At 46.8% G+C, this 71,923-nt stretch overlaps 2 long non-coding RNA genes across 3 annotated transcripts; both read left to right on the plus strand.

The window, feature by feature from the left end:
• The first annotated feature begins 4,095 nt into the window (after positions 1-4,095).
• LOC123589582 lies at positions 4,096-7,284 on the plus strand. The gene is made up of 2 exons (XR_006708405.1): positions 4,096-6,374; positions 6,772-7,284. It is a non-coding gene; the product is annotated as an uncharacterized LOC123589582 (long non-coding RNA).
• An 18,471-nt stretch (positions 7,285-25,755) lies between these two features.
• Positions 25,756-52,809, plus strand: LOC123589581. Of its 2 annotated transcripts, none has more exons than XR_006708404.1 (6): positions 25,756-25,778; positions 36,507-36,546; positions 39,488-39,720; positions 46,833-46,836; positions 51,104-51,108; positions 52,794-52,809. It is a non-coding gene; the product is annotated as an uncharacterized LOC123589581 (long non-coding RNA). The 2 variants fall into 2 exon arrangements; XR_006708403.1 differs by lacking the exon at positions 25,756-25,778 and adding an exon at positions 35,530-35,955.
• Positions 52,810-71,923: the final 19,114 nt, after the last annotated feature.

The raw sequence follows: 71,923 nt of genomic DNA on the forward strand, positions 1-71,923 counted from the left end.
CCGAGGCAACCGCAGTAGCAGCTGCCACCGCCACAGCAGAAGCAGCCGCAGCAGGCGCAGCAGCAGCAGCAGCCGCCGCAGACGCTGCCGCCACAGACGCCGCTCAGCCCCCGTAGCAGCCGCAGCCGCCGCCGCCGCTCAGCCGCTGCAGCCCCCGCAGTAGCGGCCACCGCTCAGCCGCCGCATTAGCAGCCGCAGCCCGCGCAGCCGCCGCCGCCGCCGCTGCTCAGGCGACGCAGCAGCCGCAGTAGTAGCCGCACCCAGCGCAGCTGCCGCTCAGCCCCCGCAGCAGCCGCAGTAGCAGCCGCGGCCGCCACAGTAGAAGCAAGCAGGCGCAGCAGCCGCCGCCGCCGCTCAGCCGCCGCAGCCCCCACAGTAGCAGCCGCCTCTCAGCCGCCACAGCCGCCGCAGTAGCAGCCGCCGCTCAGGCGCCGCAGCAGCGCAGTAGTAGCCACAGCCAGCGCAGCCGCCGCTTAGTCCCCGCGGCAGCCACAGTAGCAGCAGCCGCCACCGCCGCAGCAGCAGCCGCCGCAGCAGGCGCAGCAGCAGCCACCGGCGCCGCCTCGGCCCGGAATTGATGTAGCCGCTCCTCCAGGCCCGAGCCCCGCGGGCCGCCGCTGCTGCTGCCCTTGAACTGCAAGAAGCAGCTCGCCAAGCAGACCGTGGGCAGGTGAGTGAGCCGTGCCGGGCCGGACGGGAGGGCGCGGGCCGGGGACCGGGGGTCGGGGTCGTGGCCCGGGCCGGGGCGGGCCCGCTGCCCCGCGGGGCCCCGCGCTCCGGCCCGGCTGCCCGCTCCGCGCCGGGTCCGCTGCGGGCCAGGGACGAGGGCTGCGCCACGCAGCGGCCAGGCGCCCAGCTCGGAGCCGCCGCCCGAGCCCTCAGGAACAGCCGGGCGGGCTGGCCTCCCGGGACGCCCCACGCGCGGGTACCGCCGCCCATTGTCCCGGCCCCGCTGAGCATCGTCCTCTGGGGTCTGGACCCAAGCTTTCCCCGGGCCTTCCCCCCTCTCCCGGGGCTTTGCCTTGGGCGAAAACTCGGCTAACTGGTGTGCCCGAGGCCGGGCGGGCGCGGTGCTCTGGGGGGCGGCATTCTCAGCCTTTCCGGGTCGCCGGGCCGCTGCCGACCCACGTCCACCTCCAAGTGCCTGATGGCAGTAAGTAAGGAAGGGGCGATCAGAGCCCATCGGAGCCGCTTAGGGAGACTCAGGACTCCCTTGGAGGGACTTTGGAGGGTGTGCGGTCTCCCAACTGTGGCCCCTATCGACCGGACTGCTCAAGTTCTTGACCTGTAGACATTTGGAACCAGGAGGAAAGAATTGTGGAAATGCCTTGGGCAAATGGAAACACAAAAAGAGCAGGGGCTTTCAAAACAGCTTTTCTCACCTTTGATTGGGGAGCAAATCCTTCTCCAGGTTTCTCTGGTATCGCTTTAATGCTTGATCCATGATGAAATGACAGAAGAGACCGGAGTTTGTAGTGGTTTTGAGAGCCTCTGGAGGTTGATTATGGTGTGCTGTGTTATCTGGGGTAAATCTTTCAAGGTCTTTCAGGGCAGTGAGCTGTCCTGTCTCCGCTGACTGTTTCTTCCGAGAAGGGGTATGAAAGTGTGACTTTTTCATCGCTTTTTCTTCTTCTTTGTTTTCAACAGTTGAGTAAAAGGGGGCGTTTGGTTTGGCCAGAGCACGTGGGGACACTTCTTTTCTGTGTGTGTCTGAAAATACTTTTACCTCCCCTGAGCTTTCTATATTTGCTTTTTACAGTTTCGTCCCCCCCCCAACTTTTTGCTTAGTTTTGTTCAATTTCGTTGCTACCCCCACCTTGTTATCTTCATGTGCACTTATCCTGTTTCCAAGTGGATCCCTGTCCCTAAAGCCTAGCGGTGCCTACTTTTCTGTCATTTGTAGGAAAATGATAGAAATAACGAGTGCCAAGGGGAAGGCAGAGGGAATAGTCGTGGGGCCCAAAGCTTCAAGCAGACATCTGTGAATGAGTTACAAGATAACTCCTTAGGAGTTTTCTCCCCCCCCCCCCCAGCATTCTTAGTAACATGCATTGTGAAATCAGTATTTAGTGACTATCAAGACACATCTGTCCCATTGTCGTTCCGGCCAGTTTGTACATCTCATGAGGAAAGGGGTGTTTGCTCTTTTTGCACAAAGTTCTGAGACTTCTCAAGCTATCAAGCCACTCAGGGTCTCTTTGGCTCCGGCTTCCTCTGTAGCAGCTTCTCTCTTCACACTTCCGAATTACAGCCGTATGTGCCTCCTTTCGGTTGCCAGAGGCCGCCGAACCTTCTTCCCTGTTAGCCTCTACCTGGAAGTCTGCAAAGCTCCTTTCACCTCACCTGCCCTATAGCTGCCTCCTACTCATTCTTTAGGTGTCCAGGAAAAGGTCACTGCCTCGAAAAGACCTTCTCTGATGCTCCAACGTGGATTGGGAGTCCCTCTCCTGGCCACTTACATACGTCCACATAGCACCTGCTTTTCTATAATGCAACGCCTGTTGACTTGTTAGTATTCTCCATTAGACTGAACACCTTGAGAGTCCTTGCCATCTTTCTGTTTCCTTGGCCAGCTCTGCTGTGGCTCCTGTCCTAGGGTCGATTCTCCATAAACATTTGTCAATCTAGCACACATCTAGTTCTTACCAGCTCGCTCCGGTGGTGTGAGCCCAAGAATGGGCACATGAAAGCTGGATAGAGTAAATGGTGATTCCTGGTAGGATTGTAATTCTGGCCCTGACCTTTGACTCTGTTTAAAAATCTTTATTGCTAGATGCCAGTGGAAGCAGCAGCTGTTACGGAGCTGTTAGGGGTGTGGCGATTTCTGCTCCCAGAGCCAAAACTGTTTCCTGGGGAAGCTTTGGCTTTACTCCTGTTGATTCCCTGGATGAGTTTGTATTTTTTCCATGTCAAGAATGACGAAGGACTAGGGAGGAAAAACGGTGGCAAGAGAGAGCCTAGAATGGTCATTGTGTGTTATTGGCGTAGGCATCAGGATTGGGATTTGGGGGGTATTTGGGTCAAGAGGAAAGCGAGAAAGCAGAGAAGTTACCTCCCCTCCCCCCGCCCCCCGACACAGCCAGGAGTGACATTCTGTGTGTGAGTGGCTCGCCCATTGTGTCTGTGACGGATGCATAGAGTTCTGAGTGGTGTCTTGCGAGGAAGTATTCTCTTCCCAACAGTGAGGACTTCGTGAGTCACTCCACAGTGAGGTTCTGTGGGATGGACATGTGGGAGAATTCGTTATGGCTAGAAGAAGTTGAGTTCTCATGATGCAGTTTGTGGACAGTGGGCGCATGAGTCTGTTTCGGAAGATGCTTTGTGTATCACAGGCGCGAGGATGATGCAGTGGTCTCTTGAGTGGGGTATCCCAAAGAAGAGAATTAGGATGGTTGATTCATCCGTTCAAGAGACCCTTATTGAGCCCAAATTATGTGCCATTGTGAAAAGTAGAAAAGAGTCCAAGTGAATACAAACGCAGCTTCTGCCCTGAAGGGGCTCCACAGACTTGGGGAAGAGATAGGCAAGCAAAAATGATTATGTACCACGAGGTACAGAGGGATGGCTGACACACTAAGTGAAACTCTACTCTTACTGGAAGGAGAGAGGTAACACAACACAACAAAACAAAAAAAAAAAAAAAAAGGAGAAAATTTGACCAGAGCCTTTCCCCTCTATCTTTCAACACTTCTTTCAAACTTCTGTTGTATTGAGTAGGTCCCCTTTTTTTTTTTATTAAAAAAAAATTTTTTTTTATAAATATTTATTTTTTAGAGAGATGGTAGACAGAACATGAGCGGGGGAGAGGCAGAGAGAGAGGGAAACACAGAATCCAAAGCAGGCTCCAGGCTCCGAGCTGTGAGCACAGAGCCTGACACGGGCCTCAAACCCACGAACCGAGAGATGGTGACCGGAGCCGAAGTCAGACACTTGACCCAGTGAGCCACCCAGGTGCCGCGTAGGTCTCTTTTGATTGTCAGTAAACCCAACTCGAGGGGCACCTGGGTGGCTCGGCTGGCTGAGTATCCGGCTCTTGATTTCAGCTCAGGTCAGGATCTCACAGTTCCTGGGATCAAGCCCCGCCCGCGTCAAGCTCTGTGCCAATGGTGCGGAGCCTGCTTGGGATCTTCTCTGTCTCTGCCCCTTCCCGGCTCTCTGTCTCAGATGAAAAAAGAAAAAAACACACAAAACCAAACCAACTGGAATTGTTATAAGCCAAGCTGCGAATTTGATTGGCTCCTATGTGAGGAAAAGAGTCCAAAAGCAATATAGTTGCAGCCAGGGCTGGCTCCAGGGGTTCCACTCTTTAGGGAAGCTGTGTCTCTAAGCAGGAATCGCCCCCCCACCCCCACCCCTCCACCCCCCGGCTTCCAACATTTTCAGTTCAAGTCCCAGAGGGACATAGAATACCTTTCACTGTGGCCAGAGCCCCAGGATTGACTCTGAAGGTATCTGATGGGGTCAGTTGCCTTTCCCTGGACATGGAAATGGAGTCAGCCCCACGCAAGCCACAGGGGGCCTAGAATGGGAGGGTGCTGAGCCCCCTCCCCCCTCAAGATAACCGGGGTGTTCTTACCAGCAGGAGGCAGGAAGTGTGGTCTTTTCTAGTCCTGCTAAAAGGAAAGAAAGAGCTTTTTGGAAATCCCTGATGCAGAGAATCCAGTAGCTGCGGGTGGTAGTTGGCGTGGAGGGTGTGGAGGCGGGGGTGCACCAAGGTGGGGAACTTGCGCGTTTGGTTGTGAGGTCGATGAGTCCAGGAGGACAGGAATCTGGGGGCCTAATAGCAGCATTGACTATGCGGGTGAGGCTCTGGAAGGGAGTGTCTGTCTCTTTGGGTGTCGGCTTCTGCCAAGATGAAAGCTCTCCCTGGAGGCCTGAATGTTCTCCTAGATAGTAGCCTGTAGGTAAGTCAGGGTTGCAAACTCCAAGTCTCAGGGGGCCAGGCTAATAAGAAAATAAGAGTGACTTAGACCAGGTGAGGGCCGTGGGGGACCCCACGGCGCCTGTCTTACCAAAGGGCCACGTGAGAATATGAGCCTGCTGTCGGGCCCGACCTTTGGAGTTGTTGAGAAAGGCCTCAAGTCTGGATTTTCATGAAGATGAGGTGGCATTTAATGCCAATGGAAAACAGCCACCAGGACCCTGAGCGGGACTAAAGAAAACACATCTGTGGCCAGATTCGGTGTGTGGGTCACCAGTGGGCAGTTGCTTGTGGAAAAGGTTGGGGAGGTGAAGATCCCTGTGATGATTTTTCTCTTTTTCCTTCTGTGCCCCACCCTCCTATTACTACCTTCTCAGTTCTTGGATGTGTCGACGAGCTCGTCATTTCCTTTACAGAAACGTTTCAGAGATCCAAGAGTAGCAATCATCACTACTTCTCTCTTGGTTTGGTTTACCAAGCGCTGTACCGAACCACCTGGCCTGGTCTCACCTACTGGTGCTTGTTATCATTTCTGGTTTAGAGAGAAGAAAAATGACCTGGCGTTGTCTGCCCGGCCAGCGAGTGGCCGAGGCAGGACTTGGGGCTGGGGTGTGACTCCGGACCCCGTGTGTTTCCGACTGTAGACACTGGGCCAGCTGCCCGCCAGGGAAGGGCTCCTGTGGATGAAATGTCTTTGGTGCTTGCTGACTTGCTGGCCTAGATGCTTTTGAGTCAAGTCTCTCGCTGCTTTCTCCACAGCAACTCCCAGAGGTGATGTTATTTATTCCTGGTTTAATGATGAGGGAGCGAGGACTCAAAGAGGTCATCGGGGTAGTTAATAAGACCGCTGCCGTTCATCCGAAACCAGGGTTCTGCTTCCAAAGCAGATAGAAGTCCTTACTTCACGGAAGGCAACTCTTTTCTTTAAGAAACCCCGTGTTAGAATTCCGTGTGACGACGCTTCTACAGAATCCTGGAAGCTGAGAGTTGGATGTTGCTCTCGTCCAGGGGCTCCCGCCAGGGATGGCCCCCTGGGGGCCATTTGGCAATGGCCGGAGACGTTTTTGTTTTTGTCGTGACTTGGCTCGGGCGTGGGGTGCTCCTGGCATCTGGCGACACAGGCCGGGGATGCTGCTGACCAGCCTACACTGCCCAGGACAGCCTGGCCGCACAGAATTATCTGGTCCCAAATGTCAAGAGTGGTGAGGTTGGGAAAGCCTGGTCGAGTCCTTTGAGATTCTGGATGCGTGAATCGTGAAAACCAAAGATCCGTGATGTCTGCCTGCAGGGTGAAGGCACGTTCCGTTTGGTCTGTTCCTTACGTGTGGAAGCATTTCTGACAGTCATTGGCCCATATTGAACACTTGGGAGTTTTCACGTGGAAACCTGGGCTTCCTGCTGCTTCTCAAATCTTGCAAGACCTGGCGAAGCCTGGCATTGCGCCCTCGCGCAGGTACACATCGTCGTAGCTGCAGCTGGTAGGTGCTGTCCCGTCCGGGTCGGGCATCGACCGTCCAGTGTGCCCGGGTCCCTACCTGGCTTGTCCTGCTGCGGTACGTTCCTTCCGGACCCCTCCCTGCTCACGGATCTCTCACCAAACTTCTCCAGGAGCAGCAGAGTCTCTGCGTCTCGAGGTAGCCCGTTGCGTCAGGGGCAACGTGAGTCAAAGGCAGCTCTGCCCATGAGTCCCAGGGGAGTCCTCTGCTGCCACGCGGCATGTGTCTCTCTTCCGCGAGACGGCCCTTTCTGTATTCGGCGTCGCAAACCGCACACCGTGTCCTCGCTCGATCAGCGGTAACGTTCTCCACCCCTCACCTATTCCACACCCCGACTTCCTCTGCCTTTTCCAGGGGAGGTGGCTGTGCTTGGTTCGCTTCAGTCTGGGTGGATCCCGTCCAGCCTCTGCATAGAGCAGAGGAGGAGAGGAATGTGTTCTCCCCACGACTTCTGAATCCGAGCTTCCGTGGCCTGGTCATCCACTGTATTACCTACTGTGAAATCAAACAGGGTTGTTTATAGGTGAGTGAAGAAAGCCCGTGGTTCACTGAACCAAAATGAACCCTAAACAGATGTGCTCACGTGTGGCCTTATGGCGTTGGTTTTACACGTGAAGGCAGCATGTTATTCTCAGAGGAAACGATGTCTGTGGTCGTGGTTCCCAGTGTGTCCACGGCAGCCTCCTGCCCCTGAAATTGGACATGCGTGTATGGTATAGGGTCCCAGAGTCAGTATGCACACCACGCAGTCTTGTCGGACTGGCGATGTGTGGCCTTTATCATTCTGTTTCTGTGTCTCAAATGTAGGCAGATGTCCTCGTAATCAATCCAAGTATAGATCCACGTACAAATAGTATTACACTCCTACCTGCCGTGTGTGTCTATTTTCTTAAACGTGGATGTGAGAAGTACAGCAGGCCCACGGTCCTTTTTCCAAACCCCTAGGGGCCAGATGAGTTTTGGAATTCAGACATTTTCAGGTTTTATTTCTTTTTTTTTTTAATTTCTTTTTTTTTTAAGTTTATTGATTTTTGAGACAGAAAGAGACTGAGCATGGACGGGGGAGGGTCAGAGAGAGGGAGACACAGACCCCGAAACGGGCTCCAGGCTCTGAGCCGTCAGCACAGGTCCCGTCTCCTGGCTCGAACTCACGGACCGCGAGATCACGACCCGAGCCGAAGTGGGACGCTCAACCGACTGAGCCAGCCAGGTGCCCCATAAGTAGCCACTGTTTTCAGTTATAGTTCTATCTGTGTAAACCCTGCTACCCTTAAAACACCTGGGATCCCAACAAATTTAAAGACGGTAAATAGTTTGCTCTTTCTTATAGATTTGGCTAATAGGTTCTGTTCAGCGCCGATTTCAATGTCCTCTCAGCCACCTTTCCCTTGACCTTGAAGGGGACATGTTTTACCTTGTTATGCACAGGGCACCCAAACCCTTCTGCTATCGCATGTCATCCTTGCAGGCAGGATCTTTTTTTTTTTTTTAATTTTTTTTTAACATTTATTTATTTTTGAGACAGAGAGAGACAGAGCATGAACGGGGGAGGGTCAGAGAGAGAGGGAGACACAGAATCCGAAACAGGCTCCAGGCTCTGAGCCATCAGCACAGAGCCTGATGCGGGGCTTGAACTCCTGAACCACGAGATCATGACCTGAGCCGAAGTCGGACGCTTAACCGACTGAGCCACCCAGGCGCCCAGGATCTTAACTTACCGGGAGCACAGGTATGACCTCGCATGTCTGACATCCTACCGTGAGGACATTTGTTGGACACGTTTGTTGAGGACATACAAGTCTCAAATCTTTCCGTATTTTGGGGGTTCTGGAGGCAACATATTCCTTGTTGATAAATTTTACTTCAGCCCATTTATGCTGTCACTTGTAAATCAGACCACATTGAGTGGGCCTCCACCCAAACAGAGCGGTTGGAGAATACTCTCCTCCCATAGAGACAAGTATCCGTGTATGTCTTCCTTTGGCCACAGCCTCCAAACCCACCAATGTCTACCCTGGTCAGAAGTAACCACTGTTTTGGGGTGCCTTGGTGGCTGGGTCAGTGTAAGCATCTGACTTTGGCTCAGGTTGTGGTCTCGTGCCTTGTGATCTTGTGGCTCGTGACCTCTCAGCTCTTGAGTTCAATCCCCGCCTCTGTCAGCTCAGAACCTGCTTCAGGTCCTCTTTCTCCCTCCCTCTCTCTCTCTCTGCCTCTCCCCCATTTTCACTCTCAAACAAGAAAAATAAACAAAAATTATTGCAAACAAAAGAAGTAGCCACTGTGTTTTTTAATTAAAAAAAAATTTTTTTTAACGTGTATTCATTTTTGAGAGACAGAGACAGAGCATGGGCGGGGAAGGGGCAGAGAGAGAGGGAGACACAGCATCTGAAGCCGGCTCCAGGCTTCCAGCTGTCTTCACGGAGCCCGACGCGGGGCTCAAACTCACAAACTGCGAGATCATGACCTGAGCCGAAGTTGGACGCTCAACCGACGGAGCCACCCAGGCGCCCCTAAATTTTTTTTTATGTTTATTCATTTTTGAAAGACAGCACAAGCAGGGGTGGGGCGGAGAGAGAATCCGAAGCAGGCTCCAGGCTCGGAGCCGTCAGCACAGAGCCCAGCGCGAAGCTAAAACTCAGGAACCGCGAGATCACGAACCGCCGCCCCCTCCCACCAGTGCGCGGCCTAGCCATGGCAGGGACGCTGGGCTCCGCGCGCTCGGCAGAGTGGCCCGGGTTGGTGTGGGGGTGTGGGGGGGCGGGGGCCAGGCCGCGCCCGAGCCTGGCGCTCGTCTGCCAGCCCGGCCTCGCGTGGCTCTCGGCGGGCGGCGCCACTGGAAGTGACGCGGTGAGGGCGGGGCTCCGGCCCGGGAGCAGCAGCAGCAGCCGCCGCCGCCGCCGCCACAGACGCCGCTCAGCCGCCTTGGCAGCCACAGCCGCCGCCGCCACTCAGCCACCGCAGCAGCCGCAGTAGTAGCCGCAGCCAGCGCAGCCGCCGCCGCCGCAGTCGCCGCCGCCAGGGACGCCGCTCAGCCGCCGTAGCAGCGGCAGCCGCCACCGCCGCTGAGCCGCCGCAGCCGCCGCAGTAGCAGCCACTGCTCAGCCGCCGCAGCCGCCGCAGTAGCAGCCGCAGCCGGCGCAGCCGCTGCCCCCACCGCCGCTCAGGCGCCGCAGCAGCCGCAGTAGTAGCCACAGCCAGCGCAGCTGCCGCCGGCGCAGTCGCTGCCGCTCAGCCCCCGCAGCAGCCGCAGTAGCAGTCGCAGCAGCTGCCGCTCAGCCGCTGCAGTAGCAGCCGCAGCCGCCGCAGCCGCCGCTCAGCCGCCGCAGTAGCAGCCACAGCCAGCGCAGCCGCCACCGCCGCAGTCGCCGCCGCAGCCCCCGCAGCAGCCTCAGTAGCAGCCGCCGCTCAGCCGCCGCAGCCGCCGCAGTAGCAGCCGCAGCCGCCGCAGTCGCCGCTGCAGCCGCCGCTCAGCCGCCGCGGTAGCAGCCGCAGCCAGCGCAGCCACCACCGCCGCAGTCGCCACCGCAGCCCCCACAGCAGCCGCAGTAGCAGCCGCCGCTCAGCCGCCGCAGCAGCCGCAGTAGTAGCCGCAGCCAGCGCAGCCGCCGCCGCCGCAGTCGCCGCCGCCAGGGACGCCGCTCAGCCGCCTTAGCAGCGGCAGCTGCCACCGCCGCTGAGCCGCCGCAGCCGCCGCAGTAGCAGCCACTGCTCAGCCGCCGCAGCTGCCGCAGTAGCAGCCGCAGCCGGCGCAGCCGCCGCCCCCACCGCTGCTCAGGCGCCGCAGCAGCCGCAGTAGTAGCCACAGCCAGCGCAGCCGCCGCCGGCGCATTCGCCGCCGCTCAGCCCCCACAGCAGCCGCAGTAGCAGTCGCAGCAGCCGCCGCTCAGCCGCCGCAGTAGCAGCCGCAGCCGCCGCAGTCGCCACTGCAGCCGCCGCTCAGCTGCCGCAGTAGCAGCCGCAGCCAGCGCAGCCGCCACCGCCGCAGTCGCTGCCGCAGCCCCCGCAGCAGCCTCAGTAGCAGCCGCCGCTCAGCCTCCGCAGCCGCCGCAGTAGCAGCCGCAGCCGCCGCAGTCGCCACTGCAGCCGCCGCTCAGCCGCCGCAGTAGCAGCCGCAGCCAGCGCAGCCGCCACCGCCGCAGTCGCCGCCGCAGCCCCCGCAGCAGCCGCAGTCGCAGCCGCCGCTCAGCCGCCGCAGCAGCCGCAGTAGTAGCCGCAGCCAGCGCAGCCGCCGCTGCCGCAGCAGCCGCTGCCGCAGCAGGCGCGGCAGCAGCCGCCACCACCGCCGCGGCCCAGAAGCGATGTAGCCGCTCCAGGCCCGATCCCCGCGGGCTGCCGCTGCCGCTGCCCTTGAACCGCAAGAAGCAGCTCGCCAAGCAGACCGTGGGCAGGTGAGTGAGCCGTGCCGGGCCAGCCGTGGGCGCGCGGGCCGGGGACCGGGGGTCGGGGTCGTGGCCCGGGACGGGGCGGGCCCGCTGCCCCTCGGGGCCCCGTGCTCCGGCCCGGCTGCCCGCTCCGCGCCGGGTCCGCTGCGGGCCAGGGACGAGGGCTGCGCCATGCAGCGGCCAGGCGCCCAGCTCGGAGCCGCCGCCCGAGCCCCCAGGAACAGCGGGGCGGGCCGGCCTCCCGGGACCCCCCCCCCCCCCACCCGCGCAGGTCCCCGCCGCCCATTGTCCCGGCCCCGCTGAGCATTGTCCTCTGGGGTCTGGACCCAAGCTTTCCCCAGGCCTCACCCCCACCCCGCCCCCCGCCCAGGCTCTGAGCTGTCAGCACAGGGCCAGACGCCGGGCTCGAACTCACGGACCGGGAGATCATGACCCTAGCCGAAGTCGGACGCTCAACTGAGGAGCCCCCCAGGCGCCCCTTTTTCAGATTTTAGAAAAGTAAAAATGTACATATGCTGTTACTCTATAATCCATGGTGTGGGTCAGCAGCCCTTCGTTCAATATGTTAATATTTCTAGAGTGGAAATATAAAGGTACTTCATGCTAAATGGAACACTTAAAGATTGTAAATGGCTTCATATTAGTTCAGGTCAAGTTTTGTTACCAAATAAGTTACCAAAAAACCTTCTTTTTTAGATTTCAAAATGATGGATAAGGGGTTATGGAGCTGGTTTACTCAGTAGTAATGCTCCTATTGAGAGAGTCTGAGATGGTTTTTTGTTTTTTGTTTTGTTTTGTTTTTTTGCCTTTTACTCTACGTAATGCCCCCTTACTCCAAAAAGTTAGAAACCTCACAATGATGTTGTGTAACTAGGGGTCACAGACTCAAGTGCTAGGCAGGTAAAATTAATAAGCGAAGGGAAGGTAGATGTAAGGCAGTAGAGAGAGGCGAGGAATAGCAAAACTAGCTCATTGCACGGGCTTGCTTGCTCTTGGCAAGTCTAGCTACCTGTTGACATGGTGAATGTGGGTGCAGGAACACCCACCTTCCCATTTTTAAGGATACTCCAGAACGCTGATTTTTTTGTGAACTTTATTGATACTTAAATATCAGCAATGAAAAAGGAAAAGAAAAGAAACCGCTGGACGTAGGCCAGAGAAAATCTATCTGCAAGCTTTATGTGGCCTTGGGCTGCCTGCTCTGACCTCTGGCTGCGAGACTGATTCTTACCGAATGAAAAGTTGGACCGTGGTGTTTTGGTAGTGAACGCTTTCTTGAGATGGGGATGGGACATTTGCTTTATCATGATTCGTTGTGCTTTACGTATATGTCACATAATTTTGCAGTCAGATGCTCTACCCCTGAGCTATACCCCCTATTATATAATTTTGGAGCGTAAAATATTTCAAAAGAAAAACGCTGGAGCACTGCCTTATTTTCTAGCCAGTGGGAAGTTTTCTTTCTCATCTATGAATTTGAAAGTTTAATGTTATTTATTTTGGAAAAGGGAATGAGAACTCCAAGTGAAAATAGAGCCCTGTTTTTTAAAAAGTTTGAGGTAAGGGGGGTTAGATTATAATGTCCCTGCCTTTCCAGGGCCACAGTGATCTGAAGTGCCATTGCATGTCCGCCCCCGTATTTGGACTGGGAGGTGTGCCTCATCTTCTGTCCTCTCAGACCGTATCCCTGGTCCTATCCCCATACCTACTGCCACACGGCTGATGACTTTCAACTTGAGGTCTTTTTTTTTTAAGTTTATTTATTTATTTTGGGAGAGCGAGAGCGAGAGAGACAGAGGGAGCACACACAAGCAGGGAAGGGGCAGAGAGAGAGGAAAAGAGAATCCCAAGCAGGCTCCACGCTGTGAGGGTGGAGCCTGACGAGAGGCTCAAACTCACAAACCAGAAGATCATGACCTGAGCCGAGATCAAGAGTCAGATGCTTAACCGACTGACCCCCCTCTGGGTGCTCCTTAATTTTATGTCTCTAGTCCTGGCATCTCTTCATCTCCAGATTGATCTTTGTCTTGAACTTCTCTATTTAAATGTCCTGCTGAAATTCAGCTCATGAACTGCATCCTCAAATTGGCCTTCTTTCCCTGTATTCCTTAGGCCGTGGGTCAGCAACCTCTGGCCTGTAGGCCGAATCCTGCCCACTGCCTGTTTTGTGAAAAAGGGTTATTGGGTCACAGCCACGCACTGCAGCAGCACAGTCCAGCAGACCTCACGGTGACTGTGGCCCACGGAGCCCATGCTATTTACCGCCTGGCCCTTTGCAGGAAGAGTTTGTGGACACCCGCCCTGGCGCACTGAATGCCGCAACCGCATCTCCTCTGTCACCTGCGATCCCCCTCTTTCTCCTCCACCTTCTTTATATCCAGGCTCTCCCTGCCATCTGGCAGCTCTGCCTCTGGACCGTCTCTGACTTGGTCTCTGCCTCTCGGTGGCCTTAGTTCAAGCTTGTGGGGTTTTTTCTTTCTTTCTTCTTCTTTTTTTTTAATGAAATGTATTGTCAAACTGGTTTCCATACAACACCCAGTGTTCATCCTAACAGGTGCCCTCCTCAAGGCCCATCACCCGCTTTCCTCTCCCCCCCCACCCCCCCATCAACTCTCAGTTTGTTCTCCGTATTTAAGAGTCTCTTATGGTTTGAACTGTTTTTTTTTTTTTAACCTGGACTCACAATTGTCTTCCAACTGGCTTAGCTGGCTTGAGCTGGATTTTATCCATACGTGGGACATCTGGGCCTCCACTTTGGTCTGACATGGCCAATCCAATTTTTAATGGTCATAGCTATTCCTCTCTAAATTATTTTCTTCTGGTGAAATCATGACGTTTGTAGGACATTTTATGTCATCCTAGTATTGCTAAATTGTCTTCGAAACAATAGTGCTGTCATTGAGTTACAGTGCGGCAAATAATTTACACTGGATTGAATGTCACCGTGTGTGATAGGATGAATGTCGTGTTTCACCGTTAGGCTGGTAACATTAGATGCTGTCTTGTAAAAAATCTACCTGTTTTAATTTTTTCTGCTAAGGTTGAAATGAGTGTGTCCCATATTTGTATTTCTTAATGAGTTTTCTATATGTGTTATTTGGTCATGTAATTGCCAGTTGTCAATTTCGTTTTTTAATCACCAGTTTCGGTTCAACACCTGTCTGCTGAGAACCTGTCAAATGCTGGGGTTAAAAAGATAACCGATTCCTAGGAATTTGAGTGGGGAGAGAGACCTACAAGCAGATAATTTGAATACAGCCGGTTGTACTTATCCCAGCAGGCCTTAGGAAGTATGAATGCCACATCTTGATTTATTTATACGTGACAAGGTAAGCAAGTTCACATTCTTATCCTCAGGTACATTACGTAATGAGTGCAGTGACAGAATCTTGAGGGAACGCATTCACGACTAGGTACAGGTTTGATATAAGATTCAGAAAATAAAGCAGATTCTGTTGAAAATCCGACCGACCCTGTGGTTTATAGAAGAAACTGCTTTTGAATAGGAGGAGCCTCTTTGTAGCCAGTGACACGAAAACAATATTAAGTTCATCTCAGCTCTCCAGGTTTTAAGACTCGTTTCTGATGTCTTGCTATTTCCTGTGAATTACAGCTTATTAATTACTTGCCTAGACTCCTTCCTTTTGATTGGTCCCAGCATGTTTCTCTCTGTCCTTTCTCACAGTTCTTTTTTTTAAGTGTCTTCCTTATCAGAGATACTTCGGCCTAGTTGTCCACTTGATCTCTCCATTCATGTTTCATTAGCAGCTTTTCTGTCATTTCTGAATGGGTTCGTTAAATTTCTGCCTCCTAAAGAGTTTATAGTATAAACGGTAGACTGAGTGACAAGGTACTCAAATGAAAATTAATGTTCAGAACTACACAGAAATTCTTCTAAGCAATGACCAGCTCCCTGTCAGTGTGAACGTTTATAAGTCTACCAATTAGAATTCACGTGGTCGCTGGATACTTTGATGCATAGACAGGACTGGCCACTTGAACCCATGCGCATCTGTACCTTGGGGAAATACACGAAAGTACTTCTACTTCACTGGGTACGGTGGGTGCAGGATAGATGTAGCGTGGGCGCTCGCATGGGGGTCGCTGAGACGTGCCCAGGGGTCCGTGAAGCCTTCTCTGACATGTGACACTTGAATAATCTTGAGAACAGGAAGGTAGGGGTGATGGGTGGTAGAGAATTCCCAGGGAGAAGAAAAATTCTCGGGGAAAACCTAACCCACTGACCATTTTGTCCTTTAACTTCATGTTTTGTTTGTTTGCTTGTTTGTTTACTATAAATTGGAAAAAGGCAGCACTATCTGATTGCTAGCAGTGGAAAAAGTGTGTCCAGCTCTTATTTTCCAATGAGGTAGTGAACTAATGGCTGTTTGTAGGTCCATATGTTCTTAAGTCCAGAGCAATTGTGGTGTTTAAATTCACAAGCCTCTGGATGCATTTCTATCCAATAGATAGAGTAAGTTGGTTCTTTTTTTTTTTTTTCAACGTTTTTATTTATTTTGGGGACAGAGAGAGACAGAGCATGAACGGGGGAGGGGCAGAGAGAGAGGGAGACACAGAATCCGAAACAGGTTCCAGGCTCTGAGCCATCAGCCCAGAGCCTGACGCGGGGCTCGAACTCACGGACCGCGAGATCGTGACCTGGCTGAAGTCGGATGCTTAACCGACTGCGCCACCCAGGCGCCCCAGTAAGTTGGTTCTTAAAAGCTTTGAAGCTCTAAAATCAGGGGACTTAGGTGGCTCATAGTTAAGTAACCAGCTCTTGATTTCGGCTCAGGTCATGATCCCATGGTTCATGGGTTCGAGCCCCGTCCCGTGTCAGGCTCTGCGCTGATAGCTTGAAGGCTGCTTAGGATTCTCTCTCTCTCTTTCTCTCTCTCTCTCTCTCTTCTCTCAAAATAAATCAACATTAATAAACAAGGTTTAAAACCAGTGTACCCTTATTTTCTTTGCTTAATAAAAACTGACACCCGTCTTTCCCCAAAATAGACAATTTTTAATTTTTTCTGCTAAGGTTGAAATGAATGTGTCCCATATTTGTATGGGAAAATCTGTGGAGGCATCATTTCTCACGGTGAAGCTTATCGTTTCCTTAATTTGCATTATGCTTGTTCATCTCCTCTTAGAACCTTTTCACTATTCTCACGGCTTTTACCTTCTTGGACACACTAGGATGTGTAACGTTCCTCAAACAACCCCAAGATGGCAGGACTAAAACACACGAACACCTGTGACCGTGGACGTCAACTTCTAGAGACGGGCAGTGTGGATCGGCCTTTGTGCTCATCGGTGGAGGACCATTGTTCGAAAAGCTTCCGGGCCAGTTTTGGGGGGTCGTGGTTTGAGGACCACTGCAGTAGAATTGGGGGAGCCCATATGTGCAGAAGGTTGAGGAAGCCAAGCTGGTGATTGAGGAGGTGTCCTGTGGTGGCAGGTGAGCCAGGACTGTGGAGGAAGGGGAAGGGACACGAGTGAAAGACGAGTCAGGAAGCAGGAAGCAGGAAGCGATCACAGCAGCCTAAGGGAGAGGTGATGGCCCCCAGAGCAGGACAATGGCATGGGACTGACGTGAGAAACTATTTAGCACCATGGCTTTAGGGGCGAAGAAGGGAAGGGTTGGCGTGATTCGGGTTATGTCTGGATGTTATTTACTGAAATCGGTGACGCGGTGACTTTTCGCTTTTCCATTCGTTTCAAATGCTTCTCTTTTTTGAACCATTGAATTCTCACACCTGCCTCGACTTTCTGTTGACTTTGTTTTCATTGACACGTGGCTTCGGGTGGGTGTGTTTGTGCGCACCGACACCACACTGTGCTAATGATAACTGTGGACGTGTAATGTGTTCTCACTCTGGCAGAGCTGGGCTCCTTTGGCTTTCCTTTTTCAGTTGCTGTCTCCCATTTCTGTGTAGAAGTGAATTTTGGTATCGTTTCTAGTTCCTAGAAAAATTCTATGATTGTGATTGGTCGAGAGCACATTAATCCATATATTTAGTGGGTCCCTGCTATGGGGTGGGTCCTGAGAACCCAAAAATAAGTAAATCCCAGGCATTGATGGCCTGGCATATCTGTGAAGTAAACTTTGGGGAGGATTGATGTCCTTTCCCATGAGCCTGGCACATCTCTTTCTACACACAAAGGTTTTCTGTGCTTCCTGAGGGCTTTGTTGTCATAGGAAGAGTGCCTGATTAGTTCGGTTGGCAAACGTGAGTGATGTTCATGTCTGTCTATATCTTTATGTACTAAATAAAGATGTGCTAAATTAGTCATAGCTGATCATTTTTGTGACTTCTTTGAATTTCTACCTATGTATTATCTATGTTTTTATTTCTCCTTTTCCTTTTCTTTCAGCAATTTTTCATCCCTCATTTAATTGGTTAGACTCGAAAATAATGTGTAGCTGTATAATTGTTTATAGCAATATTGTCTAAAGGGCGTGTGATTTCACCCTAATTAGGCATTCCAGAAATGTGGTAAGGTGAAGTCGTGTTTAACTGCGAATGTCCTAATCTGAGTGGTTCTCAGTGGAAATCTACAAGCATTTTCCCTCTGCTTTTGGAGCCACACACCTTGTAGTGTGTCTGATGTTTGAGCCTTTGTTCCAAGGCTCAGTCATAAGATTGGCAGGCGTGTGGCTTAAAGGCAGAATACTGAATTGAGGTAGCCTAACCGTATGGAGAAAACAATCACAGTGCACTTGGACTGAGGAAGGAACTGGAAGAGAAATTTGAAGTGCAGCCTATGTGGCAATAGGTTTTTATTTGTTTCGTTAGTTTTAATTTTTAAAAGGTTTTTATTTTTGAGAGAGAGAGAGAGAGAGAGAGAGCGAAAATGTGAGCAGGGGAGGAGCAGAGAGAGAGGGAGACACAGAATCCGAAGCAGGCTCTGGGCTCTGAGCTGTCAGCACAGAGCCCAACACGGGGCTCAGACCTACAAATCGCGAGATCGTGACAGGAGCTGACGTCGGATGCTTAATTGACTGAGCCACCCAGGCGCCCCGGCAATATATGTTAATATAACTTCTAAAGAAGCGATCAGCAGGTCACAGGGCAGTGGACTTAACTGCAGCCTTTGACTCTTAGAACAGTCTTTAGGAATAGAAACCTTGCTCCCTGTAGATGTTACATGGAGGTTCTGACGGCCTCTTCCCCCCCCAAAAAATCATCCACACACACAAATTGGCAGAGAATTTCACGGATTCCACAGACCTCTTCAAGCCCACGGCCAAGAACCCCGGGCTAGTTCCTGGAGAGATGTGTAGTCACGGCCCCCACGCTAGAAACACATCTGTGGAGAAGCGCTGTTTACAGGTGTCTACCTCCCGTGTAGGTGGGTGGTGTTCCGCTGCTCTCCAGAACACACACTTGACGTCAAGTCTGTGAGAGCCTTCCCCAGAAAAGCTGAGATGGGATATTCTCCATGATGAGATCCGGCGATCACATGAAATTACTTTCCCTGAATAATCGGCTTCTTTTGATAGTTAGTCCGTTCCATAATGTTTTCAAAGCTTTTAGGTGAAGGCTTAAGAAAACGAAGACTCCTGTGGGGCAGCTGGAGTCTAGTAAAGAGTAACTGGACTTGAGGCCATGTGGTCCCCCAGCTCTCTGTCTGACCTTGGCCGCCTGAGCCTCCCGGCTGCGCTCCCACGCTGGTGAGACGGGGCTCCTGCTACCACCTGGGAACCGGCCCTGGGAGATTTAAGAAGGCGGCATGAGGCAAGGAGGCGTCAGAAGACAGGGAGGAAACGGTATGAAACAACAGGTTAGCACTGGAAAAAGTAGGCGGGTTAGATTGTACCTCACCATTAGGGGCCAACGTCGATTCCAAATGGATGAAGAGTTTCAAGTGAAAACCCAAAACCACAGAATGGAGGAAAAGATGGAAAGTTCTTCACGCTCTGGCATAAAAGTACAGAGAATGAACAATAAAAGATAACCACGCAAATAAAACCACCATTATAAACTTAACCACACAAGAATTAAACTTCTGTCTGCCTATCTCATAATTAAAATTATGGCCAATGACTAGGTGGAAACAGGAGCAGCCACAACGGAGCATTAAGATCTTTAATGTATAAAGCTGTGTTATCGATCAGTTGAAAGAAGTGCACGACAGGGGCACCCGGGTGGCTCAGTTGGTCGAGCGTCTGACTCTTGATTTCAGCTCAGGTCATGATCCCAAGGTCATGGGATCAAGTCCCATGTTGGGCCCCACACTGAGCATGGAACCTGCTCAAGATTCTCTCTCTCTCTCTCTCTCTCTCTCTCTCTCTCTCTCTCTCTTCCTCCCTCTCTCTCTCTCTTCCTCCCTCCCTCCCTCCCTCCCTCCCTCCCTTCCTCAGTCCCTCCCTCCCTCCTGCTCTCTATCTCTTTCCCTCTGCCCCTCTCCTACACTAACCTCTCTCTCTCTCTCTCACTCACTCACTCACTCACTCACTCAAAAAAGCACACTATAGTGAGCAAATGCCATGAACAGAATGCTCACAGATGAAATACATATGACCAGTAAGTATGTAAGACTCATTTCAAAATTGTAACTAACCGAAGAAACCCAAAGCTCATTTTTCACTTATTAAACTGGCACAGCTCAAAATGATGACATGTTGCTGTCTTGGGAGAACCGACGAAGGCCATCACACAGCCATACACAGGTGGGAATATAAACTGGCGTTTCTTTCCAGAAAGAAATGTGTCTTGGCGTTTTAAGAACCATTTCTAAAATTGGAACCCAAATCGTCCACCTCATCCTCCAGTCTCTTGTCTCTTTGGATTCCTTTCCTGAACAGTCCCCCTCTGTGCTTTGCTGGGTCCCTTTCCTTCTCTGACCTCAGTCAGTGACAGAGGGTGTCTTTCACATCCCTTCCAGCCGTCTGTCCAGCCGGCCTCTTTCCTTCACCTGTTGTGCAGAGCCACAGCCAGGCTCGTTCATCTGGGGCTTCTTCGCGCCTGTACCTGGGATGCAGGGCGTGGTCCAGAAAGATCGTCTCATGTGGAGGGTCAGGCCGGCCCAACTGTCACGGCCTCCAAGCTCAGCTGGGCTTTAAAGACTGCCTTCCAGCCCTTGGCGCAGTTTCCCGTCCCGTTTTCCTAAGCCTTCTTGCCAGACTTTTACTTCCCTCAAACCTACTCCACCCCTTCTGCAGACACACCCACTCTCCTGGGCCTGATGACCGGCCTCCCAGTTCCCAGAGGAGACCTGCTGCCGCCACCTTCCCTGCCCTCAAGGTCATTACCTCCCGCACGCACACCGCTCTCCCCCTCCCCGGGGGCTTCCCTCCGCGGCCTTCCTCTGGCCACTCTGCATTTCCAGCTTCCCTCCCTCCACTGGCTCTTTTCTGCCACTCGCGATGTTCAGGTTTGCGACAGCTCGCGTCTCTCTTCACGTGGCTTTGCTTCTCTGTCTGCGCTCGGCGCCCTGCGTCTTGGCTCCCGGGAGCCACCGCCCTCACACCTTCCTGCCCTCCCTGCCACACTCTGCATTGTCGGCTGGTCCTTCATCCTTGCTCTGGTGGCCCACACTCCCGGCTTCTTGGGCTTCTTCCCCGGCCTCCCTGCTGCTCTCTGCTCTTGGGCTGCTCTTGCGCTGCGTTGCCCCTAAGGCTTCTGTGCTTAGCCTTCGTCTTCTCCCCAGATCTGCGTTCCGAGCAAACTCCCCCAAAGCAGTGTTTTTTGCTGCTCCCGCTAACACGCTCTGAGTTTCCTTTCCGGGCGCCTCTGCTGTGCTTTGGAACCTCATAGCAGGAAACACACCGGACGTCTCCACTGCACGCTCAATCGACCCCTTAAATCCGGCATTTCCGGAGCTGACCGTGTTGACCCCAACCTCAGAGGCTCCCAGACTTTCTCTGGGGTTGAAGAGCCTCGCTGTCTAGCCGGTCACTCAGCGTGGACACATGGTGGCCATTCTAGGGGATTCCTTCTCCCTCTCCATCCACGCCACGTCACGAAGTCCTGCGTGTTGTATCTTTGTAATAGCTCTCTGTCGCCTCCCCTCCTTATCCGCTGCTTTTGGGCGGGGGGTGGGGGGGGGCTCCTTATTCTCACTTGGATCTCCCATCCTCCCTCCGGACTCTTCATTCTCAACTCATCAGTTTCCCTGCGCACCAGTGTGTCTTCCCTCCCCAGCCCTCCACGCACCTTCCACACTGTTGCCAGGGAGATCCTTCCAAAGAAAATAATTGTAACACTGCTAGCTTACGTGTGTTTGGGTGCTTACCATCTGCCAGCCCTTTTCCCAAGTGCTAGTCTTGTGTTGACTCATTTAATAACCAAAATCAGTGCTGTATTATCCCCTTTTACAGGTGAGAAAACAGAGGCCCAGAGAGCTTCAGTTGAGTTGTCCCAGGTCACATAACCAGCAAGTCTGTCTTCAGAGTCTACACTCTTAGCCACTTAACGTCATAACAACAAAAACCACATTTTGAGCTTTCTAGGAATTAGCTCGTTGAGTATATCATCTCTTTTAATCCGCTCAGTTCTGGAAGTTGGAAATTCTTAATATCTCCACTTTTGGGACGAGGAAACGGGCACGGAGACATGAAGTAACCCGCTCATACTTACATGGCTTTTAGGTGGTGGACGGGGCTTTGACCCGCAGCAGATGTGCTCTGGGCCGTCAGTCTTAGCCACCTCACCCGCCCACAAGGGGCCAGCACCTTGTGAACTCACACTTTCATGAGTATTTTTCTGTTCTTCTGGGTTGTGGGTGGCAAAGGAGGTATACTTGTGTGAGATGTTCATGCTACTAAGAGTGTGATGAGAAAAGACCAGCGCCTGTTCAAGTGATAGCCAGATGGAATGGAACGCTTTGCCCAGTAATGCCATTGAATTTCCTGTGCCAGTTGAACATGCTTCATTCTGTTTTTCCCTCCTGCCTTTGTAGGCGTTGACCGTATAATTTGGGATTTCTCATAAATCCTTAGGAATACAACTACCATAGTAATATGTTATAGCACAACAGCTTGTATCCACCAGTAGGTTCCTGAAATTATCCAGGGTAGGAAAATTCTCTCGTGAACTCAAGACATTATGGGAGACATTTTTGTTTCAGGTGACCGGGTGAACACGTGTGTATTTCTTCTCTCTCATTACAGTCCACTGAAATGTTAGGTATTTAAAAAAAAAAAAAATCTGGGAATTAGAAAAGATGGTACTAAAAGCCATTCAGAAAAAGTCCCAGATGACTGATTAAGAAGCAGCCCTGGGGCTGTTTTATTTGTTCGCTCATTGTCCAAGGCAGGACAATAGGATGTAAGAAAATCCTCAGAAAGGCTAGTACATCCATTAAAAAAAAAAAAAAAACAAGCTACTGAGAAAAAGGTACAGAGTTCTTGGCAATTAAAAAATCTGTCACCAGTTCATAAAAAGTCTTAGGACACTAAGCAAAGAAACGGTCTTCGGAAAAGCAGTGAAGCAAGTTTCTGTGTTCTTTCATTTCTCAGGATATAGGACTCCCCCAAATGGACATCGTCGGGAATAGCACTCATAAAACAGGCCATTACACAGTCAGAGGAGCGTCCCTCCTCTTCCTGCAAGCCTCCCGTCCTGTTAATGTGACTAAGTTACGTTGACTTTCACACAAAAAGACTGCTATCTTTTAGCCTTCCTGGCAGCCCTAAAGATTTTTTTTTTTTATCCCAGTGGTTCTTAACCGGAAGCAGTTTTGCCGTCCTCCTCGCCCCCTGATCTGGCAGTGTCTCCAGATGGTTTTGCTTGTCCCTGCTGGGGAGAGGGGGACATGTTGCCACTGGCTTTTAAGCGTGTAAGGGCCAAGGATGCTGTTAACATTCTACAGTGATCTGGACAGCCCACAGGAAGGAATTATTTAGACCAAAATGTCAAAATTGCCAAGCCGACTTGCAACCAGAACTTTTCCTTAATCTCCCAAGATATCAGAGACCTAAGAAGTTAAAAGCTGCAAGCTGAAAGTTGGCAGTCTTCTCTTTATGCTAAACTATCCTAATACTTTACTAGAAAGTAGATAAATCTCTAACAAACACTTCTTGTGCCTGATGTGCCTGCACAGTGAAGCTTAAGGCGTGACATCAAGAATAACATTTAGCCTGGGGGGGAAAAAAACATCCGTAGTTGGACTGTTTGGTACATCTTTCTGTCGCCACTGTCAGTCTGTCTGGTTCTCTTTCCCTGGGTGCAGTCTCAGAGCCCTCCTTTGACCGGGACTGCAGACAGCCATGACGAGTCAGTGCTGGCATCATTCCTTCCCTAAGAGCTATCCCCACCCAGACTGGTCCAGTATAGATGGCAGATGCCTCAATTCTTTCCTTCTCCGCCTCCCTCTCCCTCCCCTCCGCACGACCGTGCGGCGGTGAGGTCTTCAGGAGATGAGGTCTCTTTAACCTTTGTCTCTTTGATAAATGTCATTATTTTAGGGTTGCCTGGCTGGCTCAGTCGGTAGAGCACGCGACTCTTGATCTTGGGGTCGTGAGTTCGAGCCCCACATCGGGTGTAGAGATTACTTACAAAAATGGTACTAGTTTTGTCTTCATCTTTGAAATATTGGCATTTGGCGTGCAATTGCAGGTTGACTGGTTTGTTCATTTTTTCTTCCTTTAGCATTTTAAAATGCCACTCTGTTGTCACTTGGTCCTAGTGTTTCTGATGATGAGTCAGCCGTCATTCCTGTGTCGCTCCCCTGCACGTTAAGTACCTCTTTTTTTTTTTTTTTCTGTCTGCCTTCAAGATTTTCTCTTTCTCTTTCTCAACACTTCAACCTTGATCCTTTTAGGTGTGTTGTTCTCTGTGTTTATCCTGCTTGGAGTTCTTGGAGTTCTGAATAAGTGGATTGGTACTGTTCATTAAATTTGGATACTTCCCAGCCACTGGGTATTCAGTAGTTCTCTGCCCCACTGTTCTTGGATATTGTTCCAATTTTCTTCCTCTCTGTATTTTCATTTGGGTCATTTTTTAAAAATTTTTTAATGTTTTTATTTATCTTTGAGAGAGACAGAGCACGAGTGGGGAAGCGGCAGAGAGAGAGACAGAGACAGAGAGAGACAGAGGGAAACACAGAATCCAAAGTGGGCTTCAGGCTCCGAGCTGTCAGCACAGAGCCCGATGCGGGGCTCAAACCCACAAACTGTGAGATCATGACCTGAGCCAAAGTCAGACGCTTAACTGACTTGAGACACCCGGGTGCCCCTCGTTTGGATAATTTCTTTCAACTTCCAAACCTCTGATGAAACCCCTCATCTACTCATTTATTCGGCCCGCCTTTTTCACTAGATGCTCTAAGGTACTTACTGTAATTAAGTTCCTGAAAAATAATTCCGACATGTTGGCCATCTTTGGATCTAGTTCCATTGACTGTGTGTCCTGATAATGCATAGTTTCTATTTTTCTCCTGTGGTGAGTTTTGACGGGATGCTAGCCACGTGTAGACACTGAGAGTGCCACACCTCTTGTGTCAGGCTGTTCGTGCAGGCACTCAGCTCTGCTAGTCTGTTGTTGCAGGAGTCTGGGCTTTGCTGTGGCTCTGGGCGCATTCAGTTCGCCACAGGCTTCCGCTTATTTGAGGGTCGGATGAAAATGTCTCCTTTGGCAGCTCTTGTTTATCTCAGTTGTCCTGCCTTACCCCCAAACGTAGTAGGACCTGTGTGCCTGCCTCAGGAGAGCTAGAACTCTCCTCAGCTCTCGTGCCCTCCCTACGGTAGTGGACCAGTGCCCGATACTCATTTTGAGTTGCAGAGGCCGGCAGGGACCACTCCTCCTCTCGGTCGTTCCCACCGCTCTTCAGCAGGCTCTGCCTGTCTGAGCCTCGGGTGGTCCCAGGGTCGGGGGTGTCGTCAGCTGTCCCTTGCCCTCCTTCCGTGGTGGGCGGCCATGACCTCCCGCTCCCCCTCAGACTCCAGCAGGCCCCACACACCCAAGCCTTAAGAGGGGTTCCGGGGCCCGCGGTTCTCCCACCCCCGTTATCGCCTTGCGTGTGTTCTTCCCGCGCTCTCTTTCCCACCTCCGTCCTCACTGCCTTCACATACCCTTCCTCAGCACCCAAGCTTCTAAATCCACCTCACGGAGTAGGTCTCAAGAGCCATCACCAGTTTCAGATAACCTTCCTGCTCTCTCAGGCCTGCATCAGATGCCCTCCCATCACTTCTAACCTTTGGTAAGTTATCATCATCTCTGCCTCTAGGTTTCTCATCTCCAGAATGGGTATGGTGATAGCATCGATGGCTTAGTTATCATGAGGATTCAGTGAGTCCACACGTGCAAAGCACTCGGAACACAGAGGCGAAGAACGGGATCTCGGGAGCAAAATTGCCCAGACTCCGCGCCCTCCCGTGAAACCTGGAGCAGGTCACATCACTTTTCAGTGCCTCCGTTTCCTCCTACCTAACGTGGAGGTAACGATACTTACCCCCTGGATGTTACCGCCAATGTCAAGGGGATTAAGTCTTACGAAGCACCCGGACCAGTGCCAAGCACATAGTATGAGCTCAGTAAACGTTAGTTAGCTGTGATGGTGGTGACGACAGCCCTCTCCTCTCGGAGGCCCTGTGCCTCACTCACTGTGCTGGAGCATAATCGCTTACTTTCCTTGACAGCCCTTGCGCCCAGTCAGCGCAGGGGCCGTGACTCTTACTCGCGATGGTTCATGGAAGGGACTCCAACAGATATTTGCTCAGTGACTAACTGAGTGAAAAGGTTAGTGGCAAAGTATGCATGACACCCTGTGGGGTCGAATGCAGCAATGGGCCGTACTGTTCCACTCAGGGACCATTTCATCATTCTGAATATCCTTTGGGGGAAAAGCCTCTTTTTAAGGGTAAAAAAAAAAAATTTGCGTTCTGTTTTGAGTCATCAATAGCGTCCTTCCCTCCATCAAGCCACGGTGTTGGAACACTCTTTTCTTTGACCTTTAAAAAAGGGCAAGTGAAGATTTATGGTGTTGTCCACCCAGAATCTCACCGTCATCCAGCAAAAGAGCCTCACCCCAGTTTTCCAGGTGAACATTTTTTCCCTTCATTTTCTGCACCACGCTGATCATGGAACTTTCTGGGCTACATCTGCAATGTGTTCTCCTCCTAGACACTTAGAGGATCCACAGTTATTCCAAATTCTCTGCCTTGCATGCCTTGAAAAATATGTAGCATTTATGGTTGTTTATACAGATACGACCGTACATTTGCAAAGCACAGCTTTGAAGGTTTCAAATATTCTCTTTTCTCACAAATATTCTGTTTTGTTGCAATCTCTTAAAAGTTGCATGAGATGGTTGATGCAAACGTAAATAAAGTGAGGTACAGGAATGTCACGAGTTGTATTTTTAGAGCCTAAGGTTAGCTTGTGGTGGAGCTGGGACCAGAAACTAGCGTGAAAACAAATGAGGAGAGAGTCCGCTTTGGTCAGGGACCTTAAAACTGCTCTTCCTAGGGGCGCCTGGGTGGCGCAGTTGGTTAAGCGTCCGACTTCAGCCAGGTCACGATCTCGCGGTCCGTGAGTTCGAGCCCCGCGTCGGGCTCTGGGCTGATGGCTCAGAGCCTGGAGCCTGTTTCCGATTCTGTGTCTCCCTCTCTCTCTGCCCCTCCCCCATTCATGCTCTGTCTCTCTCTGTCCCAAAAATGAATAAACGTTGAAAAAAAAATTAAAAGAAAAAACAAACTGCTCTTCCTGAGGGTCCAAAGGCTTCGGTTCCCATGTCATTTATTTAACGGGTGGCTGCCCCAGTTTCCACACCCGTGAGACAGGGATAAAAATTGCCCCATAAGGGTAGGTGTAAGAGAATAAAATCAAGTAATTATGCAAGAGTGCTTTCACAACAGAGAGGAATGTACGAATGCAAGCTTAATCTAGTACTGGAAAGCTGGTTGATTACCTGAGTTATGGTCTGTGAATTCTAGCTTCTATTCTGATTTATTTCCTAATCAGAGAGACCTCCACATTTTATAGGTTTTCCTTGAACTTTTTAAAGCGTTTTTCAAGTTGATGGTTTATAGTCAGTGAGTCAGTCCTACCATTTCTTTTAAAATAGCAGCATGGCATCGGCCCAGATTGGACTGGGAGGGCTTCCTGCCTGTGTTCTTGTTCACTCCCTGAATAACTGCAGAGGCCCTCAAATGCTCTCCTACCTTTGGCCTGTCCTCCAGTGTCAGAATTTTCATTCTGAAACTCAAATCTGATGCCACTCCGGGACAGAGAAACCATCAGTGGCTCCCTGTTGCCCCTTAGTTCCTGGTTCTTGGTTCTTTTCAGCCAGGCCCCCCTCTCCTCTTCTTCTGTGCCCTAGTGTAGGACCCTTTGCGCATTTCCCTCTCCCATACTGTTGGGGTCTGCTTAGGCTGCTTCTCTGTAAAGACTTCCCTGGCCACACAATCCATTCTGCTTGTCTCTCTGCTCCCAGAAACTCGGAACAAACTTGGTTCTTTACATTTCTGTCTTTCCTTTTAGCTCCCAAGGGTGGGGACTGCGGCTCATTTCTCTCCTTCTAGCTTCCCCAGTTCTTGACATTTAGAGAGGGCTCCACGAATACCGGCTGAATGAATGAAGATCTACACATCTCATAGCAAGGTCATCCTAAGATGGTTTCTGTCCAGAGAGTTCTTTGCCCCTCTGGGAAGGCACACCTGAGAACCACCAGGGCTGGCATTTTTATAGCCTCATTCCCAGCGGCGTCAGGCACAGAGGACTGAGACGATCCTTTGATGAAGGGTTTTTGCTAACTCACCACGTACTAGGTCTCTGAGTTTCTGTGCGTTACGTGCCTGTGATTCTCTTTGGGGGCCTCCAGCCCACGCAGTGTGACCACAATCAACTCTTTGTTGTAGTTGAACGGGCTGCCCGCTTCTGTTGTGGTTTTATCTTTGTGTGGCCTGCACTCGGCCATAACTTCTGGGAGAAGCTAGAACGCTTGGTCACTGCAGAAGCCTTCCACAGATAAGACTTAGCTTGGGAGTTATCTGAAGGTGGCGGTCATCTGTCGTACTGCTCCGGACAGCTGACGCTCCGTGAACCCTCACCCGGGACCACATTAATGAGCCGAAGGAGACGAATGGCGTCGTAAACGATCACTGTGGTGGCGGCATTATTGTGACCATCATTCCCATTTGACTGTGGAAGGCATGGGCACTCATATTTGCAGCGACCAAGCAACAGCACTGGGACTCCCAAGTCAGATCTGTCTGACCCCAGAGCCCTGACTCAGCTCATACCGCATTCCGTCTCCTTCTTTGCCTGTGGTGAACCTTAGAGTCCGCCAGCCCTCGGGTTCTTATCACTCAGCCTGCAAAGGCAGGAGCGTGAGTTCGGTTGTGAGTCACACAATCAGACCCCGTTTCAGGCAGTACTGACCCAGCAAGGGTGCGGCCGCGGCCCATTCTATGGGAGCACCTCTGTTTTTGCTACCGCCAGCCATTTACTGCTGGACCCTCTTTCTGTCGCGTCCTGGTGGTTACCGCGCCACCTGCCAGCTTTGGTCCTCTGGCCCTCCTCCCTGGGGGGTTCTCAACCCTCGCCGTACTTTGGAATGCCCGGCCCTACCCCCAGAGGTTCCATTTGGTCATTCCGGCTTGGGGTCCGGGCATTAATCTTTCTGAAACCACCTTGGGATGTCATAGAATTCGCACGTTTTAAGTGCAACACTCGGTGATTTCTTTCTTTCTTTTCCTTTTTTAATGTTTATGTTTATTTTTGAGACAGAGAGAGAGAGAGACAGACAGACAGCGTGCAAGCAGGAGAGGAACAGAGAGAGAGGAAGACACAGAATCCGAAGCAGGCTCCAGGCTCTGAGCTGTCGGCATGGAGTCTGATGTGGGGCTTGAGCTCACGAACTGCGAGATCATGACCTGAGCCGAACGCAGTCAGGCGCTTAACTGACTGAGCCACCCAGGCGCCCCCAAAACTCAGTGATTTCTTAGCAAACCGACAGCATCGTGTGACCGTCACCACAGTCTGATTTTACAAAAGTTCTCTCACCCCGATGAGATCCCTTAGGCCATTTTAGAGTCAGTGCTCAGTTCCACCCCTGCCCTCAGTTAACAGATTAGTTATCTGTTAGTTAGTTAACAGTTAACAGATTAGTATCTGCTTTCTGCCTCTGTAGATTTGCTTTTTCTGGCCATTTCATACAAATGGAATCATCTGGGGGTGGCTGGGTGGCTCAGTCAGTTAAACTCCAACTTTGGCTCGGGTCACACTCTCACCGTTACTGAGATCGAGCCCCGCTTCGGGTTCTGTGCTGACAGATCAGAGCCTGGAGCCTGCTTCGGATCCTGTGTCTCCCTCTCTCTCTGCCCCTCCCCTGCTCGTGTTCTGTCTCTCTGTCTCTCAAAAATAAATATATATATAAAAAAAATGGAATCACCTGTAGTATTTTTAAAGCCCCCAGGATTATAATGTGTAGCTATGGTTGAGAATCGCTGTTACCTCTTGGGTTTTTTTTTTTTTTAACTACTGTTCCCTAGATTCACAGTGGCTCAGAAAAATCAATAGGCGCCTACAAGGGCTGCCTTTTAGATAAGCTGTAAGCGTAATGGGCACTTCAGAGAAGCCGTAAGCCCAACGGGTCCTGGACTGAGAGTTCAATGATCATTTATAACCTGCTTTTTATGGAAACGTGCTTTTCAAAGTCCAAATGTGCTGACTTAGGGAAAAGCATTTGGAAAAGAGCTTGCACAACCTGTCTTAAGATGCGGAGTGCCTCCCTGCCGGCGGCCACGGCACTGAGTCAGAGCCGAGCCCTGAATTTGTGTGGCCTTGCCTTTGGCACTCCTGCTTTACATTTTCTTGTGTATGGCCTTTCGCCTCCGCCTGACTTCTTGCCCGGCTGTGGCAGTAAACTGAATCCCCCATCCCAGAACCCCCCCCCCCCGATAGGATTTAGCTCCACATGCTTTGTCCGCATTGAGATCCTTTACAAAATATGTCTCACATATTTCTGCCTGCTTCAGTACATTTTGAAATCTCAAACTCAGCTGCCCTCAGGCCCAAGCAGGTTTACTATCTAAATGACTCCCCTGGGGAGACCACTGCAGGGACTTGCACAGTGTCCCTGGCAGCGAGCTTCCTTCCGACTTCGCCACGAGCAGAAATTGTTGGTGGAGCACATGGTTACAGCAGGGACAGCAAATAGATTCCATTTCGTGTGTCAGAGGGGGAAAAAGGCCAACTGACCAAACAAAAAGCTGTGGGATAAGCTTCAGTAGGTAGGAAGACAATAAAACTCAATTCCGTTTATCTGAGAATATAACCTTTCATCTTATTGACTGAAATTCAAATAATAGTATAGATTCAGTTAAGATCCATCAGGGTTTTGTTATCGTTGTTTAAGGTAAAAAATAAACGGTATTAATCTTAGAAAAGCTATAAATATGAAGGCAAATGTGTACGTAGGTATATGTATTAGGTATATACAGATAGGTATTAGGTATATTTCACCCATCCTATTACCAAAATTCTTTGATCATTTTCCCTCGGAAAAATACCCTTTTCCTTTTCAGTGTTATGCGGGGGTCTTCTGTTTTTCTTTTCCCATACTTTCCCTTTAGAAGTCTATAAACCCTCTTTTAAGTCTTTTAAAACTACTTTTGGAATGTGTAACCAATTGTTTCATTGATAAAGTGTCATAGGGTTCCTTTACTTTTAAAATCCAGTTAGGTAGACTTCAGATCACTGCCCAGAAATTTAAGAAGACAGCTAATCTAATGAGACAGAACAGGAAAAAGTCACCCAGTAGTTCCCTGGCTCACTGTGAAATCAGATGAGTGTGTCCAGACTGGGCACAGAGGCTCAAGTGGGTCTTGTAAAGACTTGTACCAGGAGAGGACAGCATTGCTCAAAATCTGGTTCCCGGCAGAATGCATCTGGCCGCTGTCATTTCCCTGCAAACATAAATTTCATTGCAGTCGGTGACCATGTATGTCTTTGCCCTGTAGACCGTATTGAGACGCCTCAATTGATTGGTCAGAGTTTATATTCTTTCTCAAACAGGCACTTAAATATTTGCAGGTAAGCAGCATTTCAAATCAGTTTATTAAAAGTTCTCTCCATGTCTCACTTTTTTTTTTTTTGATACACCCAAGTGATGGTTGAAGTGAAAAACCAACAGAATTATGAACTCTCGTGTGGCTTGGTCAACCAAAGCCGTCAACACCAGAACCTTGGGGCAGTGGGAAGGCACTGATGTTTGAAGTTAGTGTTGGCTCTCAGGCCGTGTGTTTGCCATCCCTGGGGAGAGAGGGACTGAGTGGTAAAAGGTGAGCTTTTGCTCTCGGGCTGAGAGTGGCTCAGAGCTGGTGAAATCCCGAAAAGCTAGCAGCGCCGCTTGCCTTCAGAAGAGCAAGTTGGGAACGCGCAGACATCCCCCTTCAAAGTAAGAAGAATTGGGAGTGATTAGAAAAGATCGAAGCTTCTTGGGAAACCACACTGAACTGGTACACAGATCAGAGGTCAGCAAACTATGCAGTTTTAAATGTTTGGGGAAAAAATCAGGAGAATGTTTTGTGACATAGGAAAGTTATGTGAACTCACATTTCAGCGGCCAGAAGTCACGGTTATTGGAACATGGCCAGGTCCATTCGTCTGTATGTTGTCTGTGACAACCTCTGTGTCTCAGCGGCAGAGCGGAGTAGTTGCAGCGGCAATGGCGTGGCCTGCAAGCCTGAAATATTTACGATCTGGCCTTTCCGGAAAAAGTTTGCCGACGCCTGACCCAGGCAGTTGTATTTATTTAGAACTTGTCCTGACATAGGTGTATCGGTAAGGATCGGGAAGAGAACAATAGTTACAATATTTCAGTGCGCTTTGGGGAGGGGAGTGGGTGGAGGTGGGTAGGGGGAGGAGAGACATCACTTCTGATTTCCGCCTGTCACCAACGTCACCAGCATCGGGCTGTGCCTCACATTTGGACTGTATCATCAGAGTCAGCCGCCCCCGTTCATTTTAGCAGCAGCTTCTCAAACATGAGGCGGGACTTCAGAGAAGGCCGGCTACACGCCTCCAGACCGGCTTCACGCCTCCAGACCGGCTTCACGTACCAGTCCTCAAAGTGACTCCAGAAAGCCTCCTTGCGAGGTTTGCACCACACCCCGTGAGGATCACTGGTGTGCAGCCGGGTTGGCACCCTGGTTGGTAGGCAGCCAGAGAGTAAATATTTTGAGCTCCACAGGCCGTCTGGTCTCTGTTGCAGTAACGCCACCCTGCCGTTGTGCTGTGAAAGCAGCTATAGATGATGCCTGAACGTATCAGCCTGGCTGTGCTCCAGTCACACTTGATTTGTGCACACCGAAACTTGAATTTCATATCATTCTTGCGCATCGTACGTATGTTCCTCTTTTGAGTTTCTTTCCCCCACCCCCAACCATTTTAAAGTAAAAACCATTAGCTTGCCATACAAAAATAGGCACTGAGCTAGATTGGATCTGTGGGCCATAGTTTGCTGACCCCTGGTAATATGGGTAGTTTACTTGCTGTATTTCTTTCTTTCATTAAAAAACAAAACAAAACAAAAAAAAAACACTAGCTTGGGAAGGCACTATCATGTTTTAATTTTAGTCGCTGTGGATTTTACTGTGGAAGGCAATTCTACGCACACGTCTGCTTTTCTGCCTACTGCTATTGAATTTTTTTCTTGCTACCTCTATTGAAATCTACAAAGACCTTTTTTTCAAACCATTCTCTATTGTTGGGACAGCCATTTGCTTTTTCATTAATGCATTCAGTGTGTATTTACGAAGCACCCACAATGGTGTGGCGGGCAGGTGGCAATGGCAAGCCGGGTGCTCCGGGGAAGGGGGCAGTGATGGCCGAGATAGACTTGGTCTCTGCCCCCGTGGATCTCTCTGGCTCGCAGGGAAGAGGTCAGTCATGCACAGTGCTTGGCAGATCACAGCATGCATTGAAGGTGTGGACTTGAGCATTTATTTCCACGGTCCCATAATACGTGCGTTATGCAGGTGGACGCGGCCCACGTGCAGTAGTCTGTATCCTGGGAAACAAGGTGGTGTTTCACATCAGTGGCGTTGGGCATTTGAGTGTACTGATGGCAGAAACTTCTCCAGAAATCAGTCCACAATTAGAGTTGGAAATTGTCCAGCCAGTTGGAGATTTTCCTTTGACCCTGTGCCCTAGTGTAAGCATCTGTGTCTTTCCGGGTAAGTTGAACTGCTTCAGGTTGGGGGCGTTTCCATTTTCTTCTGGCCCAGTAAGAGTGAGACTCCCATTAGGCACGACTGAAAGGCTGGCCATTACCACAACCAGTCAAGGGAACCGGGGAAGACATCAAGGCCTGCACAGCCCTGCTGGCTTGTAGGTTTTGGGGATTACAAGGGAAAAAGTTAATGCTTTACCAAAAAGTGATAAATTTAAAAATCCTGCCCTATGGAAGCCTTGTTGGAATGACGAGTGAGATTGCACAGTGGCTTGCATAGGAAAAAACAAACCCCAGAGTAAAATGGTTAGCCGGAAGTGCTTTCCTGCTTTGTATCGTTTTCCCAGTTACAGACAGGAAACATTCAAGTGTGTTTTCAAGCACAGAACATTGGACACAAAGAAGGCTCTGACGAAGCAGAAAAAAGACCCGTATACAAAAAGTTTAGGTCTGTGGAGCAAAATGTCTGATTGAAAACAATCTGATTTAGCAAGTGTTTTTTTTTAATCGTTGGCTTGCGTTGTCTCTAGGTGCCTTGATAAGCTTAACATATTGCTCTCCCTCTTTGCTTTATTCATGAATTTTTAAAATCTGATCAAAAATCACATCTCAGGGGCGCCGGGGTGGCTCAGTCGGTTGAGTGTCCAACTCTTGATTTCGGCTCAGGTCATGATCTCGCGGTTCAGATTGTCAGATTGAGCCCTGCATCAGATTCTGTGCACTGATCTCGAGGAGCCTGTTTGGGATTCTCCCTCTCTCTCTGCCCCTCCCCTAGTCACACTCTCCCTGTCTCTCTCAAAATAAATCAGTAAACTTAAAAAAAAAATCACATCTCAGTAAAAACCAAGTGTCTGTGGCTAATATACTCTTTGAATGGGCACCGTGGCCAGTATTCTGAGTAATTGCTAGACTTTCCCTGGGTAAAAATTCTACTGGCAAATTCTCTGGTAAAGATGAACACTCCCAAACAGTTCAGCATAGAAAGGGCTGAGCCTTGGACCAGACACAGTGATGAGAAAGATCGAGTCATTTGGAGCACATACTGGGGGAGGGACCATGGTGGTTCCCTAAAATTAAGGTGGGGATAGCATAGACCAATGGGGGTATCTTTGTGTGAAGGAGCCACCCCAGTTTGTATGTTACATTCCAGACTCGTGATTCGTCACGAAAAGTAATCTTCCCAAGATAGCCTGTATTCATGGTTTAGACGATTTAATATTATTAAAACCTCCATACTACCCAAAGCTGTCTACAGATTCAGTACAGTTCCTATCAAAATTCTAATGGCATTCTTCACAGAAAAAAGAAAAACAATTGTAAAATCCACATGGAACCACAAACGACTGAAACAGCAAAAGCAATCCTGAGCTAGAAGAACAAGGCTGGAGGCGTCACACTTCCCGATTTCAAACTCCTTGATCCTGGAACAACGTGGGTTTGAATTGCATGGGCCCACGTATATGCAGATTTTTTACAGTACAATACTGTAGATGTATTTTCTTTTCCATACAATTTGCTTAATAACATTTTCTTTCTAGGGGTGCCTGGCTGGCTCAGTCGGTTAAGCGTCCAACTTCGACTCAGGTCATGGTCTCGCAGTTCGTGAGTTCGAGCCCTGCATTGGGCTCTGTGCTAACAGCTCAGAGCCTGAAGCCTGGTATGGATTCTGTCTCCCTCTCTCTGTCCCTCACCTGCACACACACACATACACACACACACACACACACACACTCACTCTCTCTCTCTCAAAAGTAAATAAACATTAAAAAATGTTAAAAAGTAATTACATTTTCTAACTTTCTTTATTGTAAAAATACATTAAACAATGCACATAACATATAATACATATTAACCAACTATTTATGTTCTCAGTGATGTTTCTGGTCAACAGTAGCTACTAGTAGTTAAATTTTCAGGGAGTTAAAAGTTACGTGCCAATTTTTCACTGCACAGGGTCAACACCCCTAACTCCTATTGTTGTTCAAGGGTCGGCTGTATATTACCAAGCAGTAGTCATCAAAATAGGATGGTATTGGCATAAAAAAGACACATAAATGGAACAGACTAGAAAGCCCAGAAATAAATCTGATTAAGAAGAGATATTGGATCTCTTTCTAAAATTAATTTTATCGATGTAATATGTGGCTGAGTGTCCATAAAGGCAGGAAACATAGTGTCCACTTATTCTCAAGCTGTATGTTAACATTTTCATATAATATGTTCCACATAGATTTCAGTCTCCAGATACCTTTTTAGGTAAAGTCCCTCTAAATTGAAAGCAAAGGGTCTAGTTGGTAAAATGAAAAAAAGGATAATAAATACATTGATTTGCTTTGTAATCAAATGACTTGATTACAGGGGTGTCAAATGACTCGACTTAAATCACTGTTTGAACCAGAAGTCCCACTATGGCACCTCGATTGCCATCATTCTGGGTATTACGTACAGCAACAATGCTGCCCCTTTGGACTGCAGAGGAGTCCTCGGGAAGTACCGTGATCTGGCAACTGAGGCTCGAGCAACTCAGGATGTTCCTCTGCTGATTGATGGCCGCCAGGTCGGCTTTCTGGAAAGGTCTACGTATTAATGATAATTGGAAAGCATGAGTGGGAGAAAGCTGTGAAAATACTTTGTTTCTTTTATAAAGTAAAGATGAGATGCCTGAAGGAAGGAGTACTCAGTTGTTACTATTTGTGTGTGTATTATTGAATCACGTTCCTGGATTTGTGACAAACTTGTTTCAGTAAGGCTGTGAAGCTCAGAAATGATCGTTTTAGGAACTGAAGGTACAGCTTCTCTACAGCGGTCTTTTCTTATTTTATTTTTTTAAATTTATTTTAAGTAGGCTCCATGCCCAATGTGGGGCTCAAACTGATGACCCCCAGATCTAGAGTTGCACATTCTACCGACTGAGCCAGCGAGGCGCCTCTAGAGCAGTCTTTTCTCCAAGGGTGGCCTGTGGGTCTCGGCCATGGAATTCTGGGAGGCAAGGGCCTCTTAAAGAAGCAGGATCGTGTTCCAGACCTGCTTTTGAACAGAGGTGAGGCCTGGAAACTGGCATTTTAAATCCGCACACTCCCCACCCTCAGTGATTCTATACACGCCCAGGTCTGGGAGCCACTGGTCTTGAGGCTTTGTTCTTGTTTGGGGTTGCTATTCTTTGCAGACTTTCGTTTGCTGGTTTTTTTTTCTTTGGTTTTGCTCAAGGAGCCCTCTGATGTCAACATTGGTGGAATTTCTCCCCACGTTATCATTCATTTCTGCCTGTTTTGTTTATTTTTTATTTTTTTATTTTAGAGAGAGAGAGCGTGCATACACAAGCGGGGAACAGGGGGAGACAGGAGCCAAGGGAGATGGAGAGAACCCCAAGCAGGCGCCACCCTCCACACAGAGCCCGACGTGGGGTTTGATCCCACGACCCTGGATCATGACCTGAGCTGAAGTCAAGAGTTGAACGCTCAACCGACCGAGCCACCCAGGCGTCCGTCCCTAGCTGTTTTGTTTTAAACTCTGGGATAATAATTATTACATTTCACGAGTTCCTTTGCATTTCTGGATTTCTGACTCTGAGCTTTTCATTTTTTCCCACAGAGCTGAGAAAACAGAAGTCCTCAGTGAAGATCTGTTACAGGTAACAAAATAAAATCTTCTTAAAGTGCTTTGCTTAAAGAGGAAAACAAAACAAAGCCTCATCGGTGAGAACTGAAGCAGATCTGTGCACGCACATCTGTGTGTATGATCTGAGACACGATGAGACTGATCGGCATGTTCCCGAGCAGGAAAGAAAAGCAGTTGGGTTGCACGGTGATAAAAAGGGGATCTGGAACTTCAGTGTCATGTTGTGAAGTTCAAATGGGGCTGTCCTGCTTTCAAGTGCCAGGTGTCGGGGTGGGGTGGGGGAGGCGCTGGCTGGCCTGGCCGGTCCACGGGCACTGCAGCCTGGTCACGGGTCCCGGGCAGGCTGCGGGCCTGTCGCTCGCTGCTGTGACGGTGTCCTTGATGGGACAGGCCCTGCCAGCAACAGCCTAGAGTTTCCACTTCTTGCCTCTCATGCTATCATCCTCCACTTCTGGGCTGAGTTGGCTCCTGAAGGACTTAGAGTCTCAGTGACGGTGACCAGACCTGTCAGAACCACCCTGAGGCCCTGAGGTGGCCTGTTACCAGCCTGGACTTTTCTGCCCTGCAGGAGGGATATTTCCTGCAGGGACCTCGGCCGGGGCCACCGCACTTCGTCTCTCACAGGCTTCCCTAACTTTGGGGCTGGGGGTTTCTTCCAGAAGGCCTGGGACCCTTTGTACACATCCCTTCACTCGGCCTCAACCCCGTTCCTTCTCCGCCCACCCCAGAGCACGCCGGGAAAGACAGAACCCTTCTGCACTGAGGTTTCTCTTAAGCCTCCTTGCTTGTGTCCTTGCTTCTCATTCCATGACCTTTGGCAGGTCTTTTCACCCGAGCCCCTGAAGACCAGCAGTCTGCTCCCGGGTGACTTTCTGTCTCTTCCCACAGAGAGGAACTGGCATAGCTTAGAAAAATGGTGCCATGCCAGCCCATGTCAGAACATGCTTCTAAATTATGACAGCCACCTGCAGGTAGAAGATTCTAAGAGCACGTTTGTTGTTGTTGTTGTTGTTGTTGTTGTTGTTTAAGGACCAGAAGTTTTTATTAAGAGTAGGAGGGTTTTTTTTTTAAGAATTATTAGATAATCATATATTTTTTTTAATTTTTCTTTTTAATGTTTATTTTTGAGAGAGAGAGAGAGAGAGAGAGAATGTGAGCAGGGGAGGGGCAGAGAGAGAGGGAGACACAGAATCTGAAGCAGGCTCCAGGCTCTGAGCTGCCAGCACACAGCCCAATATGGGGCTTGAACTCCTGAACCGTGAATCCATGAGCTGAGCCAAAACTGGACACTTAACCAACTGAGCCACCCAGGAGCCCTGACAATCTTATTCTTAGTAATATTTCCTCATTGGCTTTTCTCGTATATTTCAGCTTCACTTTCAGACTTTCAGAAATGTTGCTTGGGCTCGATAACCTTTAACTAGACTAGGTTTCACATCAGTGTTCTCTCTCCCACATCCCACGTTAGTAATAAATATGCACAACCTCCTTGAACCCTTGAAGCCCCAAGCCTTGCAGGCAGTTTTGAGGACTGCAGAATTCCCACAGGAGGCAGGTGGCAACTGTCTGCTCCTGTCCTTTCTTAGAACATCCACGGGGGCCTCAAGAGTTTGCCAGTTTCAAGGAACGCCTTGTTTCATCATGCAGATGCTTACCCCCACCCCCCCACTCCCCCCTCAGTCAGCACAGAGCCTGACGCAGGGCTCAAACTCACGGACCGCAAGATCGTGACGTGAGCCAAAGTCAGATGCCACCCAGGCGCCCTCCTTTTTTCTTTTCTTTTTTTTTTTTTTCGAGTAGGCCCCACACCCAATGTGGGGCTTGAACTCACGACCCTGAGATCAAGAGTCAGTTGCATGCTCTACCGACTGAGCCAGCCAGGTGCCCGCCCCCACCCCGCATTTAAAATGTACACCCTTTCACTCAGCAGTTCTGCCTTTAAGAGTTTATCCTATATGTACAAAGATGTACGTTCCAGAATATTGACTGCAGCCTCACAGCTGCATCATAGCTGTAACCGAGGAGAGCTGGGTTCAAGAGGTTATGGCGCACTCACACAACTGGAGGATATGCAGCTGTCTGAAAGAATGCGATGGGTCTGTGTGCACCGACCTGGAACAGTCTCTAAGGCTTACCGTGGAATTCGAAAAGCAAACTGTAGAGTAAATAACGTGCAGGGTACGCTGCTATCTACGTAAAGAGCAAGTGGGGGACATACGTGCTTCCACATGCATAGCTCACTTCTGGAAGACACAGGCAAGGGCACTTGTCTCTTGAGAGAAGGTGGTAGACTCGTGGTGAGGGGAGCAGGATGGAAGGGTTGGTCTTTGTACTCTACACTGTCTTCTTCTGTTTTGTTTTATCACGTGCTTGTATGATTTTTTTCAAAAGAGCATTTAAATAGAAGCTTTAAACTGTATACACAAAGAGGCGCCTGGGTGGCTTGGTCGATTAAGCGTCCGGCTCTTGATTTTGGCTCAGGTCACGACCTCACAGTTCATGGGTTCAAGGCCCTCACCTCGGACTCTGCACTGACATCATAGAGCCGGCTTGGGATTCTCTCTCTCCCTCCCTCTCTCGCTGCCCCTTCCCCACTCGCGCTCTCTCTCTTAAAAATAAGTTTAAAGAAACAGTCTGCAAGCAGACTTTTCCCCCTCAGAAGCCCTTGGGCAATGTCATCTCCCTCCTCCAAAACACAGGGATTGTGCAGAATTGCCACCGCACAGGGTGCTCTGGGAGTGCGACAGGTGTGACTGCTCGTTTTGACCAAAAGAACCCGCTTTGGCACAAACCCTATCTCCGTTAGTGGCTAATGAGTTCCTCTCAAGGTGCTATGGTTTAGCCTGTATTAGCAGATTAACATGGTTCAAAATATATCTAGTGAGGGTTGGAGGTTTGAGGTTTGTTTTGTGTTTGTGTTTACATTAAAGACAGTTATGCCTTTCATCCATCAGAATTGTTCGCCGTGAAACTAACTCTTGCCAATCCGCACCTGCTCGCTTCAGCTTGAAGCAGTCTGCTGTACGCTTCCATCACGTCGACGGCTGATGCTGTTTCCCACCCATTCGACAGGAGCCGTTCTTTCTAGAATGTGCATCGGAGAGAAAAGGCAAGGTACGAGGCACTGTTGCACACATCCAAGGCACTCTTGGAGCACATGAGAACTTTATTTGAAGACCCATCTCAGGTTCAGAGAAAACCTTACCCACTACTCCGGTCCCTTGTCTCTGGAGGAAGGAGTATAAGGACCCCAATGGACTGTGCCATTCATTTTGATCCCCACATCTGAGGAGATAGGTTAAGGCCATGTCCATTATGAGCCCCCTACCCCCATGTCAACCTTGCCTGTGTCTTGCCTTCCAAGGGAAATGACTGTGGAGGAAGGATGTGCCCTCCTAATGAAGAGGCTACCCTCTCCAGGATATACAGGACAGTGCCCATGGTGAGCTCCAGTTTACATTTAGGCCCCAGAGAAGCTCTTTCCATGATGGTACATGAGCCCAGCTCACCCAAAAGATCCCCTGAGCTGCACATTTTATGGTGTCAAGTGGTTCCAGCCATAATCATCTTGGCCTGCAAGTCTGACAGGATGCCAATAATCATGAGGATAATCAAAATGAACTTTCACCAAAGTCCTATGGCATTCCTGAGGATGTAGAGCTTCTGTGATATGTGACATGATCCTGTCACCACATACTCAGTGGTGGTTCTGACCACACAAGCTGTCCACCAGAATGAGCAAAATGGTCAACATGTTCATTCTAGTCAAAATCCATTCTCAGGAAGAGACATTTCATTCACTGCACACCAGCTACAAATGCAACAAAGTCCCGTGCTGACCTCACCAATTCGTCTTTCCTGGGGAAATTACAGGGATGGGCTCAGGAAGGTTCCCAGATCTTCCCTCTCTCTTGATCTTTGTGAGAAGCAGAGGCTGCAGGGAAGGGGCAGCAGGATGGATGTGGGGGTGTGCTCCTGAAATTATATCTCTTGAGAAGGGTTAATTTTAAATACCTGTGTGTGTGTGACAGGCATGGCTAGAATGGTAAGTCAGCAGGAGGCACAGGTTCTCAAGGGAGTTGTATGGCTAACACTGGAATCAGTGTGATGACCCATGGAGACATCAGGGCAGTGATGTCACTGGGGGAGGCACAGACAGCAGTTATGGCTAGCTCAGATTAGGCCACCTGAGAGACACTTTTGAACACCAGGAGACTAACCTTTGCTAACTCATACTATTACCTGAAGACAATGACCTCCCAGAACTAGAGAGTAGCTAAGACATGTCTCTCCAGTACATAAAGTGATTAAGTTTTGGCAGTCAGACCTTCACTGTTGTTCAGGAAGAACAAAGGCTCTCACTCTACCAGGGGATAGAAAAGAGGAACAGATGATGGGCTCCTGAGGGCCATTTCCAGAGACCACATTGGTCTGTCACCTGTGCAGAGAGAATCAGGAAATGTGAAGGGCCCCAGACTGGGGAGGGAGCGACAGATTCCTGCAACATTGGAGTGGGGACACAGCTACACCTTATCTGTGATCCTGTCTCCATAACCTGTGGAAGTGAAACTTGTTTTCTTCTTCTGTACATATCTCTAAGTCCTGAGCGTCCATAGCCTCCTCATCGCCAGCATGAGATCATATCACCTTGGAATAAAGAAGAGACATGACTCTCACAGGACCTGTTCCAATTCTGAGGGATCTTGATTCCTGTGTCTGGTGGTCACAGATAGGTCACACCCAGTCACATATCCCTTTGGAGAAGGCTTTGTTCAACATCACTGGAGCCACAGACACCTGTTTCCTCTGAGTCTCAGGACAGAATGTGCATTTCCCCAGAGACAGGTGAGAATCTGCAGATGCAGAGAGAAGGTCTTGGAGCTGATTTCTGGGAGATGGATGAAAGTCATGCTGGATTCCATTTTCCAACACAAGCACTCAGACACCCATGTCTCTGAGTGAGGCCTAGATCCCAGGCTGGCATGGGTTTTGCCACCCACTTTCATCTTGTCCATCGTCCTATTTTCTTTTTCTTTTTTTTTTCTTTTTTTTTTTTCCAACGTTTATTTCTGGGACAGAGAGAGACAGAGCATGAACGGGGGAGGGGCAGAGAGAGAGGGAGACACAGAATCGGAAACAGGCTCCAGGCTCTGAGCCATCAGCCCAGAGCCCGACGCGGGGCTCGAACTCCCGGACCGCGAGATCGTGACCTGGCTGAAGTCGGATGCCCAACCGACTGCGCCACCCAGGTGCCCCAATCGTCCTATTTTCTACATGGATCTCTGTTCATTTGCAACACACAATACATGTGAGAACACAGCCTGCTACTCAATTGCAGTTCAGAGAGGAGTCCATGCCCTCACCTTCAGGTGGTGATGCTGACACAGCTTCCCTCCATGTGGGATTTCAGAACTGCCACCTTCTTCCTCTATGGACACACGAGTGGCAGGAGCATCACAGTCAGCACAGTTAATGTCCCTGCCAAGATCACTAGTCTTCAGGGAGGACAGGTGGAGATGGAGCTCTTCTGATAGGCAGGGCATTGTGGGGTTTCCTGAGGGGGGAGGAGAACTGGAGTGAGGGACAACTGGCTGCTGAGTTCACACAGTGGTCTGAGCTGTGACGGCCTCAATCTTGCTGAAGCTTCTCTGTGCCCGTCCAGCTTCCACACACCCCTCAGCCCTTAATTCCAGCACATTCTGCAGGTCCTTAAGACCCTGTGGAGGGTCAGGGGTTCTGTATAGAGAACTCAAAATGAACCAGGAGAGGAGGTCCTTTATCTCTGGCTTAGGCACTTCTTCCTCCTCTTGATCTTCTTTGGTTCACTTTCTCTCCTCTCCAGAGTATCCCCAATGTCTGAGATCCAGAATATCAGGGCAATATGCCTATTTATCCCAGTCAAGAAACACCTGTTGTTGTCAGGGGACAAAAAGGAACTCCCACCTTCACCTGGGATTCAAAATGGAAAGGGACATTTTCCCTTTTTGTCAAGTGCCTCAGGAAGGTGCTTCCCTGGGCTGCATTCCATTATACTCCTCCTATGAATCTATCCTTTTTCTTCTCCCCTTCATCTTCTCCTTCTCATACGTAACTTTGTCTAACACCAAAAGTAGAACAGGGACACATATATGGAGTAGATGTATGGAATAGACAACCACCTCATATGGACAAGATGCATCAACCGATGGGAAAAAATTCGTTGTGCCGACTGGGGAGAGAACAAAGTACAAATCTGGCCTTGAACCCTTGTTGGTCACCTCACTCTCCAGTTGTTAATTGAAAGAGAGAGAGAGAGGAATAGTCAAATGGGAAATGTGATGCCTGAGGCCAGTAGTCCTCATTATGGGCCCAAAGAAGGTGGAGGATTCCCCAAGGTTGCTGATTCTAACCCAGGGAAGTGGCTGAAGTAGATGTATGGAGGAAACTCTGCTACAGCTGACATCAGGTCTCCTGGGAATTCCTGCGAGAGTTTTCCTGAAGTTCACTGGTGTGAACTTGCCCTGCTGTTCATTGTCCTCTTGTCCCCTCATTGGAGCTTTTCAACAATCCAGGGAATGGAGTCAGGCTGGGAACAATTAAGAGTAGGCACTCCTCCATATGTGTACATGTGACTCTTCCAGGGAAGCTCTTGTTAACACAGGATCCCAGGTCACATTCTCCTGCACAGGAACAGGAACATTGGGGGTTACCAATGGTGCCAGTGCTCCCAGGAAGAGCTCTCAGGTTTGTAACCAAGGAGAGTAGTGAAGACCTACCTGGAGTGTCAGCCTGAAATCCTGGATCCAGGTGTGTTACAACAACCTATTTAGTGGCCTCTGGGCTGCAGCCTGTGAAAGAGACTGATGACTATCATTATAGAACTAAACACCTGCAAATTCCACAAGGATCTCTTGTTCCATGGTGAACTGTGGCAAAATTTACCCTCTACTTCCTCGCCTATCTTATTCCTCACTCTTCTGTCCTTGCCTGTGACCAACAACAGACAAAAGGTCATGGCTTTTGCCATTACTTGTCCTACCATAACCAGAGGGTTTCAAGTTCTGAACTCTGGGTTTGTTTATAAGGTCAATGAAATTATATCCTTTGGAATACATTGGTATTCCAATACAAAAATAATTTCTTTATTTCCAGAAGCAAAATGTCCCCATAGTTGCTGGTGGTGGCAATGGCTGAAAGGGTCCTAGTGTAGGATGTGTTACCTGGGAGAACCAGGTGGCCCTCTGTCCATCCCCCTCATGTCCCTTGTGCTATCTGGGGATTTATTAAGAACTCTTGAGTTCTGAAATCTTAGAGATACTGAATTTCTCTTTTTCTACTGAGATTAGAACTTTGCTGATCTCCTCATCTCCCAGGTGCCAGGCAGTGCCTCCCCAGTGAGCATATCTGAATATACCACTTACCAAGGAAGTTACACAAATGACTATTACACATGTGGAAAGATGTCCAACATAATATGGCATTGGAGTATTACAAATTGAGCAATGGGATACTTGTGGAGTTCTGTTAGCATGGCTAAAATTCAATTAAGTGACACCATTAGATACTGCCTGGGATGGAGGCAGGAGGAAGTCTCATCCATTGCCTCTGGGAATGAGAAATGACCGGCCACTTTGGAATATAACTTGGAAGTTTCTTATAAAGATAAACGCATAAAATACAGTACAGGATTCACACTCCCAGGTATTGCCCTAAATGAGTTACTTTTGTCTATACAAGAAAATAAAAAAATGTTTATTAAAGATGTATTCATGATTGCCTAAATTTTTAAAAGCAACACATGTCCTCCAATAGGTGAATGGGTAAAAAAAAATGTTGCTATGTTCATACATGGCTATGATTCAGTGATGAATGGACAGGTTTTTAACAGTTCACAAAATGAGACAGAGAAATTTTCTATGCACATTTCTAAACGAAAAGAGCCATCATGAAGAGGCTGGAACTGTGAGCAGTGGTGAAAGGAGGCAAGAGTCCTGGACACCAGCTCCAATCCTGGGTCGACATGTCTACTGAATCCACGAGAGGGCCCTAGTGTTCCCCGATTCCTTAGCTGGGAGCTCCTATCTCCCTGCCTCTTGCAGGTTCTCCTGGGCCATCCTTGGGGTGAAGGTCTTCCCACTCCAGCCCTCTCTTTGCTCAGCTGAAACCCAGGATTATAGTGCAAGAGGGGCCTGTACAGCCTCCATAAAGGGGAAGATTTGCATAGAGAACCTTACCCTAAGGATCAAGTGTCCACATAATAAGGGTTGATGAGCTAAGCCCTGGCTGTGGTGCTCAGGAAGCCTAGTCAGGGGTGTCTCCACCAGGGAATTGTAGGAGGGCACCTTTTGTCACCTGGGAGGATGACTTATCTCTCACCCCTGGGAATAGAATCTGCCTTTCCCTACTGATCTCCAGGTCACCCCCTCCTTGTAGAATCTCGGGCCCAGGTTGTGCTGACACAGCCTCACTTTTTGTTGGGATCTCTGGGACAGATGGCCACTATCTCTTGCACTTGGATGAGTGGCAACATTGGAGACAAAAATGTGTAGTGCTACCAGCAGCAGCAGCAGCAGCAGCAGCAGCAGCAGCAGCAGGGTCCCCACCAATATGATCTACTATGACACCAAAGACCCTCTGGGATTCCCAATCAGTTCTTTGGCTGCATCAACAGCTCCTCCAGTACCGCCTACTTGACCATGTCTGGGCCTGCAGGCTGAGGATGTGGCCGATTATTACTGTCAGTCTCCTTATGACAGCTGTGAGCACAATGATTCAGAGTCATGGGGAAGTAAGACCAAAATTCCCCGTACTCTCCAGTTCTAGGTCTGTCCTCAGTCTTTCCCCACCAGGGATGGTTGCTTCTTCCCATCTCCTCCTGAAAAGTTTGCCTTAGATTGTACATTTCTTAGTCTGTCAATCTATACAAATCCCAACCGTGGTGTTCACGGATGAGCTCTTAATCCCTTTGCAGTCAATGTAGGTGATTTTGTTCACAACAGAGTTTCTGATCCTCAGCACTTCTGACAAAACAACTGGCTCATTCCTTGCTTTGGGGGCTGTTTTGTATATGTAAGAGGGTGAGAAGCATCCTTTGTGGTCCACACATAAGATGCCGGAAGCCCCCCTATATCCCACTCATGATACACAAAATGCTGCCAAGAATTCCCAAATAACTTGGGTAGGGGACAAAATAACACCAGTTTGAGATCCACTGTTTGAGATAACATATTCTCAGCTATTACTCAGTCTTTGTATTAAGTCATTTTTATGCCATTCAGCTGGAAGAAATACTAGATATACCATCTCCCTGTGCTTCTGCTTTCCCTCTTGTTAGACCCAGAAGTCAGCTGAGGTCAGAAGACCCATGACTCAATCATACGGAATCTCTTCTCACAAGCACGTGGAGCATATTTTTTTGGCAGGTGAGGTGTATAATTTATAATCACATTTTTACACAATTTTTACAGTAAAATAGACCAGATACTTCTTCTTTAATCTATTTGGAAATGTGTTTCATGCATGGGATATGAAGATGAATAAAAACATGACAAAGTTTTGAGCACCTTGAAGTTGCATTTAGTGTGGGTCAGAGACTTCAGACAAGAGCAGTAGGTGGTGGTGGTGAAGGCTCTGAGGACAGAAGACATCCTCCATGAGCAACTAACCTCCAGAGTTCAAGTTACTTGTTTGAGTGTCTGCTTATATTTCACTTATCTGAAAGCCTGTAAGCATATCGATTGTCACCCAAGGGTAAACATAGCTCAAAGACTAGTGTATTAGCCATGAAATGTCATATACAACCCCTTAATCTCAAATCCCAAGAAACCTTGAGGGAAATATCATGAATGAATAATGATGGGTTTAAAATATTTGTGTCCCAAGAAGACAGGATTCTACCAGGAGACTGGATGCAGGAAATCAGTATCTGATTGTCTGAAGATGTCTGTGCTGGTTTCCCTTCATTCTACACAGATATGTTATTCCATGAACCTCACAGCTCCCAAACAGAAAATTCCTTGCTCTTCCTTTACTTTTTCAATCAGTACAATCAGTTAATAATTTGATTAGCTCACCATTTTGGAGATTACAACACAAACACATTTATGCGAGTGTAGTTGGAGTTCAATGCTTTGATGTACAAGATAAATACAAATAAAAATTTTTGGAATATTAAATGTGCAGGTAACATGACCAAGTTTGTTTCAATGAAGGTCATACATCAGTGACCTCTATACACTGATGACAAAGTGGTTGGATTTTTTTCATATTCAGCGTGGGAGAAAGATGGGAGGGACAAAGAAGGGTGGGAGAGTCAACAAGATGAGTCCTAAAGGTGAAGGTTGTTGTTGGGTGATGGGTACAGGCAGTTCTTTGCACTATCCCCCATAGTATTTGTAATGTCACTAAGGTCCACAATATATACTTTAAAAATTCTCTATCCTTATCTGAGATGATGTGTATATGTTATCCGATTAAGACTCACTCAATATCTGGGGAAATGTGTGTTTTCTCTGTGAACTGAAATTGAAGTCCATCTCCTTGCTAACACATTGCAGACAATACTATAGAAGGGATATGTATTCAGGATTTTGAAGTAACGTGATATCAGGGAATGTGGAGGTCAAAGAGCAAGAGGCAGGGCTACATGGAAAGCAGGGCCAGACCAGGAAGGAAGATCCCTTAAGGGAGGGAGTTGTGTGGCTTTTGTGCCAACAGCAATGAGGAGTCACTGAAGAGGGGCACCTGCCCGAGATCAAAGAAGAAGATCCCTTTGGGTGCACTAGGGATGGGGATTATGAGGGAAGCAGGTGGTCCTGGGTACAGGAATTTGCTAAAAGGCCTGTGAGTCTAAAAGCATGGAGACCATTTCCCCATGAAAGCTGAGATGCTTCCCTGGTAAAGTGAGGACACAAGGGTTTATGGATGCAACCTGAGTGGTGGTCTTGGTGTTGGTGGTTATGTCATAGGCTGGTACTGGCAGAAACCAGATACAAACACGGTAACTAACAAAAGGATTATTACCAGCCTGGTACCTTCTGTGCTACCACACAGACTCATATAAGCACCAAGGCTCTGGGGACCCAGCCGCTTCTCTGTATCCAAAGATGCCCCAGCCAATGCAGAGCTTCTGCCCATCTCTGGGCTCCAACATGAGGGTAATGCTCACTCTTACTTGGTATAGAACATGGCACACACACATTCACAAAATGCTCCTGGGTCACAGGGAAGTGAGACTAAAACCTCCCTGTGATTTCCTTGAGGCAGTCACTCCGGTCCTTCCTGGGACCAAGACAAGCTTAGGGTGACACCTTTTGTCACCTCTTAGCTCCACTTCTCTAGTACCTTTAGATATGTAAATATCTTCTCAGTGTCCTTACACAGGTTACTTGCTCCATTATTAATATCTTCTTCTACAGAATGTAACTACATAGTCATCAGTAAGGACTTAGGGCAAAGTATCCCTTCAGGCATTCTTTGAGCAGGAGATGTATGAGCAGGACAGAAGTTGGTAGCCCCACCCATGCCAGCCCAGGGTCTAGGCCTGATTCAGAGATGTGGGTGGACTGATCGCTCATAGTTGGTCGCTGGTTCCAGCATGGCCCACACCCACCTCCTAAGGTTACTTCCAAAAGTAGGTCACTTCCCCTCTGCATCCGCTGATTCCAGTGTGTTTCTGAGAACTGTTCTTTCCCTCCTGAGGCTCAGAGGAAGCAGGTCTCCATGACAGCAAGAATACCGAACAAATAGAGCCTTCTACAAAGTGAGATGTGTCTGTTGGTGACCTCTCTGTGTGCACTGGGGCACCCAGCATCTGGATCCCTCCCCCACTGTAGCAGGTACTGTAGGAGCAGTGTCTCTTTCCATTTTTAGGAGATCTGAATCTCATGCCATGATTTTGGTGAGGCAATGGACACTCGGGCTTAGAGACTCTCAAATGAAGGAGCTTCTTTTATGAGGGCATTGAAGGAGGATCACATATTTGTATGGGAGCTATGTTCCCACGCGGGGATTTCATAACAACTCTGAGGACACTGCAGCCCTGGCCTGTGGTTCTCCTCTTGAAGGTGCCAAGGACAGAACGCCCCCAATTAGGCCACCTTCGCCTGAACATCATTTCAAAGTAAAAAAAGATAAAAACCCAGCAAATTCAAGAAGAGCTCTACACCTCCCCTCAACTGTCTCTTTATAACAGGAAGAGATCTATTCCAGAGATTTCTTTTTACCATGGACAGTCCACCCTGAAGAGCATGCAGTCTTCCCTAGGGGATTGGAGGTGATATAGGAGATACCTGCCTGGCTCTAAGGCAGAGACCATGGACAGAGCAGTGGGGAGTCAGGAGGTTTTTCTGAACTGCTGCTCTGTCACCATATCACACAATAGTGTGTCTGATTCTGGACACCAGGGGGTTGTCAAAGCCCAGTGCTGAGGGTTAAGGGTTGCTCAGAGCAAGAACCTGCCACTGGCACTGTCTGTGCCCTCTTTTCAGGGCTCACTGTTATGATGTGCCCACTCCCTGGCCCGACACTACCTCCCCTCTGCCTAGCCCCCCCCCCTTAAATATTCTGGCAGAAGGAACTGACCCAGGGCCTGTGAGGGGTCAGAGGGTTGAGGTCTCATTTGCATGGACAAGCCCTCCCTCTCAGACGTTGAAGAGGAGGAGAGATTAGGGGACACAGAAGGCGTGTTCGGTGACAGTGTCCACCATAGTCTGTCTGCTCTCCTCCTTACCCTTCTTGCTCACTGCATCAGGGACTGGATTCAGGGATAGGAATAGTATCCTGGGAGGACATTTGGAACACGTTTCCTCCTGTTGTGTCCAGAACCCAGCATCACCCTCTCTGTGTCTCTCCCCATTCCAGGGTCCTGTGCCTAGTCTGTGCTGATCCAGCCGCCTTCAGTGTCTAAGGCCCTTGGCCAGAGGGTCACCGTCTCCTGAACTGGAAATAGTTCCAACATCAGGGATGGTCATTCTGTGAACAGTATCAACACCTCCCAGGCATGCCCCCTAAACCCATCATCTATTATGATGATAGCAGACCCTCTGCAGTCTCTGGATGACCCTCTGGCTATAAGTCTGGCAGTTCAGGCACGCTGAGCATCACTGGGCTACAGGCTGAGGATGAGGCTGATTATCTCTGCTCAGCATGGGAAAGCAGTCTCAGTGGTCCCAAGGTGCTCCTGGCCTGTGGGGAAGTGAGACAAAACCTGCTTTCACCAAAGTGATGGTGTTTCCTTATGCAGCCCTAATCTTCTACCGAGAAGGCTGCTTTCTTTTTTGTTTGGCCTAAAACATGTCTGACACCCTATCTAGTGAACTTGTTCCAGAGTATGTGTCCTTGTCCTGTCAATCTGTCCCTAAAACCTATCCTTGTAGGAACCATGTTGTATTTTAGTCAAGCTGAGCAGAAATTCCTGGATGCTGGGACAGGTTGCCTGGGGACAGAATCCCTGAGGATTGTGCTTCTCTTCTAGGGCTGCTATAACATAATACCACACACTGGGTGGCTACACCAAAAACTGTTTATTTTCTCACAGTTTTGCAGGCTGAGAGTCCAAGTTCAAGGTGGTGCATGGTTTGATTTCTCCTAAAGTCTCTCACCGTGACTTGCAAATGGTGGTGGTCTTTCTGGGTCATCACATGGTATTTTCTGTTTGATTCTTCCAGGGTCTCTATCAGTTCTTTTAAAGACACCAGCCCTATTTTTTGGGCACCACCACCTTTATGACCTCATTTACCTATAATTACATCCATCAATGACTTATCTCCAAATAGTCACAATGTGGGTTAAAGTTTCCACATAAAAGATTTTGAGGGGACACTATTATTTATTTATTTATTCATTCATTCGTTCATTCATTCATTTTCCTTAATATCTATTTATTTATTTTGGGTGTGAGAGAGAGAGAAATTAGAGGAGGCAGAGAGAGAGAGAGAGAGACAGAGAGAGAGAGAGAGAGAGAATCCTAAGCAGGCTCCACACTGTAATCTCAGAGCCTGAGTTGGGGCTCCATCCCATGAACCATATGACCATGACCTGAAGGAGATCACTGTCTGCCTGCCTCTGGTTCCACCTTAACTCGGACCCTCAGGGACACAAAGCCAACCATTAAAAGTTGACAGAACTGTCTTGTGTTCCTGGACCTTGGTCCTCCATGTCTGTGTCCTTTTAGAACATCCTTTCTCTCCCCATGAATGTCATGTTATGTCTTCAGACTTAAGCCATTTGTTGCCCAAATTTATCTCTCTCTTATTTTCTCCTCCCCTTACGACCAATGGCTTCATGACCCTAAGCAACCATTTCCTGTTTGTTGCCAAAACAATGTGTGAAGGAGGGGGGTGGATTTCAAGAAAAACACAGGGTCAACAAAGAAGATTTTATTTCCTAGGAAACACTCCAGGACCTAAGAACAGGAGTTTTGGGCTTTAAGATTTCAGACACTGTCACAGCAGAGTGGCTACTTTCAGTTGAAAAACCCTCCAGGCATTTCAGTAAATAACGTCTAAAACTGTCAGATTGTAATTTTTAAAACTAACACATATGACCCTTATACAAGTAGTGCATGAACATGCGTTGCAAAATTCCTTCAGCTCCTGTATTACTGAGGATACCAGTAAAATGTTAAAGAATTTTTTAAGTCTTAAAAATATGGTCCTTATATTCTACCAAGATAGGACCAAAGAAGGATTTTGCCTGTGTTGAAAATGAACCGGTTCATGTTTTAAAGGGGAAGAAGAGTAGGAGCTTTCAATTGATCTTGCTGGTGACAAAATCATTTCTCTGATTTCATTGAATTGAATTGAAACATCCTCAGGAGGCCATCTGGATATTATATTGCCCTGTCTTACACTTCCCGTCCCACTCTTCATAAAGGCAAATCCATTCTCCCTCTGTCCATGTGCTCCCACTCTGAATTATGGCTCCATCCTATCTTCCTTTCCTGGATCCTCTATATATCACACTGAACCCCCAAGCAAGCAAATCGACCTGACAAACCCAAATCAATGTTCATGGGTTCTTCTGGCCCTTCCCTGCCTGAGTCTCCTGTGATCCCCCCCCCCCTTGTTCCTGTGTGTCTTCTTCCCCTGGGCCAAGTTGTTCATCTGCATCACCCAGTCTTTATACCCACTTCATGGACTCTCTACATCACCACCCAAATCTGAGGAATCTTTGAGTCATGGCCTCGTCCCCTGAGCTCTCTTGTCTGTGATTTCATTCTCCCTGTTATCCCAGATACCTCTATTCCCCTGACCCATGGGTGCATCAGTAGACTCTCTGTTCTCCCTGCCTCCGGGGACGAAGGTGAAGAAGGAAGGGCCCCTATAGGTTTCCACCATTATGTTTCTTCTTGAGGGTCAAGTCCATGAGGCAGAGGTGAAGTTGCCTGGCATAGCTGCAATCCACCACACTTATCACCAGGCAGGGGCCCAATACATACCATTGCAGACATTCCTCTCACCACCCAGGTCACATGGCATGGGGCCATGTGACTTCACTCATATTTGGAGCGCAAGAAGCAAAACAAACAAAAAATGATCACAGGGGGAGAAAAGAGAGTGGCAAACAAGAAGCATACCCTTACCTATAGACAATAAAATCATGGAACCTGAGGGGAGATGGGTGCAGAATGGGTTTTTAAGTGGATGGGGATTAAAGAGTTATCTTTGTGATGCGCACTGAGCATTGTAAGGAAGGGTGGAATTACTGAATTCTACACCTGAAACTAATATTATACTGTATATTAACTAGCTGGAATTTAAATAAGATCTTTAAAAAATATGCTATATTAGCCATAGGGAAAGGCCCCATGCAGAAGTGCATAAAACATCACTTTAGGAGTGCTTCAAGTGACACTCTTGTCCCTCATAGACATATAGAATAACAATTTCCCCCACAACCTGTGTAAACACTAGTGCTTTACTTCTGAAAAGTACCCTTTGATCCAAGGACGTTTTAAAAGCTTCCTGGGGATGGGTAGTCAGAAATATTCTTAAACCCTTGTGTAGAAGCACTAGGAAATTGCCTAGCTTTAGGGGACTAAAAGTACATAGTGATAATGCATTATTAAGGTAGCTTTAAGTGTATATCTAGTAGTAACTTTTGTTTAAACCCTCTATATTTGCCTCAGGGATTGTCTATGTTCTTAATTTCCAGAAAAATGTTTTTCTGAAATCATTTGTCAATTAGCATCTCAAAAACATCCAGTAAGAAGGGTGCTTACATCCATCTGCATAATGCCCATGTGCTGAACTGCCTGAAATAGCTGTATCCTAAAGGAAGTTTTCAAAATCCTTTTAAATACCTATAACTACAAGTGTTTCTAACCTTGTTTGTATACACCCTAGGGAATGGACTTCTATTTCACTGCCACACTACACCATGCTTAATACATCTTTCATTTGGCTTTTCACATGCATCTAATTGGGTATTTTGTTTAAAATTTCTTTATTACCAAAAGAGAATGGCCATGCGCTTATTTGCCGTAAACGCCATTGTATCTTAGGAATCTTTGAGTTAGCGTCTTAGATTCACTCAATAAGAAGTGTGCTTACATCTTGCTAAATAATCACGGGGAACGCACAGGTGCTTAACTACCTGAAGCAGCTATGCGTTCAGTAACATCTCCAAATATTTTTAAAATACATGAAGTAACAAGTGTTCTTAAATTTTTTTATAAATACTTATACTTGGGACATTGGGGACCAACATGGTGGAGATGTAGGGGGATGAGTACTTCCCACATCTCTCAAAGAATTGCTGAAGCCAAAGGACTTTGAACCCCAAGAGTCTGGGAGGAAAAGAGACTAAATCTACCAGAAGGAAAATGAGACAACTTGAGAAATGATAGTGGGTGATTGTGAACTGGGGGAGATAAAATGGGTTGTGTAGGTATGGAGAAGAGGGATCCCCTTCTGCAGAGAGACAAAGGGAAGAGAAAGAGTGACTGGAGAAGTGTTGGACTTTATCTGGATAAAACATCAGACTGGGACTGAGAGGGATCCTATCTCTATCTTCAGGGTTTTCTTTGGACTGGAGCCAGCTCCCTGGGAAGGAGGGGAGCCAGCCCTGGGTTTGGTGGTAGATCAGAGGCACAGTCCGAAATAGGAGAAAGTGGCCCCCTCCCTGGAGTGCAGTGGGATAGAGCAAAGCCTGTCTGCGTCCACCACCCCCTGGCCTGGTGGAGAGGTCAATGGCACAACTGCAGCAGGAAAAGGTGGTCCTCCCTGAGGTGCAGTGGCACAGACAAAGCCAGCTGGGACCACATATCAAGCCACACAGAGAGGCGCTTCCCCAGTGCCAGAGCACGTGGAGCAGGTCTTTGTATCCTAGCCAAGCGCCTGGCCAGGGGAGTCGATGGTGGAATGAGAAGGACCACCCATCTGTGCCTGAGGCACAGTGAGGATGACTCAAAAGGAGCCTACTGGGTCATGGAGAAAAGACTAGGGGATCACCATTCCCTTGCACCCCCAACCAAGGCAGGGCCTCAGGGATCGGTCCCAGGGCCCACAGTGGAGGTGGGACCAGCCTACACCAAACCACGTCCCTCCATGCTGGGTAACTGCATTTCTGCTGAAACCAGATAGATGCTGTGCAACCAGCATGGCTCCATCATCCAGACCAGTGATGATGCATAGCCTGAATTAATTCCGGGAAAATTCTTGAAATTTAGATATGTTCTCCCTTCCTATCTCTTCCCTTCTCTAGGCTGATTACTCTGGTTGTTGGTTCGTTTAAGCAGACATATTTAATCTATTGCCTTGATACATGTTCTACATCTCCTTTGGTACTTTCCTTTCTCTCTCTCTGGAATAATCAAGCCATATGGTTTCTCTGTCTGGGTAACATTATCTTCATTTTCCCCCCCCGCCTCCTTCTTTATTTTTCTTTCCCTCTCTCTGGATTAAGCCATTTAGTATTTCTGCCTGGTCAACGTTTATTTTCTCTTTGTCCCTGCCCTTATCATTTCTTTCTTTGTGCTCTTCCATCAGCACCACCTCCACCCTGTTCTTTATTTGAGGCTCGTGTTTCTGGGTTTTTGTTTTTGTTTTAGTTTTGCTTTTGAACTGTTTTTGTTTGTTTGTATGTGTGGGGTTTTTTTTTTGGTCTGTTTGTTTTATTTGTTTCTCTTTGTGTGTCTCTGTTTCCTGTCTGTCTGTTGTTTTCCTTTCCAGGGCTACTTCAAGAAACAAATCAAAGCCCACTTCATGGAGGATACAAAACATCACTATGAATAGAGAAATAAAGTAACTAAAGTCACAAAAACAGAGAACAGGTAACACTCTCCAAAAAACACTTCCTGACTGGCCAGGCCCTGGACAGTGTATGACCCCCCCTTTAATATAGCAGTGCTCGCATGTTCAGAGCAAATAACAGGCATTTAAAACTCATAAGGGACAGAAAACTAGTCAAAATGATGAAACAGAAGAATTACCCTCAAAAGAAATTCCAGGAAGGAGTGACAAAGAATTGATCAAAACAGCTATAAGCAATATAACTGAACAAGAATATAGAATAATAGTCATAAAATTAATTGCTGGACTTGAAAAAGGCATAGAAGACAGCAGAGAATCTATTAATGCAGAGATCAAGGAACTAAAAAATAGTCATGATGAATTAAAAAATGCTATAAATGTGCAAAATAAAATGGAGGTGGCCACAGCGTGGATTGAAGACGCAGAGGAGAGAATAGGTGAATTAGAAGATAAAATTATGGAAAAAGAGGAAGCTGAGAAAAGACATTAAAAAAATCCCGGATCAAGAGGGCAGAATTAGAGAACTAAGTGACTCAATCAAACAGAACACCATCCATATCATAGGAATTCCAGAAGAATAAGAGAGAGAGAAAGGGGCTGAAGATGTACTTGAACAATCATAGATGAGAACATCCCCAGAGGAAGGAAACAGACATTGAAAGGCACAGAGAACTCCCTTCAGACGTAACTTGAATTGATCTTCTGTATGACATATCATAGTGAAACTGGCAAAATACAAGTATAAAGAGAAAATTCTGAAAGCAGCTAGGGATAAACAGACCTTAACGTACAAAGGTAGAAGCATAAGCGTAGTAGCAGACCTATCTACTGAAACGTGACATGCCAGAAAGGAATGGCAGGAGATCTTCAATGTGATGAACAGGAAAAATATGCATCCAAGAACCCTTTATGCAGCAAGCCGTCATTCAGAATAGAAGGAGAGATAAAGGTTTTACCAAACAAACAAAAACTGAAGGAATTCATTACCACTAAACCAACCCTACAAGAGATCCTAAGGGGATTCTGTGAGTGAAATGTTGCAAGGACCACAAAGTACCAGAGACATCACTAAAAGCATGAAGCCTACAGATAACACAATGACTCTAAACCCATATCTTTCAGTAATAACACTGAATATAAATGGACTCAATTTTCTAATAAAAACACATACGGTATCAGAATGGATAAAAAAAAATGATCCCTCTATTTTCCTTCTACAAGAGACTCATTTCAGACCTGAGGACACTTCAGATAGAAAGTGAGGGGATGGAGAACTATCTATCATGCTACTGGAAGTCAAAAGAAAGCTGGAGTAGCTATACTTATTTCAGACAAACTAGATTTTAAATTAAAGGCAAGAGATGAAGAAGGGCATTACATCATAATTAGAGGGTCTATCCATCAGGAAGAGCTAACAATTATAAATGTCTATGCACTGAATTCGGAAGCACCCAAATATTTAAAACAATTAATCACAAACATAAGAAATCTTATTGATAAGAATGTGGTAATTGCAGGAGACTTTAATAGCCCCACTTACAGCAATGGACAGATCATCTAGACAGAGAATCAGTAAAGAAACAATGGCCCTGAATGATACCTTGGATCAGAAGGACTTGACAGATATACTTAGAACTCTGCATCCCAAAGCAGCAGAATACACTTTCTTCTTGAGTGCACATGGAACATTCTCCAAGATAGATCACATACTGGGTCACAAAACAGCCCTCAATAAATATAAGAGAATTGAGATCATACCATGCACACTTTCAGATCACAATGCTATGAAACTTGAAATCAACTACAGAAAAAAAGTCTGGAAAACTTCCAAAATGGAATTAAAGAACATACTACTAAAGAACGAATGGGTCACCAGGCAATTAGAGAAGAAATTAAAAGATTATATGGAAACAAATGAAAATGAAAGTACAACAATCCAAACCCTTTGGGATGCAGCAAAGGCAGTCCTAAGAAGAAAATACATTGCAGTCCAGGACTATCTCAAGAAACAAGAAAAATCCCAAATACAAAATCTAAGAGCACACCTAAAGGAACTACAAACAAAACATCAAAGACACTCCAAACCCAGCAGAGGAAGAGAAATAAAGATCAGAGCAGAAATAAACAATATAGAACCCCCCAAAATTAGTAGAACAGATCAATGAACCCAAGAGTTTATTTTTTGAAAAAATAAACAAAATTGATAAACCTCTAGCCAGGATTCTCAAAAAGAAAATGAGAGGGGACCAAAATAGATAAAATAACAAATAAAAATGGACTCATTACAACCAATCCCTAAGAAATACAAGCAATTATCAGGGAATACTATGAAAAATTATTTGCCAACAAACTGGACAACCTGGAAGAAATGGACAAATTCCTAAACACCCACACATCAACAAAACTCAAACATGAAGAGATAGAAAAATTGAACAGACCCATAGCTGTTTAAGAAATAGAATCAGTCATCAAAAATCTCCCAACTGGGGCACCTGGGTGGCTCAGTCGGTTAAGTGTCTGACTTCAGTTCAGGTCATGATCTCACAGTTTGTGAGTTCGAGCCCCACATTGGGCTCTGTGCTGACAGCTCAGAGCCTGGAACCTACTTTGGATTCTGTGTCTCCCCATCTCTCTACCCCTCGCCTGCTCACTCTCTGTGTCTCTCTGTCTCTCAATAATAAATAAAAGTTAAAAAACATCTCCCAACAAATAAGAGTCCTGGACCAGATGGCTTCCCTGGGTAAATTCTACAAGACATTTACACAGAAATGGAAGGAAAACTTCCTGACTCATTATATGAAGCCAGCATTACTTTGATTCCCAAACCAGACAGAGACCCAGCAAAAAAAAGAGACCTACAGCCCAATATCCCTGATGAATATGGATGCAAAATTTCTCAATAAGTTACTAGCGAATCGAAATTAACAGCATATAAAAAGTATTATTCACCATAATGTAGTGGGGTTCATTCCCGGGCTGCAGGGCTGGTTCAATATTCACAAAGCAATCAATGTGATACATCACATTAATGAAAGAAAAGATAAGAACCATATGATCCTGTCAATAGATGCAGAAAAAGCATTTGACAAAAATACAGCATCGTTTCTTGATGAAAACCCTCAAGAAAGTTGGAATAGAAGGAACAAACATAAACATCATAGAGGCCATTTATGAAAATCCCACAGCTAATATCATCCTCAATGGGGAAAAACTGAGAGCTTCCCCCCTGAGATCAGGAACATGACAGGGACGTCCACTCTCACCACTGTTGTTTAACATAGTATTGGAAGTCCTAGCATCATCAATCAGACAACAATGAAATAAAAGGCATCAAAATTGGCAAAGATGAAGTCAAACTTTCACTTTTCACAGACGACATGATACTCTACATGGAAAACCCGATAGACTCCACCAGAAGTCTGCTAGAACTGATACGTAAATTCAGCAAAGTCACAGGATACAAAATTAATGTACAGAGACAGGTTGCGTTTTTATACACCAATAATGAGGCAACAGAAAGAGAAATAAAAAAAACTGATCCCATTCACAATTGCACCAAGAACCATAAAATACTTAGGAATAAACTTAACCAAAGATGTAAAAGATCTGTATGCTGAAAACCATAGAAAGCTTAAGAAGGAAATTGAAGAAGATACAAAGAAATGGAAAAACATTCCGTGCTCATGGATTGGAAGAATAGATATTGTTAAAATGTCAATATTACCCAAAGAAATCTATACACTCAATGAAATCCCAATCAAAATTGCACCAGCATTCTTTTCAAGCTAGAAAAAACAATCCTAAAATTTGTATGGAACCACAAAAGACCCCGAATAGCCAAAGTAATATTGAAGAAGAAAACCAAAGCGGGAGGCATCACAATCCCAGACTTTAGCCTCTACTACGAAGCTGTAATCATCAAGACAGTATGGTATTGGCACAAAAACAGACATATAGATCAATGGAATAGAATAGAGACCCCATAATTGAACCCACAAATGTATGGCCAACTAATCTTTGACAAAGCAGGAAAGAGTATCCAATGGAAAAAAAGACAGTCTCTTTAACAAATGGTGCTGGGAGACCTGGACAGCAACATGCAGAAGAATGAAACTGGACCACTTTCTTATACCATACACAAAAATAAGCTCAAAATGGATGATGGACCTGAATGTGAGACAGGAAACGATCAAAACCCTAGAGGAGAAAGCAGGAAAAAACCTCTTTGACCTCAGCCGCAGCAATTTCTTACTCGACACATCTCCAAAGGCAAGAGAATTAAAAGTAAAAATGAACTATTGGGACCTCATCAAGATGAAAAGCTTCTGCGCTGCAAAGGAAACAATCAACAAAACTAAAAGGAAACCAACTGGGGCGCCTGGGTGGCTCAGTCGGTTGAGCGACCGACTTCAGCTTAGGTCATGATCTCAAGATTTGTGGGTTCCAGCCCCGCGTTGGGCTCTGTGCTGACACTCAGAGCCTGGAGCCTGCTTCAGATTCTGTGTTTCCCTCTCTCTCTGCCTGTTCCTCCCTCATGGTCTGTCTCTCTCTGTCTCAGAAATAAGTAAACATAAATTTTTTTAAAAAAGGAAACCAACGGAATGGAAAAATACATTTGTAAATGACATTGGATAAAGGGCTAGTATCCAAAACCTATAAGAACTCACCAAACTCCACACCTGAAAAATAAATAATCCAGTGAAGAAATGGGCGGAAGACATGAATAGACACTTTTACAAAGAAGACATCCAGACGGCCAACAGACACATGAAAAAATGCTCAACATCACTCATCATCAGGGAAATAGAAATCAAAACTACAATGAGATATCACCTCACGCCCGTCTGAGTGGCTAAAAATGAACAAATCAGGAGACTATACGTGCTGGTGAGGATGTGGAGAAATGGGAACCCTCTTGCACTGCTGGTGGGAATGCAAATTGGTGCAGTCACTCTGGAAAACAGTGTGGAGGTTATTCAAAAAATTAAAAATACAACTACCCTGTGATCCAGAAATAGCACTGCTAGGAATCTACCCAAAGATACAGGAGAGCTGATGCATAGGAGCACATGTACCCCGATGTTTATAGCAGCACTTTCAACAACAGCCAAATCATGGAAAGAGACTAAATGTCCATCAACTGACAAATGGATGAAGAAGATGTGTTTTGTATATACAATGGAATATTACTTGGCAATGAGAAATAATGAAATCTGGCCATTTGTAGCAATGTGGATGGAACTGGAGGGTATTATGCTAAGTGAAATAAGCCAGGAAGAGAAAGACAGATACCATATGATTTCACTCATATGTGGATCTTGAGAAACTTAATAGAAGACCATGGGGAGGGGAAGGGGAAAAAAAGTTACAGAGAGGGATGGATGCAAACCATAAGAGACTCTTAAGGACTGAGAACAAACTGGGGGTTGATGGGGGGTGGGGGAGAGGGGAAAGAGAGTGATGGGCATTGAGGAGGGCGCTTGTTGGTATGAGCACTGGGTATTGTAGGGAAGCCAGTTTGACAATAAATTATATTTTAAAAACACTTATATTTAACATCATAAAACTACCCTGTTTCAAGGTAGTTAATGACTTTTAATACATGAAAATAAACTCATTAAAATACTCTATAGAAAGAATAGGAAACGGCCCAGTGCTTAACTGCTTAAGACTACAGCATTCTTCAAAGGGCTTTAATGTAGGATTTCATATACATGTACTAGGACCATTTGATTAAATACTCCATATTTGTGAGAGAATAATGACCTTGTGTTTATCGTCCTAAAAGTAAAGGCTGTGTTTCAAGTGGTTTGCTTAGGCCTCTTACACAGAAAAGAAGTGCTTACAGTAAAGCACTAGAAAAGGGGCATGACCTTAACTCTCTGAATCTGCAGTGTGCCAAAATTCACTTAGCTGAGTATTCAGTTAGTTAAGTATCTAAAACAACACTATGGTTAATGCATCTTTCATGTCGCTTATAACGGACATCTAGTAAAAACTTTTGTTTAAACCTGGTCTATTTAGCCTTAGGAAATGCTCTTGTGTTTAATTGAAGACAAAAGACTATGCTTAAAGCACTTTTGAATTAGCTTCTTGGATTTATCCAGTAAGAAGAGTGGTTAAATCCTGGTAAGCACTAGGGAATGCACGTGTGTTTATTTAACTCCATGAAATAACTGTGTTCTCCATAAGGTTTCTAAATGCCTCTTAAGACAAATGTTCTTTTTTCAAGACAAATATTCTTGAATTTCATTAGATCAGCAATCAGAAGGTCCTTCTGTTTAAGTGCTCGAAACTACACTGTACTTCAAACATTCTTTCTTACCTTCACATTTGTCTCACAAGAAATGTGGACTTCTCACCATTGAATAAAAAGTGCTCCTGAAATGTACTCCATAAACACTACAGAAGTTCTTTTTCTTTTTTTAAGTTTATTAAACTTGAGAGAGACAGAAAGAGAGAGAGAGAGCACAAGCAGGGCCTGGGCAAAGGGAAAGAGAGACAGAATACCAAGCAGGCAACATGCCGTCAGCACAGAGCATGACATGCGGGGATCAAATGCACGAACTGAGATCATGACCTGAGCCAAGATCAAGAGTCAGACACTTAGCAGACTGCTCCACTGAGGCACCCGAGAAATGCCTTATCTTAATTGCCTTGAAATATAGTAGGCTTAAAGCGACTGCCAATGAGCATTTTAGATGAATGTAGTAAAAGTATTCTTAGCCCCTCTGTATAAACCTTAGGAAAGAGTTTTGTCCTTAACTGCCTGAATGTACACTGCACAGTAAGCATCTTTTACACAACGCCTGAGACAGCCAGCTTGCTAGGAGGGTCCCTTCATTCTCAAAATTCTCCAACTCTCATCTCTCATAAAGAACACTGGTGTTCCTACAATTAACATCTATTCTTTTGAAGCTGTTCCAAAAAATAGAAATGGAAGTAAAACTGCCAAACTCATTCTATGAATCCAGCATTACCTTGACTCCAAAACCAGACAAAGACCCCACTAAAAAGAACTACAGACCAATTACCCTAATAAACATGGATGCAAGAATCCTCAACAGGATACTAGCCAACCGGGTCCAACAATATATTAAAAGAATTATTCACCACGATCAAGTGGGGTTTATACTTAGGATGCAGGGCTGGTTCAATATCCACAAAACAATCGATGTGATACATCACATCAATAAAGGAAAGGACAAGAATCACATGATCCTCATAATAGATGCAGAGAAAGCATTTGACAAAATACAGCATCCTTTCTTGATAAAAACCCTTAAGAAAGTTGGTATAGAAGGGTCATACCTCAAGATCATAAAAACCGTATATGAAAGACCCACCGCTGATATTATTCTCAACGGGAAATAACTGAGCACTTTCCCCCTAAAGTCAGGAACACAACAGGGATGTCCACTCTCGCCACTGTTACTCAACATAGTATTGTAAGGCCTAGCCTCAGCAATCAGACAAAACAAAGGAATAAGAGGTATCCAAATCAGTAAGGAGGAAGTCTAACTTTCACCCTTAACAGATGACATGATAGTCTATATGGAAAACCCAGAATATTCCACCAAAAAACTTATAGAACTGATCCATGAATTCAGCAGTCACAAAATACAAAATCGATGCACAAAAATCAGTTGCATTTCCATACACCAATAATGAAGCAACAGAAAGTGAAATCAAGGAATCGACCCCATTTACAATTGCACAAAAACCCATAAAATACCTAGGTATAAACCTAACCAAAGAGGTGAAAAACCTATACTGAAAACTATAGAAAACTTATGAAAGAAATTGAAGAAGACACACACAAAAAAATGGAAAACTATTCTATGCTCCTGGATTGGAAGAACAAATATTGTTTAAATGTTGATACTACCAAAAGCAATCTGCTTCTTCAATGCAATCCCTATCAAAATAACACAAGCATTCTTCACAGAGCTAGAACAAGCAATCCTAAAATTTGTATGGAACCAGAAAAGAACGTGAATATCCAAAGAAATCTTGAAAACCAAAGGTGGCGGCATCACAATCCTGGGCTCCAAGATGTATTAGAAAGCTGTAATCATCAAAACAGTATGGTACTGAGACACAAAAACAGAAACTTCAGTCAATGGAACAGAATAGAGAACCCAGAAATGGACCCACAAATGTATGGCCAACTCATCTTTGACTAAATGGGAAAGAATATCCAATGGAATAAAGACAGTCTTTTCAGCAAATGGTGTTGGGAAAACTGGGGAGCGACATGTGAAAAATGAACCTGGACCACTTTCTTACACCATGCACAAAATTAACTCCAAATAGATGAAATACCTAAACATAAGACAGGAAGCCATCAAAATCCTAGAGGAGAAAGTAGGCAAAAGCCTCTTTGACCTTGGCCACAGCAATTTCTTCTTTTTTTTTTTTTTCAATATATGAAGTTTATTGTCAAATTGGTTTCCATACAACAACCAGTGCTCATCCCAAAAGGTGCCCTCCTCAATATCCATCACCCACCCTCCCCTCCCTCCCACCCCCCACCAACCCTCAGTTTGTTCTCAGTTTTTAAGAGTCTCTCATGCTTTGACTCTCTTCCACTCTAACCTCTTTTTTTTTCCTTCCCCTCCCCCATGGGTTTCTGTTAAGTTTCTCAGGATCCACATAAGAGTGAAACCATATGGTATCTGTCTTTCTCTGTATGGCTTATTTCACTTAGCATAACACTCTCCAGTCCCATCCATGTTGCCACAAAGGGCCATATTTCATCCTTTCTCATTGCCACGTAGTACTCCACTGTGTATATAAACCACAATTTCTTTATCCATTCATCAGTGGATGGACATTTAGGCCCTTTCCATAATTTGGCTATTGTTGAGAGTGCTGCTATAAACATTGGGGTACAAGTGCCCCTATGCATCAGTACTCCCTTACCCCTTGGGTAAATTCCTAGCAGTGCTATTGCTGGGTCATAGGGTAGGTCTATTTTTAATTTTTTGAGGAACCTCCACACTGTTTTTCCAGAGCGGCTGCACCAATTTGCATTCCCACCAACAGTGCAAGAGGGTTCCCGTTTCTCCACATCCTCTCCAGCATCTATACTTACTCAACACGTCTCGAGGGACAAGAAAAACAAAAGCAAAAATGAACTAGATAGAAAGCTTCTGCACCACGAAGGAAACAATCAGCAAAAGTAAAAGGCAACTGATGGAATGGGAGAAGATATTTGGAAATGACATATCAGATAAAGGGTTAGTATTCAAAATCTAAAGAGAACTTATCAAACTCAACACCCAAAAAAACAAATAATCCATTGAAGAAAAGGGCAAAAGACATGAATGGACACTTTTCCAAGGAAGACATCCAGATGCCTAACAGACACATGAAAAAATGCTCCACATCACTCATAATCACGGAAATACAAAGTAAAACCACAATGAGATACCCCCTCACACGAGTGACTAAAATTAACAACTCAGGCAACTACAGATGTTGGTGAGGATGCGGAGAAAGAGGATCTCTTTTGCACTGCTGGTGGGGATGGAAACTGGTGCCGCCACTCTGGAAAACAGTACAGAAAACTCAAAATGTTAAAAATAGAACTAGCCAGCAATTGCACTAACTAGTAGGTACTTATCCAAGGGATACAGTTGTGCTCTTCCCAAGGGGTACATGCACCTCAATGTTTACAGCAGTGCTATCAACAATAGCCAAAGTATGGAAAGAGCCAAAATGTCCATCGACTGATGAATGGATAAAGAAGAGTTCATATACATATACAATGGAGCATTACTTGGCAATCAAAAAGAATGAAATCTTGCCACTTGTAATACTGTGGATAGAACTAGGGGATATTATGCTAAGCAAAATTAGCCAGGGAAACATAATTACCATATGACTTTACTCCTATGTGGAATTTAAGATACAAAACAGATGAACTTAAGGGAAGGGAAGCAAAAATAGTATAAAAACAGGGAGGGTGACAAACCATAAGAGACTCTTAAATACAGAGAACAAAATGATGGCTGCTGGAGGGGTATGGGTTGGGGGATGGACTAAATGGGTAAGGGGCATTGTGGAAGACACTTGTTAGGATGAGCACTGGGTGTTATACATAGGGATCAATCAAAGGAATCTACTCATGAAATCATTATTACACCCTATTCTAACTAACTTGGAAGTAAATTTAAAAATTAATTAATTAATTAATTAATTAATTAAATTTAGAAAACGCCAATGGGAGTTACTGACAAGATTCAAATAGGAACCAGTCATTAGCCAAGTCCTCTGACACCCAGGGTCAGGAACATTATTATGTGCCTGGTTTTCTTCTCTCATCTAAAGCCCTGTGAACATTTACTTTGAAGGAACTAGTAATAAATTCAAAAAAGGACAGAATCCATAGAATGATAATAAAAGATCAACATCTGGCTGTAAGTCTTCACATATGCATATATCCAAGCAATGACACAGACTGAGCAACTGAGAATTCAGTTTACAATCTCATTGCAAAATTTTAAAGAACTGCATACTTCAGTCCTTTCATTTTTGTGTGACTTAATCTATGTTCATGTTTAAAACTGTCCTCTGAATTCTTCAGAGCTGATTTTTCTAATGTCACACATGCCTCTGACAGTATCCAGCTATCAGGTCCCTGCACACCTAGGAGCTGATTGGTGGAACTGCTTTCCATAAAGTATTCACAACATAAACTATTTTTAAATTTAATTTCAAAACTATTTCTATTTTCATTTTTGTCTCAAATATTGCCAGTGTAATTTTATGTGTATTTCTACTTACAGACAAACCCAAAAGGTATTGCAAGTCATGAACTTTCCTTAGGGAAAAGATGGTTTTGACTTTACAGTCAGTGGCTCACTGTCCTGTATTGCAGCATGGCTTTATTGAAAGTAGACAGGGACCATTATTCACAGAAGACACTATAAGAACTGCTATATTCATTTTCTTGAAAGCACTTTGATGTTTTCAAGTAAAATCTGTTTCATTTTCCGTAAGTCATTTGGTCTTGAAAAAAGAAAAAAACAGAATTTAACACTGTTACGCAAAAAATTAGCATATCCATTTCCTTTCATTTTGTTTCACTCGTATTTTCAAGTAATTATGTGATTTTATACATCTAGAAAATTATTCCACAGAGAACATGGAATTTCAGGGGTCCTGAAGTGCACTATAAATTCCTTTCATGTGAGTAAGCATGGGGAGCTCATATCTAAATAGTAGCTCCGACAGAATTTACTTAATATTTTGGTGCTCAATCATTTTATCATCAGAATAAAAAATAATAATATCATAGTTATTGGGGGATATATTTAAAATGCCTTCAAAAATTAACATTTCAATAAATACTACCAATAAAAAAGATGTTGGTCTTTCATATATCCATTTTCACCACTTCGCTCAATTTTCAAATGAAGTTATTCCTAGGGTGCATTCAGATCCAGGCTCTCTGAGAAATACCCTCTGCTTGGAAATTGGGAGTCTGGTGAAATCCTTGTAACTGAGTTAGGTGTTACACAGGACTCCCTGTGACTTGTTTCAGAAAAGTATGAGCATCCAGAGGTCTAGCGCATGTGAAGGTGCCCAGGAGAGAATGTTTGTGTAGGATGATCCAGAAGTTTTGGAAGAAAGTTGACCTCTTTTCTGGGGTTAGTGGAAATGGAGACAACTCCCTCCAGCTTAATTCCATTCCCTATGGGAATGTAAAACATTGGCGCTCCTTGGGGTCTTTTCCTTCCCACCGCTGTTGTTTCTAACTAGTTTTTCACTCTTAGGAGCCTTTGAGATCTCACACACTCAACCAGCACCCAGAAAGAGGCAGGGAGTTCCCAATTTGGTCCTGTGCTCAGTGAGAGCTACCAGTGTCAAATATCTAAAGGGAAGATTGCCTGTTATTTCCTCAGCACTTGGTGCTTGGCCAGTTGTGCTATGGAAGACGAAGGAGAGCCACGTTGCCTCATTCCCCTGGATGATTGAGATGCCCTCATCTTGACTAGCACACATGAGCAGTATGCTCCAGGAGCTGGTGAGTGCAAGAAGAGCCCTTTCCAGGAAGACAATACCAGGTTCTGTTTCCAGATGCCTGTACAACAACTGGGAGCATCCAGCATCAATAGCTCAACCACTGCTGTTTCTATCGCTGATAGGAAAAGTGGGAAAGACAGAGCCAAGGATTTTAGGCTCCTACTAGAGGATGAGTGCAGGCCTCTTGCTGACAGGGCTCACAGGTGTAGCTCATAGAGGGCTCCCTTTGCTTAAGCTCACAGGCTTTTCTTATTCCTGAGACAGCCATACTTCTAAGAGATTGTTCTGGGTACTTTGTTCTCAACATTCTCCCATTAACATCTCTTGTGAAGAACTCTGGCCATCCGTTGTTTCTCTTTACACACAATTGTCATTTTGGGGAAACAATGTTGTACATGGAATCCATTCAGAGTCAGTGTCTCAGTAATATTCTGTATCTTTTTGACTGTGATATAGATTTTGAATTGGGTCCTTTTTAATTTGCTTTCAGAATTATGTGGACATACAGACTCCTAGAGCATTTGAAGGTACGCAGTGGAGAATGTTTGTATGTAGGCTAGGTCAGGCTAGGTTTGCAGAGGAAGCCAGAATCCAGCATGGGGTGAGAAGAAGTGAAGATAGATATCTCCATCCTGGATTTGCCCCATGCCAAATAGAAATGCAAAAACTTGGCCTTCGATGTACTTCTTCGACTACTGCTGTTTTCCTATGGCATCATTCAAATTCCAAGATCACAGGGCTGTCATTTACAGAGCCAGGGTCCAAAAATCAGATGCGAGTTATCATTCAGTTCCTGAGCCAATTGGGAGCTCTCAGTGTCTGATATTCCAAAGGAAAGCCTGCCCTCCTGGTAGTTAACCACCTAGCATAATCATAGTGAAGGGAATCCAGTTTGCTTCCTCCCATAGCTGATTATGAAGACTTCAATCCCCAAGCTGATTATGAAGATGAGAACGTTTGTGTATGCACAGTATTCCCTAGGGACTGTTCTGTACACCAACAGCCTCTTAAGTGAAGACCACATCAAGGCCTTAATCTCAGTTCACACTCCAAGCCCATGGGGCTGTCATGTACACAACCAGGGTCTAAGGGTTGGTGGCGATATTCCAGTCATTTCCTGAACTAATGTAGGGCTCTTGGAGTCTGGTATCCCAGAGGACAGCTGATCCTCCTGTCCCTGACCACTCAGAGCTTAGCAGGCTACAATAATCGTGGGAATGGGTAGCCACATTGTCTCCCACCCCTAACTTATAAGATACTCTCATTCAGAAGAAAAGAAAGTCTGTGCACGTGCAATATGCTCCAGTCCATGATCAGCACAGAAATTGCCTTTTGAAGTAATAGTGTACCAAGTCCTCATCCCCACCACTCATCATCAGATGGAAGCACATACTTTGTACCACAGAATCACTCTAGCTCCTATCTACTGATGTGATGGGAAGAAACACACCAAAAGACAAAGGTTCCCCTCACTTTCTAAAGGTAAAATGTGGGTCTCATGCTCACAGGGAGCCAAGAAACAGCCTGTAGAATAATCCCTTAGCCAAAGCCCACGAAGGGATATTCTAATACCCGAACTAGCCACCTTGCTAATACAATGTGCTAGTCAAGTCATTCTCAAGATTATCCAATTCTCATCCTTAACTGAAAACTGTGGCCCTCCGTGATCTCAGTGCTTGGCATTTTGTATCAAGGGGAAGTGGGAGGGGAGCCAGCTTACCTCATTGCCCTGCCTGATTGAAGGGCAGAAAACCCATTCTGAAAAGCAGAAAACCCACCCAGAGAAGTAGGCTCCAGAAGCTAGTCAGCACAGAAACAGCCCTTTCCAGTAAGATGGACCCATGCCCGTGTCCACAATGTTGAACAACAGCTGAGGTAATCTCACAGCTACAGCACAATTACCACTCGTTCCATTCCTTGATGGGAAAGTGGGAAAGCAGACAAAGATCAGGGCCCTCAGGTCCTTCAGAAGTAAGAGGCCAGCCTGTTGCTGACAGCGTTCCCAGAGGGATACTGTAGAGGGCTCCTTTGCCTAAGCCCTCAGGTGTTTTTTTCTTCGTCTTCTTATTCTTCTTATTTGCACAGCCAGGTTACCAGGAGCTGGTGCTGTGCACTTCCTTCTCCACATATCCCCTTCCAATCTCTGAAAGCTCTGGCTTTCATATACCTTTTTAAGTCTTTGCACTTCTGTGGAAACTAGAGTCAACCTGGAATCTCTTCAGAGTCATTGTGTCAGAGTCATTCTCTGCATTCCACCTGGGAGTCTTGTCTAGTCCTTGTGACTGAGGGAGAGAATTTGCCATAGGGCTCCTTCTTACATACTTATTTTGTTTTCAGAAATATGTGGGCATCCTGAAGCCCAGGGAGTTTGAAGGTACCCAGCAGAGGATATTTGTGTGTAGGCTGGGTCAGAGATTTAGGGAGAGAGCTGGCCTTCTTCTGGGCTGAGGGCAAATGAATTAAGTTATCTCCTTTCTAGGTTTATCCCAATTCCCATTGGAAATGTCCAGCATTGGCCCCACCTGTGGTATTTATTTCAAAGTTGTGGGGTTTTCCCCCACAGGAGCCATAGAGCCATCACTCACTTGGCTGGCACCCCTGGTTAGGTCACAAACTCTCACTCTGGTCCTGTGTTCAGTGAGAGCTATCAGTGTCTGTTATACCAAAGGATAGATGGCCTTTAGATGGCCTGAGTGCTTGGTACTTGGTCTGCTGTTAGTTAGAACAGGAAGGGGGAGCCAGCTTTCTTTATTGACCTGGATGATTGAATTGTCTTCATTCTGAGAAGCAGACAGTTTTCACATGGGCAGTATTGTCCCCAAAGTAGTCAGCATGGGAAGAGCTTTTTTTTTTTTTTTTTTTTTAGAATAGGGAATGAGTCCTTGTTCCAGACTCCTTAGCAAGAGTCAGCAGAACCAAATAGCTACAGCTCAACCATTGCTGACTCCATCAACTGATGGAAAGAAGTGGTAGGGTCACACAAAGCCAAAATCTTTGTCTCCTAAAGAAAGAATGCAGCCTTCTTGCTGACTGGGCTCCCAGGTGTAGTCCTTCAGAGAGCTCCCATTGCCAAAGACATTAGACATTTCTTATTCTGGACACAACTGGATTGATAGGAAACTGTACTAGGTTGTTCATTCTCAACATTCTCCAAACCACATTTATGATGAACTCTAGCAGCCTATGTCTCCATTTCCACCTTTTAGCTCTTTTTTTTTTTTTTGAAAAATGTTTCTGCATGGGATCTACTCAGAGCCAGGGTTTTAGAGTACCATCCTCTTCTCTCAGCTTGGGAATCTGGGGGTGTTATTGTGATGGTGAGATGGTTATTCAATTGTGCCCTTCTCAATTTGGTTTCAGAATTATGTAGCCATTTCCAAACCTTGTTTGAAGGTGCCCATGTAGAATGTTTGAGGGTAGGCTAAGCCAGAGGTTAAGCCTCCTGTGTTGGAAAAAAGGACAGTAAGATAGACATCTCCATCCTTTATTTGACACATGCATTTGAATGCAGAACTGTGACTCACCTTGTTGTCATTCCTAACCCACTGCTGCTTTTCTTACTTGGCATCAGTTTACACACCAAGGCCATAGGGGTGTCGTGTACATAACCAAGTTCCTTGGATTGGAGGCGAGTTTCAAAACAGTTACAAGGCCAATGCAGGGCTCTCAGAGTCTGATATCCCAGAGTACTCCTGGCCCTCCTGTTCCTGAGTTTCTGTTGCTTACCAGGCTATTTTAGCAATTCCAAATATTTGCCCTTGTTAGAAACAAGGTTCACCTTGGAATACTTTCAGAGCCAGTGTCTTAGAGTCATATCCTTTCCTCTTAAGCACAGAGTCCTGGTGGGTGTGGGAGAGGTTTGGCCACAGGGCCCCTGGAAATTGAGTTTTAGAATTTGTGGATGCCACCAGGCCTAGAGTCTCTGCAGGTGCCCAGTAGAGAATGCTTGTGTGTAGGCTAAGCCAGAAGTTTTAGGAATAACTCCAGCCTTCTTTCTGGGACGAGAGGAAATTGAGAAAGATATCTTCTTCAAAGATGTTTGCTGTCCTCATTGGAGATGAAGAATTTTGGCACTGCTTGTACTCATCCTCATCCTCTTGCTGATTTTCTAGCCCATTCTCAGTTAACATTCCAAGACCATGGGGCTGTCACTTATACAGCCATGGCTATATGAAAGGTGGTGGTTTCTCAGTCCATTTCCGATCAAACTGAAGGCTGTCTGGGTCTGATATCCCAGAGGAAAGCTGACTCTCTGTTCCTGAGCACATGGTGTTACTTAGCTGGCTAGGGTAGGCATGAACATGGGTAGCCAGTTGGCCACCTCTCTTCACTAATTGAGATTTCCTCATTCCAAAAAGCAGCAGATTTATTTTGGGCAGGATGCTCCAGGATCTGGTCAGCACAGAAATTATTTTTGGATAGAATACTGCAACATGCCCCCCTTCCAAACACTTGCCAATCTGCCAGGAGCACATCCCTGCTACCTCTGTATCATTGCTGCCCCTATGTACTGATGGCAAAGGCAGGACACATGCACAAAACCAGGGCCTTCCCTCTGATTCTGAAGGAAGAATCCAGGCAGGCTTCTTCCTGAAAGGGTTTCTAGGTGGAATTTATAGAGGACACCATTTCTCAAAGCCCACAGTTGTTTCTTATTCCTGGGTCGGCGAGGAAGACTGTGCTAGTCATGTCACTCTCCACATTATCTCATTCTTATCCTTGATGCAGAACTCTGGCCCTCTCTGTATCCATTTTCACCCTTTTGCTCTACTTTAACTCTGAGACTTTCCTGGAGTCCATTCCATGTGATTGACTCGGTGCCATATCCGTGGCCCTGAACTGGGGATTCTGGTCCGTTCCTTGCGACTGTGGCTTATGTTTGGCCAAAGGCTCCTCAGCAATATAGTTTTCCCTGTAGGATTGTTCATCTTTCATGAGTCTCTTAAAACTCAGATTTCTGGCCAAGTAGGCCTGTGTTTTTGTTTCTGTTTTTGATTTTCCAGGGGGCAGATCTTCAGATCTGCTCACATTTTCAAGCATCTTGAAAAGACAAGTATATCTGTAAAATGGGAAGTTGTTATAATATATGAAAGATGCTCAGGGCAAGATATATTTCTTTTTTAA

Source organism: Leopardus geoffroyi, chromosome E3, assembly GCF_018350155.1.
Source record: "Leopardus geoffroyi isolate Oge1 chromosome E3, O.geoffroyi_Oge1_pat1.0, whole genome shotgun sequence".
Taxonomy (NCBI): domain Eukaryota; kingdom Metazoa; phylum Chordata; class Mammalia; order Carnivora; family Felidae; genus Leopardus; species Leopardus geoffroyi.